Source organism: Urocitellus parryii, chromosome 5 (genome assembly GCF_045843805.1).
Source record: "Urocitellus parryii isolate mUroPar1 chromosome 5, mUroPar1.hap1, whole genome shotgun sequence".
Taxonomy (NCBI): Eukaryota; Metazoa; Chordata; class Mammalia; order Rodentia; family Sciuridae; genus Urocitellus; species Urocitellus parryii.
This window is the reverse complement of record NC_135535.1, coordinates 127,214,312-127,286,400: the sequence shown is the minus strand read 5'-3', so window position 1 is coordinate 127,286,400 and position 72,089 is coordinate 127,214,312. Positions and strand designations below refer to the sequence as shown.

The 72,089-nt window shown below is 43.7% G+C and overlaps 1 protein-coding gene across 1 annotated transcript; it reads right to left on the bottom strand.

Annotated features, from left to right (window-relative positions):
- Positions 1–12,877: 12,877 nt before the first annotated feature.
- Positions 12,878–39,731, bottom strand: Tmem72 (transmembrane protein 72). Its single transcript, XM_026399519.2, has 5 exons — positions 39,662–39,731; positions 19,751–19,817; positions 16,290–16,361; positions 14,815–14,954; positions 12,878–13,356 (listed from the first exon to the last, which is right to left on the bottom strand). Exons 1-5 carry the CDS (start codon positions 39,729–39,731, stop codon positions 12,878–12,880), a joined length of 828 nt encoding a protein of 275 aa, XP_026255304.1.
- Positions 39,732–72,089: the final 32,358 nt, after the last annotated feature.

The window sequence follows — 72,089 nt, the reverse complement described above, 5'->3', positions numbered from 1 at the left end:
TCGGGTTAATATACAAGGAACACTGAACCCATAAAAAAGGCAGGTTGAAACTGATAATTTATTCCCCAAATGGACATAAATTTCAATGACTTTATGGTAAATAAATGCTTTCTCATTCAAGGCACATGCACACACACACACACACACAACACACACACACACACCCAACAATGTATTAGTTTTTCTTTATGGTTAATGCTTTGGAAAAGTTTTTGTGTTCCACTCTACAGAGCTAATTAGTGTTTGAGCACAGAGTTCCCTGGGCAGGGGGAAGTTTGCTTTAAAAGATGATATAGCCCCTCTATGTTATGAAATCTCATAAGTTATTATATTAAATGATACTGAGTTTCTAAGACATGATTAATTAAAAGCAGTATGGAACAAGATTATAATGTTAAAAAGAAAAGATGATATAGCCAAAAATTGCTGCTGATACTTCCTATGGGGAGAAATATTTGCTTGGTCCAAGCCCTTTCTCCACCTGGTCTCTGAGAAAAGGGTGTGACTATCTAAACTTCATGTACTCCAAAAACATGTGGGGACAAGGCTGGCTGCAGATCCATAGGCAGAGAGTGCCAATAGGCCGGTTTGTTAGTGACTCTAAAGCTCTTTTTATTCACTATCTCCCCCCATTTTTCTGATATTGGAAATAAAGAATTTTGAAGGGGCTGGGGATGTGGCTCAAGCGGTAGCGCGCTCGCCTAGCATGCGTGCGGCCCTGGTTCGATTCTCAGCACCACATACCAACAAAGATGTTGTGTCTGCCAAGAACTAAAAAATAAATATTAAAAATTCTCTCTCTCTCTCTCTCTCTCTCTCTCTCTCTCTCTCTCTCTCTCTCCTTAAAAAAAAAAAAAAAGAATTTTGAAGGCAGGGTGTGTAGGAGGGAACTATCCAACAGTACAAATTGGAAGGCTAGGGAGGGGACATCTCCCAACTTCCTTAGGCTTCCCTGCCTCCCCAAGACCTGCACCACCTCCCCATACTTCATCCATACTTCATTCCTCCTTCCACTTTGGACTGGGGCTCCTGGAAGTCACAGAAAATGTGTTGATGATGACTAACTGACACGGTAATGCCTTGAATTGATGACATCATAAAACTAAGATGAAAATAACGGGGCAATGCAAGATTCTGCAACAAAGTGCATTTGCAGTATAACAATAATTTTAGTAATATTAGAAAGTGACTCCATTTTGTTCAATATTTTCTTTCATTTAACAAATAGCAATTCTGTTTGTTGGACTCGGGGAGCTAGGCATGAGATGGTACAAAGGATGTACAGAGGGCAGTACTTCTGACTGGAGGATGTTTTCAGAAATAATGTCCTCCACAAAGGGCCTGGTGTTGCATGAAAGCCAGAATTCCTATGAATAGTGAGCTGCCAACAGGAGATGTAAGGTTGAGAACTAGGAAGCAATCAGAACCTTCCCTCAAGCCAGGATATGAAGCAGCCAAAGGAAGTGGAGACCCCCCAGACAGAAAAGAAAGGAAGCTTGAGAAAGCACAGAAAATTTGCACAGACAAGGGCTGTCTATCCAGTTCCGGGACTGTGTTTCAAAATAGATGGTCCTCAGGCAAGCAAGAGAATGGGTAGCTCCTGTGTCCTGGAGGAAAACAGTTCCCACCATCTCTTCTTCCAAGTATGCAGCTTTGAAGGAATGCAAAACATTCCCCAAGAGGGAGGAGACAAACTGGCCTACAGCCAGCCAGGCTTGACCTTTGAGCTCTGTGTTTGAAAGATGTTCCAGCTGCACCCCCAGCCTACTGTCAAAGCCACCTCTGTGTAGCCCCTGGAGGGTGGGGGCTGCTTATCCCCAAACTGACTTACCAGTCCTTATGGCTGTGAACTAAGGATCTATGTGTTCAAGAAAGCATAGCATTATATAATTGCTAAAATTTTGTCTCCTTTTGGGAATCATCTCTAGCTTTTCACCTCATTATTCCCTGAACAACACAAGAACTATTTGCATGGCACTTACATTGCATTCACTATTATAAGTAACTTAGAGGTGATTAAAGTATATGTGCACAGGTTATACCCAAATACAACACCACTTTATGTAAGCGACTTGAGCATCCTTAAGTTTTGGCATCCAAGAGATGAATTCCCCACAGACACTGAATAATGACTATATATATCCTATTGAGATCAAAAGATAAAGAAAGACAGAGAGACAGAGACAGAAAGAGATGGAGATTTTAAGAAATAATGGGTTCATGCAATTGTGGGATTGGCAAGTCTGAAATTTCTTGGGCAGGCCCCAGCAGGCTGGAGATTCAGATAAGAGTCAATGTTGCAATGAGTCTGAAATTTGCAGGTCAGCAAGAAAGCTGAAAACTCATGCAGGGTTTCTGTGTTTCAGTTGTGAAGTGAAACTGCTTTTTTATTTATTTTTTCCAGAAAGCTTCAGTATTCCTCTTAAGATTTTCAATGGATTGGATAAGGCCCACTGGCATTATGAAGGGTCATCTTCACTATTCAATATCTACTAATTTATGTGTTAATCTGGCTTAAAAAATACTTTCACAGCAGCATCTAAACTGGCGTTTGATCAACCAGCTGGACCCCATAGGGTAGCCATGTTGATATATAAAATTAGCCATCATGCCAGTTGCATGTCTCTGAGGGCACAGCCTCTGTGACAGGGTGTGGTCCAACTGCAGGGCATTCAAGGCTCTGCAGGATGGAACAGTACCTTTTCTCTGGAATTTCAAGCTTTGTTTTGTTTTTTGGTGTGTGTGTGGGGTGGGTACCCAGGATTGAACTCATGGGCACTTGACCATTAAGCCACTTTCCCGGCCCTCTCACTGAGTTGCTTAGTGCCTCGCTTTTTCTGAGGCTGGCTTTGAACTCGTGATCCTCCTGCCTTAGCCTCCCAAGCCGCTGGGATTACAGGTTTGCGCCAGGTGTGTGCTACCATACCCGGCAGATTTCATGTTTTAATGTACCTATGTAACCTGTGGCAATATTTGAGGAATATATTTCTTCCTCCTGGCCTAATAAGTCTACATTAGGTGTTGGCAAACATTTCTGTTAAGGGCCGGATGTAACCATATTCATATTCAAAGGTTATACCATCTATCCTGAAAATACTCAAGAAAAAGCAGCTGTGGACAATATGTAAATGAGTGAGTGTGGCTATGTCCCAATAAAACTTTTTTTTTTCCTTTTTACAAAAATAAGCAGAAGGCCTGATTTGGTCTGCAGGTAACAGAAGAGTCTGGGGTGATATCAGATCTTTTCTCCCTATCAAACCTGCTGAAAGGGATGAATAAGCTAAAATAGGGTTTGGATGATTTCAGCTGTGAGAAATTAAAGATCCCCAATAAAGAGGACTTTATTATCTCACCTTTAAAAAAAATAAATGGATAGTCCCAAGGTTGGTTCTTTCAGTGTCTCAAAGTCATCTTTAAAGACCCAAGTGCTAGAGCAAAATAAGGTGGAGGGTGGAAGGAAGGGATTGGGTATCATAAAGATAGAGGGAAGGTCAGTGGAGTAGAAGAAGATTGAGGGGGAGGGAGGAGAAACAGGAAAGGGGAAGAATGATTTTGACAAAACTACACTACGTGCATGTATAAATATACCACAGTAAATTCTACCTTTATGTGGAGCTATTAAGCACCAATTAAAAATCAATCAATCAATAAATAAATGAGTGGAAGGTAGGTTAGGAGAGTAGAGGAAGGGGACTGGGGGAGGGAAGAGGAGAGAGAAAGGGAGGGAACTAGGGACTGAATTCCATGCACATATGATTGTGTCAAAAAGTTGCCCAATGATTATGTACAACTATTATTCACTAATAAAAGAAAAGAATTTAAAAAGATCCAAGTTATTTCCATTTTTGCTCTCTGCCATCTTCAGTAGACTCGTTTTAGTTCCCCAAGGTATTTGCAAATGGTTCCAGAGGGGAGTACTGAAACAAGGGTTCTGTTAATGCCAAGGAACCTTTCCTAGAAGTTTCCTATTGCTCCCATTGATCAGATCAGGGTACGGAAGCCCTGCTGTGGATGGACCCACTGTGACTGGCTGGGCAAAGCACACTGCTGGCCAAGGTATATAAGCCATCAAAACCCAGGCTTTACCTGCAAGGAAAGAATCAGTGGTGTCCTTGGGCAGAAGCTCCTTAATCCCTACTCTAACTCTTCAAAGTACCAGGGAATAAGGTGGATCCATTCCAGGAGGCAAAGTCATTGCTGGGACTCATCATGTGATGAGTAGGTAGAGTCTAAGGAGAGAAGGGAACATCTTGAAGAGAGAGAAGAACAAGAGAACAATTATACTCTATAGAACATCATGCATGAGGAGCAAGGCTCTGCGGTGATTAGGAAAGACCCAGCCAGAGACACAGTGGGCCACTCAAGCTGGAGAAATAGGAACTGAAAATACACATGAAGAAATGAAGAATGACTTCTAAAGTTTTAGGCAAGAAAGGCCCCCACCAGGCTGCTGGGAATTGGTGAAATTATCCAGCGAGCTCTGGGGTCAGTGACAAGGAGCTTCGGGAGCTTGTATGTGACTATTCTCTCTCTCTCTGACCATCTTCTCTAGAATTCCCAGGCATTGGAGGGCAGCAAGCCCTGGGCCCCTGGATGGAAGCTTCCAGAACTGTGAGACAAAAAAATGTTGCTTAAGTTGCTTAGTGTTTGTTACAGCAGCAAGAACTATGATATGATCTTAGGTCAAAACTACACTCATTTAAAAAGGAGGGGAGGGAGTCCCTGAGGAAGGGGTCAAGATCATTGGGCAGGTAAGACCCACTGGCCAGCATTGGTGTTTGATCTCCTAATGGTATTAAGAGCCTCTGCTCTGGAGGATACAGTGAACACAGGCTCTACCATTTTTAACTTGCGTAGGTTAGTGTGTAAGTTACGAGATTCTCCATACTGTGCTTTTCCATCCACTGTTTCGATCCCATTTGCAGTGTCCCAGGCTGTGAGGATTGGAGGAGACAGAACACGGAAAACCTTGAACACACTCAGGTCTGTCAGTCATTCCCGTCATTGTTGTTTGCCCTGCGTTCTTTCTACTGCACAAAAACCTTCTTTGTTTTGGATGGAAAGACTATCTGTCCTATTCAGACTCTGACGAACTTGGTCATGCTTCTTTTGTCTCAGGATACATAATGATGTGACTGGTAAAAATCCTGGTTTTGAAGCTCGATTCAACTACTTTCCTAGATTTCCTTCTGCCTGAATGAATTTCTCATGGCACACTGCCAGTGTATTGCCATGCTATGTCCTCCTCACGTCAGTCCCACTTACTTATGCTCCATTCACGGGACCAGACAGGGTGGTGGACTCACCCCTTCAGACCCAGAAGCTGGCATGCTGTCTGGCCCACACAGTAGGTGCTTGATAAACATTTGCTGAATTAAACTGACTTGTCCTTAGCAACATATTTTCTAAGTTTATATTTACTGGTTTAAAAGAACGGAACATGTGCCATTCTGGAAAGAGGAACCAAGACCTGGGCCTGAAAATATTCACCCAGTTTCCTGGAAACTAAGATGATAGTGGGCTGGGGGCACCCTCACCCCATGGGCCATATGCAGACTCAGAGAGAAGCAGTTATTTAGGGACAAATGGGTCATTAAAGGCAGGGCCTGTTCACTTCACTTGTTATCTGCTCTTTAACTCACAGTATACCCACGGGGTGGTAGACATTCCCTTGGGCTTTTGTACCCACCCCAGATTATTCTGGGTTCTGAGACTTCCATTTACCTAGGTTGCTGACCTGAGTGATTATTCAAATTTAATTTAAAAAATTTAAAAATCAATTGAATCTTAATTTGATTAAAATTTAAATCTAATTTAATTAAAAAATTTGCACAGTATATTGCTATACTCATGCTGAATTTTCCTTGGTCTTATTCTACAGCCTGGAGAAATGTCCATGAATGTGCACAGCTGGATATCTCTGAGTCTCAGAGCTGGCTGGACCTTTAGAAATGCCTCATCCCTCAAGTTACATATGAGCCCATTGACCCAAATCACAGTAAGCCACATAGGAACACACCCTCGGCTGCCCTTCTACCTTCTAGTTTGATGTTTCTCTCTCTTTCTCCCTTGTCATGACATGAAACTCAGGGTACAACATCCCAAAACTCTGCTTCTCAAAAATCCCTTGTCTCTCTTGTACAAAGGTCATGGGTTAGTTCTTCCTTCTTCTCTGGAAAATAACCATCCACTTTTGGTCAGCCAGGAATGTCCCAAGGGAGAGTCCCATTCCAGCCAACAGGGACAGTCCCTTTTCAACTCCCTAGAATATTCTCCTTTTCCTTCCCTCTCCGTGTGGTCAGACAGCTGACCAGTCACCAGAAGGCCAGCAGCTGAGCCCAGGGCTTGGAGAGGCAGGTGACAGCTGAATAACTGGCCAGTTTGCAGAGAAATCTTAAAATTGCTGTGCCTACAGGGAATGGGCCAGAGATTTTTCCATTTGGATATACACTGACTTTGAAAAGTCAGTGAGGAAGGGGATGGGTCAGATTAGTTTCTCAAACTGACAAGACACTGGAAAAGTGCTAGCTATGGGCTGAGCTGAAAACAGGAGCTGGGACTTACAGCCTGCAGAGAGAGCTGCATGCCAGCAGAGCTGACCAGGGAGGGAGCAAATGACCTCAGAGCAGCTGTAGGCTCTCATGTCCCATGAAAAGGGCATTCAAGGGCAGAAGGACCCTGTGAGAACAAACTTATAGCATTAAAATCAATCCTCAGCTAATCTCAGATAGAGGTACTCTTATTCCCTCATTATAATGGGAGAAAGGAGGCTTAGAGAAGTTCAATAAGCTCCAGCCCCACAGTCTGTGAAGAACAGGCACAGGGCTCAAGCTTAGGGCCTATGGTATGCACTGGATGGTCAAAATTCTCATAAGTACCCTCCATTTTTTTCATGATCTTCATAAAACAAACAAATAAACAAAATTTTAAAAATTAGGAGCGACACTTCTTGACCCAGAGTAGCTCAGAGGACACTCTTCTCGGAAAAAACAAAAATTAACTGGAGCAAATTATACATAATAGCTCCTTTAATTATCTGGAAATTGTCCTAACAGCACACAGCAAATAGAGAAACACTCATTCATGAAAATCTACTAAATATCTATAGGAACAGTGAGGAAGGGGCTATGGCATGCTCCTCTCAATTCCACCTTATGGAAACTCTATGTGTCCAAAACACAGGGGCTTCCTCTCCCTCACTTCTAAATCTAGGGTGTGATCTCATTTTGGGAGGAGCAAGATGCTCTGTTCCTCATACCCTTTGACCCTGTGTTGCAGAAGTTCTATTCCAGTCAGGGATATCAAAATGGCTGACTCCCTTCTCCTACCAAGCTCCCACTCATACACAGTGTGCTTTACTCCAGGCTTAGCAGGCTGAAAACATGGTCGCCTTGATTTCCCAGCCCCAACTCACTCCTAGTACAGAGGTTCCACTCTGGGAAGGATGCACTAAGAATACCAGGGGCTACTCCTTCCTGGACCTACTTGTAGAGCAAAGGTGTCCCTCCAGGGAAGCAGGCAGCTGTCCCTACCCCCAGCTCCTGTGCAGCTGCAGAAGTTTTGCTCAGGGAGAAAGAAGACAGTAAGAATTAAGAGCTTGGAGCTCTGTCTGAGAGGAATGACTGTTTACAACAGCATGTGGAGAATTCCATTATCATGGAGTTCTTAAAGTCAATGAAGATCTTGCCAGGCGCAGTAGCACACGCCTGTAATCCCAGTGGCTCAGGAGGCTGAGACAAAAGGATCATGAGTTCAAAGCCAGCCTTGGCAAAGAGCAAGGCGCTAAGCAACTCAGTGAAACCTCCAAATACAAAAAATAGGGCTGGGGATGTGGCTTGGTAGTCAAGTGACCCTGAGTTAAATCCCCGGTAACCGCCCCCCCCCCCCGCCACCCCCCCCCAAAAAAAAAGACAATGGAATTCTTGATGAAAAACAATTAAAAGGGTGTTTGTAAGTCATGGTTCTGGTAGCAGTAAGCAAAAGAACAGGAGAGTCATATGTTTAATAGGGAAATGGAAAAGAGACAGCCAAGAAGAGCCCTTTGGGAATCAGTCAACTCCAGGGGTTTGGAAGGCTCTATGCAAGTGCTAGGCTGGATGTATTCTGGGGCAATCAGATCAGCCTGTGGGGGCAGATGTGAAAACATTCCCCATCTGCACGTGGATCCGTCAACAAAGAGTAGATGGCTTATAGGCATAAGGGATTTAAGTACATCCTTTAACTAAATATTGGGCCAGGTGAAAGTCCTGAAAATAAAATCACTCTGGCAAACAGTTTATATGTTCAAGAATGATTCTTCTCCAGAGTATCATAAAAAAGGATGTCATACCTTCTTGTCCCTGGTTAACTGTAGAGAAAGTGTAAACTCCTTGATATGTGATAGAAGACTGCAAGTTCCCCTCCTCTCCCTGCCTTACAGATTGCAATGGTGAAGTGTAAGAATCTAATTGGTCCAGAGAGATAAATGGCTTATGAAGACTCAAGGAAAACTGTTATGGTTTAGCTATGAGGCACTGCTGCCAAGCTCATGTGTCAGACAATGCAAGAAAGTTTAGGGGTGAAATGATAGAGTTATGGGTTTTACACTTATCAGTGCATTAATCCCCTGATAAGGATTAACTGGGTGGTGACTGTAGGCAAGTTTGATGTGGCTAGAGGAGGTGGGTCCTGGGGATGTGCCCTTGGGATTTATATTTTGTCAGTAGTGAGGGGAGCTCCCCCTGCCTTGCTTCTTGTTGGCTATGTCCTGGACCACTTTTCCTCCAGCATACTCTTCTGCCACCACATTCTGCCTCATTTGGGCCCCAAACAATGGAGTTGGCTATCTATGGCGTGAGACCTCTGAAACATGAGCCCCCAAATAAACTTTTTCTCCTCTAATTGTTCTTGCCAGGTCTTTTGGTTGCAGTGATGAAAAAGATGACTAAAACAGAAACTAAGAGGTGACTAAAAGATTAAAAGCAAGAAAAAAATCTGACTTATCTGACTTCACAGAATTAGTGCAGCCATGTCAGTGAACAAACACATGCATGTACAAATAACAAGAAACCAGGCGGAGAAGAAGGGAGAGCCAGTATCCAAGTTTGCCTTAGATATCAGCCAAAATGTCCAGTTGTTAACACAAATTTTTGAGACATACAAAGAAACAGGAAAGTGGGTTACATTGGGGGAAAAAAATCAGACAAGAGACACAGCTTTTGAGGTGACCTAGATGTAGGACAGTAGCTGACAGAGACTTCAAAGCAATCCTCAGTATGTTCAAAGAACTAAAAGAAACCATGTCTAAAGGATTAAAGGAAAGTACGATGAAGTATCATTAAACAGAAAATATCAGTAAAATGATAGAAGCTGTCAAAAAAAAGAGAAAATATTACATGGTGTTTTATAATTTCATTTATATGAAATGACTAGAGTAGGCAAATTTAAAAAGGCAAAAAGTAGATGAGTGGTTTCCTAGAACAGGGGACGGGAAATGGGGACTGGGTTGGGGACCTTCAAGTGTGATGAAAATGTGAATATAGATTATGGAAATTGTGGTGAACTTAGATTACAAATATGTTAAAAACCACTTAAATGTCCACTTTTAATTGGTGAATTTTCTAGTATGTGAATTTTTGTCTCAATAAAGAGATTTAAGAAAACTCAAACCAACCCATAAACCAAAGAAATAAAAAAACAAAAACCAGGACACAAAAACCTTAGGGTTGATGGGAGAAAGGAAGGACACCATTGCACAGCTCCTCATGATTGTGGGTCCATGTAGCTCTTGGTCTCTGCTGGGGTTGGCAGTTATACCCTCCCCAAACTCAAGTCCTAAAATCTGAGGTTGAGGAAGAAATTCTTGGACCTGCCTTGGACCTGCCTTGGACCTGCCCCAGGTGAAGTTGGGGTGGTGATTCCTCCATGTTTTCTCACTGTGATGCCCCAACAGCAATGAGAACAGGGGACCTTACCATGACTTGTGATTTGTAGCCTGAAAACACCTCTCCAGATCTCACTGAGCCATTGCCATTATTCACACTTAACTGAGGAACACTTCCCAAAGATGTTAAGGGTCTTGGCCTAGGGCAGTCAGCATGTTAGTGGAGGACTGAACAGTCCCCAGCCTAGTCCTCTTTCTAATTCCAATGGCTCTGTTCCACATGAACAAAGTGTCAGCTCTGGTTTCTTCCAAGAGAAGGAGGCAGGACACAATAGGTTCAGCCAACCTAGTCTGATTCTCAGTAGGGATGAGGCTCATCAGTACATCTGCTTTGTAGGGATACCAGGGGACACAGATAAAAGTGTAAGGTATCCCAGGCTGTTATGGACCTATGGTGTCCTCCCAAAGCTCATGTGTGAGACAGTGCAAGAAAGTTTAGAAGTGAAATGAGTGGGTTTAACCAATCAGGACATTAATCCACCTGACTGGATTAACCCAGGGGTAACTCTAGGCAGGTAGGGTATGGCTGAGGAGGTAGGTTACTGGAGCATGCCTTGGGAATATATATATTGTCCCTGGTGAGCAGAGCTCTCTCTGTTTTCTGGTGGCTATGTCTTGAGCTTCTTTCCTCCCGGACACTCTTCCTTACCTTAGACCCAGAGCAATCCAGTCCCATCGGTGGACCGAGACCTCTGAAAGTGTGAATTCCAAATAAACTTTTCCTTCTCTAAAATCATTCTCATCAGGTCTTTTGGTCATAGAAAAAGCTGACTAAAGCACAGGCTGAGGACCAAATGGAGACCTATGGTATTTATCTCTTTTAAGGAAGGTGTCACTTTCTTGCCCTGTCCACTGGAAGGGGTAAAGGTTCCAGTCTACCTAATGATCCATCATCTCACCCCAGCTTTATTTTTGGCAGTGGTCAGAGTGTTTTCAAGCTTTACTTTGCTATCTTAGCAAAGGTCATCACCACTCTCTAAGGCAGCACACACAGAAGACTCCCCTTTTAACTGATGACAGTCACCACAAAGCCCAGATGTTTCTAAATCACACGTACATCGTCACCTGGAACTCCTCGCCTCTAACACACAACCAACACAATGTGTTAGCGGTTGGGTTTATAGAGATATTTATTATATGGGTTCTGACAACTCACTTTTGGGTGTGCTTCTTGTGACCTGGTCATTCAGCTCTACTGGTTCAGACTCTGAGCATGGGGCTGCTCTGATGTGCAAGGCCTGACATGCCTAGGCTGTGGGGCATCTATGGTCATGGCATTCACATCACATCCACTGGACACAGGCAAGACCAACCACTGGCCCCTCCGCACTTAGGATCCTTCTGTGCAGAGAAGCCTACCCAGGACCCCATCCCACCAGGAATGGAACAAGATCCCCACCTATCTATACCCACATTCCCTGTCTGCTAGGAACAGTCGGATTCTGACTTCCCTTCTCAGGGCAACTAAGGAAACTGCTCAAATGCTCCCACCATCAAGGCTTATGGGAATGTGTTTGTTAGCCATTTGCCATTCAACTTGAGAAAAAAAACTATTGCATGACTGCACAAAGAGCTCTGCTTATTTGGAATACCTATTTCATTAAATACCAGACAGATGCCAGCTTCTGGTTGGCCCTTATCTCCACACAATAACTTGTAGGGGCTGTTGAAAATGGTACAACAACAAACAAGCATGTGATCAAAGACTTGCTCTTAAGGAGTGCTAGTGCCAACCCTCTCACATGGACTGGGAAACCACAGGACTCTTCTTTATCAGATTGCTGATATATCGGTATTGTCTATGAGGCATAACACATCTGCTCTTCCCAGAAACACTCTCAAGGATCAAAGGAACCTTATTTAGAAATAAAAACTATATTGCAAATCCTTTTACCAAAAAATGTGTGATTCAAATATATTTATTCATTGTGGGTTAACTGTTACCTCCATATCCCTTTGGCAGGGAACTTGTCTCCTAGATGATTATCTTCCAATTGATCCTTCCCTTGCCTCCCTCTCTCCCATTTTGAAGAAACATGTATTTATCATGCATTCCACCAGCAGGTGGCTAAGTATGGCAGAGCCAGTTCTCTGTGCCATGTGACTCTCCAGGGCACTGTCTCTGGGATCCTGGGGTACAGCAAGCACTGCGTACTGGGTCTGGCAGTCACTGGTGAATGTTGTCATAGTTTGCATCATCTACTTGGAATCTTGGAAGAATCCCATGGTGGGGATTCAGGGAGCCCTCAGCAATGCTTCTGGAATGAGTGTTGCTTTCCCAGCAGTGAGCACAGAGTGGCATTGTTTCCCTGAGCGGCTCTGCAACTTCTGATGCTTGGCCCCAGCCCCAGAGCATGGTTGGAATGTGGCTTACTGCCCAGCTGCTCTCACCCTGAGGATTTGCAACCTTTAGTCCCTACCCTGAACAGTCTTGGAAAGGGCTCACCATTAACACCTGTCTTTGAGATGCTCAACTTGCCACTGCATCCCTGAACCTTCAGAGATGGGATGTTCACATCAGAGATGAAATGTTCCATAGGTCCCTTGATCAATAATGGACTCCATGTCAGGGGCAAGAAAAGCCCTGCAGTTTTGGGCCAAGGCAGACATCCTCTGTCCCTTTGGTTCTGAAGCAGTGGTACCTATGGCCTTATGTAGAGTCAAAATGATGGTTGCTTTGGGCAAAGCACAAGGATTTCTGCACCACGACCAGGAAGAGGGACCCCAAACTGGTTCTAAATGGCATGAGCCTCATTTGTATCTTCCTGGAGGTTTCTATGGGACTTCTGGATGTCGCACCACCTGATGGTCCCAGAGACCCAAGTCGTTTTGGGGATATCTGATTACCCCTGGAGGAGCTGACCTACAAAGACCCCGAGTTCCCTGGAGAGTCTAGAGGTATGACGAAGCTCCAGGGCAGGGTCATCAGTCTATGCAGACACCTCACTGAGCTGCTCAGAACAGGTCGGTTGCCATGAGTGAAGACAGAAGGAGGGGGGCTTGGGGGACAGGGATGATGGGGGTTGTGTCAGAGGTGGTCTCCTCTGGCTCACTGTCCTCATCATCTGCACCTTCAGAAAGCGAGGGGATGATTCTGACCACATTGTCCTCAAAGTGCACCTGCTTCTTCTTGGTCAGGGAGTCAGCTGACTCCAGAGGCAACTCCATAAGGGTGTCTGGGGGCTGCAGGGCACTGGGTTTCTTGGTCCCCTTCAGGATACTCTTCATGTGGATGAAGAGGGATCCAGGCCTCTCCTTGAGGGCCCCATGGAAGGTATAAGTCTGCTCAGTGTCCCCGGAGCCAGTGGTGCTCACAGCACTGCCAGAGGGGTCTGTGTACTGTTCTGGGGAGGCCAGAACCTCCGGGGAAGCTTTGGTCTTCTTCCGCTTGCTCAGTAGAAAGTAGGCCAGGCCAGTGATGATAAGCATGGAGCCTGGAAGAGATCTGGGAGGTCAGAATGATGGATGTGTCATGGAGGTAAAAAAGGCCGTTCAAGCCCATCCTTCTGCAGGGCCACGTGGCATAGTACTATGCAGACATACTCAGTTCCACCATGGTTCCAGCAACCATACCTCTACATCAGACTCAGGGGTCAGGCCTGACCCCAGCCAAAGGTTATGAGTAGGACAGTGCCATACGTGGGTTTCCTGTTAATCAGGAAACTAGGTCCCCATTTGGACACAAAGGAAGGGCTTCATTAGGCTCTTGAGGACCCATCCCTGATCTCAGTGCCTAGGATTGCTCCTTGTGGACAGTTGGCTCAGCTGCTGCCTGCCTGGCCTCCCACTACCACTCTCAGCTTCCCTCTAAGGATGGCTTATGGGTGCTAGACATACAACGCCTCTGATGGGCTTGGACTCTCTTTTGTATACTGGGCCTCCAACTTCTGAATCGGGCTTCCTAATGTTCCCAGATCTCCCTTCACATCAGCTTCCCTAACCCTCACCCAGTAAACTCAGAGTAAAGTTCAAATCTACTTGGGTGGGGACAGCCTCATGTTCATCTCCTTTGTGGCCACAGAGGACAATGGGCTTCTTGAACCCAGGCAACGGGCTTTTTGGACCCAGGCTGAGATGATGCTCTGCTCTAGGTTTCCTGCCAAGAGTCCAGTCCTGTCCAGAAGGTGGGGAATGGGAGAGAGGTGACTATTAATGCCTGCTGGAGCCACAGCTCCTGCATGCTTCATTCTCCAAGAAGTAGGGGATTGGGCTTGGTCTGGCCTTGCCAGAGGTGGATCCTTCTCCAGAATTCTGGAAAGACTGTGGCACATACACCAAAGACATGGCACGGAGAACGAGGGGCTCTTCTCTTCAACTTTGTTTTCCTGGAGGGTCTGCTTCCTAGTATTTCAGGGGGGCTCTTATCAGGGGCATAGTGTTTAGAGATAAGAAGGAGGGAAGAGGAGGATCCTAGCAGAGAAGGTCATGGACAGAAGTGAAGAGGTGATAGAACTGAGATCTGGATTCTGCAGTCAAAAATTGCTGCCCAGCAGGCTGCAGTGGAAAAGTAGGAGAACGGCTAAAAAGTCCTTTTGGGGTCCCATCCTAGGGAGCCCTCCAAACCAGCCTGAGGAATTTAGACCTGAATGGTAAGGCACTGGGGAGATTTGGAAGGGTCAGAACTGATCATTTTATGTTCTTGGAAAGGTTAAACCACATATAGTCAATATGAGGAAAGGCCAGGTTCCCTTGATGATATCACCTCTGTCTGGATGGCTGTGTAGGACGTTGCTGCCCTTTGATCAACCTGGATTATACCCAGCAGCTGCTTGCCCTAGGGCAGAGAGGCCGGTGGGGCCAGTGTGGGCTCTGAGAGGGTGACTCAGCACCCACTTCCTAGAGCCCACCTGGAGCAGGGGCTGCAAACCTCCTCTACCTTCTGGTGCTCCTACCTGGGATGGTTACGTGCCAGACAAGGACAGGGTGAAGAAAGCAGGCCACAGAGAGCAGCATATAGGCCAGGAATTTCTGGAAGCATCCCAGCCAGTGGGTCTTCTCTCTTGCTCTGTGGGCCAGGGACCCTGGCTGGCACCTGGAGAAAGGAGATCAGGGTTAGCATGAAGCACCCAGGAAGAACTCGTGCTAGGAGGCCATTGGAGGCTGATGTTGGGCCTGCCATGGGCCTGATCTCTGCAGTGGCCCCCGGCTGAACACCCTTTGGGTTTGGAATCATGAAAGTTCCAGGGGTCCTCACTGTGGGTTCCACAGTTGAGGGGCTCATTTGAGATCCTTCATCCAGAAGGCCTATAGTTTGTCTAAAATTGTTCAGCCTTGCCTTTCTGGCCCAGGGGGAAGAAAGGTTAATGGAGGTTCAGGACCCACTGGAAAGTCTGCAGTGCAGCAGAAAATGCATGGAGCAGAGGAGATATTTGCTAGGATCATGGTGCACAGCAGGCACTGCACAAAAGGCCTGGCAACATGGATGAGCAGGCTGGAATCTAGCTGAACTCTACTCACCTAGGCACATAATAAAATCAGTCTTGAAAGGTGTTTTTCCTAACCAACATGTGGAAATTAGACACCACCGTGGCAGAGGCCTGATGCTGAGCAGTCTTAGCTAGTGTGGTTCATTAGTGCCCCCTTGTGGTCACAGTGCATGCATGTGGCCTGGGAAATCCCAAGATTAAAATGCTCCATATCCAAGGTTCTTTCTGCTTCTGTCCACAGCTCCCATGAAGTTTCAAGGAATACTTGGCAGTGGAATTCAGGATTAAGGTGGACGGCTACTTTCTTAGGCTTGGAGAACCTGGAAGAAAGCCAGTGACCTTGCAAGGTGCTGGGGCAGCTGGATTTGAAGTGTGACTCTCACTGAACACCTGGGAACCAGATCCTCTAAGGTGTTAGAGCTGTGGTTCAGGACTCCAGGCCAAGGCCACACAGATAACAGCTGCACATACTGAGCAGCAGTTGTAAAGCAGGGGGGCCTCTATGGCCAGAGGTTCATGACCCCTGACTTGTCCCTGGGTACTGCCAGGAGGCACAGCTAGCAGCCAGTTCCCACACCCAGCCCTGCTCACTGCAAACTGATCCTTCCTGGGGTTCTTACCCTCTGGTGAATGATTTAGGTACCAGAGTCCAGCAATAAACTGTTCCTTGGGGAAAATAAAGCTGATTTCTAGGGGGAATCTTAGTGTTGGGGGGGGGGCTCTGAATGGATCAATCGCTGGGTTCTCTTGGCTGGTATCAAGGCCAAAGAAGGTGACTGAGTCCCCTGACCTGAGCCCATTTCCAGGTCAGGGCTTGCTGCTCTGAAAGGGGCAACCATTATGGTGGCTTGAGGACATCCCCCAGCTATGGCCCCAGGAGTGGAGGCATCTGGGATTAGGGATCATGGGTATTTGAAGGGCCACTTCTGGAGGCTACTTACTTGAAACAGATGGCCAGCAGTTGAGCCACAAAGTAGGCCCCTTCACACACGGAGACAGCAGCTCCTATAAACCTATGGGTGGAGACAGGTGAGGGAGGCCAGCACCTCTGATCCTCCCTGGAATTTCCTGAGGCTGTCTGTTCACAGTATCGTCACATCCCCCGCGTCTCCAGCAACAGACTGACCAGGATATTTTGACCTAGTGTCATCATCCAGGCAACATCCTTCAGGTGCTCTCTCAACGCCAGGACCTGTGCCGGAGAGGGTGGGGCTGGGGTGCAGAGATGGATAAGGAGGAAGCCATGGCCAACAGGTGAGATGGCCTGCACCCTGGTACCTTGAGTACACACTGGCAGGGGCATCCTTCTACCTGCCAGTCACCAGAACGGATACCCATTGCCTGGTTGGACTCATGGCCAGAGTCTCTTTTTTATCTTTCTTTTCCCATCTTTCAGTCACCAGGATCAGTTCAGTATGTTCCTTAAATACCTTTAGAATTGCTCCATTCTCTCTGAATTCACCACCGTCTCATTCAAACTCCAGAGCATATGTGTATGAGAAGGTCCAAGCTCTGCTCTCCAGCCTTCCTGACTCCCTGGACCATCTCCTGTTCCTCCATTGTCACCACCAGGATATCCAGGACTCCTTCTGCTACTCAAATCTGCTTATATTTTTTTTCTGCTCCAGAATGCTCATGCTCTAGGGGCCCACCAATCAGAACCTCCTGGGGCCTCTGTAAAATCATAGATTCCTAGCCCCCTACCACTTTGTGTATCTTTATTCCCCTATTACACAGGAAGCTGTTAGAGCCCTTTACATAAGTTGTTCATTCTTGTAAGGCCTCCCCTTTCCCTCTCTTTTCTGTCTGGTGACCAATTTCTTCTCCATGTTGTCATATATGACCAGAGCCACCAGTCTATGAACAACTAAAGGGAGTTCCTAATTCCTTTGTACAGCCTGGGGCTCACCCTGGGCAGGATTGATTTGTAAGTGTTTTATTAATGGGCACTGGAGTAATGAATGAGTGAAGGTAGATGCTGTGATACAGGAGAAGGCAGCTCAGGGCCAAGATCTCCTTAGGGCCATGGATGTTGCCCTTCTAACTGATCAGCTATATGACCATAGGTAAGAGGCTTGACTTAAAAACTGTTGATTGCCTCAACAATCAAATTGTTACAAGAATGATTTTTCCCTCTCTGTAACTATTTAGTACTGAATATCTACTTTCTCCTATTGCCTTTATGTCTCTCCATATCTGCCTAATTCTTACCTTTTAGTTTAAAAATAATAACAACATTTATATAGTGATTGCTATGTGCTAAACACAATTCTAAAAGTTTTACAAACACCAACTTGTTTGGTCCTTGCAACACTTTTATGATCAGCCCTATAATCACTCTCATTTTGCAGATGAGGAAAGTAATGCACAAAAAAGATGAAGCTCCTTGCCTATGGTCACACAGCTGATCAGTAGCAGAGGTAAGATACGAATCCAGCACTCAGACTCCAGAGCCTGTATGTCCAAGAAGCCCTCCTAGTTCAGGCACTTTGCATAACCATCAACAGTGCCTTTTTCTACATACTGGGACAGGCAGGGAAAAGGAGACAGGTAGCATAAAGTGACTCTTTTGGAATTTCTATCTGATACTAGTGAGTGGGAGAGAGGGACTGGATGGACAGGCAGTGAGTGCTGACCTACAGGGTTTAGAAGGCAGAACATGGCTAGAGAACACAAAGTAGCTTAAGGTGAGGAATAGGGAGAATTTGAGGCTGGACTGAACTGATGAGAGACCAGATGGGCATAGGGTTCCCTCAAGGAAGGGGCAGGGCAGTCAATGAGAGGCAAGGTACAGGGAAAAAGGCAGTCTACATTATGTGCCAAGGAAATGACTGGCAAGTTAGGCAGCCTTTGAAGAAGAGGAAGGCCCAGCCCCGCTTCTGGGTCCCACAGAGACAGTGCAGAAGCTGGGAACAGTGAGTTGTGGAGCTATCCAGAGAAAGAAAAGTCACTTCCAGCCAATGGTGGTCTTAGGCTTGGGGCAATGTGCCCAGGGCAGATTGCTAGGAAGGAATGAGCTTAGCGAATGCCAAAATGGGTGGATGGTATTTGGGCACTCAATTAGATGAGCAACAGTGTGGAGGCCAGGCCATGAAGGGGAGTTTGAGAAAGAGCCAGAAGTCCCTGTGGTGGCTGATGAGAAATAAGGTGGAGGTAGAAGATGGCCTAGGATGTGAATTAGAGCAGTTTTGGCAGGAACTGTTGGGGTCATCAGATGTCAGTGTGGAGATGAAGTCAGAGGGTGAACTGTAGCTGGGAGGGTGGACGTGACTCACCAAGGACATCAGAGAGCCTACCTGGAGGTGGGTGGGTGTGTGTGTGAAGGGCTGAGGACACAGGACAGCCTCCTGGGTAAAATGCAAGTGCAGAGGTAAAGGGGAGGAATGGAGGACACAGTCTGAGACTGAGGCAGCCTGGCTAGCCCTTCCTCATTGTTTCTCAGCTCAGTGGCCCCTTTAGCACCTGGGGGACTGGAAGATGCAGGCTTTTTCTACTGCTAGAAGGAAACTGCTCATAGACCCTCAGGATGGGATTATAGGGTCTTTGGATCAGAGTCTGCATGTACCCATGACTTTTGTCACCCCCCCCCCCGGCACCTTTGCACAATCTCCTTCCCACCCCCAGGGGATTGGCAGACGTAGCTGGTGATGAAGAAAGGACATTATCTGGGGAACTAAGGAGCCCTGGGTCCAAATCTGGGCCTTGCTGCTCAGGAGCTTGGTGATGTAGACTGACTGCTTATTCCTCCTGAATTTTCTTATCTGTACAATTAGGCCAGTATGCACTTCTACAGTGCCATTAGAGCTAAATGACATAATTTAGACACTTAACTATGCTTGGCATGTAGGAGAACTCAAATATATATTTCCTTGACCTGATTCCCTTCTTCCTAAATAAGAGCACATTAATGTTTGCTGAATAAAGAAATAATTTAAGGGACACATGGATGAATGGGTTTGGGGAGGAAAGGTGGATGAGTGAATAAATGAATAGATGGGTGGATGGGTGGGTGGGTGGATGTGTGTGTGGGTAAACAGGTGAGTGGATGGGGGGATAGGTGTATGGGTGAGTGATGGGTGTGTTAGTGGGTGAGTGAATGGGTAGATGAATATATGGATGGGTAGGTAGATGCATGCATGGGTAAGGAGGTAGATGCATAAGGTGGGTGGGAAGGTGGGTGTGTGAGTGGGTAGGTATATGAATGGGTATATGAAAGAATGATTGATGTATGGGATGGTCTTTCCAAACCAGGAGCTTTCCTTGAAGTACCATCAGCTCTTTCCACCTTTGGGATATGGTGGAATTAGCATAGGAAAGGGGATTGCTTTGGGTTGGATTGAAGAGAAATTAATGAGCTAGGGCATAACATGCTGGCAAGGAGGGCACATATACACATACTCACAGCAGATAGAAAGCCAGGCTTTTGTACTGGCCCTGGAACAAGGTCTCGGTGCCCACGCCGATCAGCACTAAGGGAGCAAGAAGAGAGGGGAGAGTATGCCTGAGTTCTCCACACCACAGCATTGTCCTACTGAGGGTCCCTTGGATTTGGAGTGAGGGCCCCTTTCGGAGGCTGAGGGTAGTTTCTTCTGCACATGAGAACTGGTGGCTGTGGCTGGAAAGTAGGTGAGAGTAGAACACCACCCGGATTGGTCTCTGGGGACCTCAAGCAGAGCCCAGAGGTCATCTCATTGAGCCTCCCCAGAACACAGATGCTGCCCATGTTGGTCATAGAGCTTCCACTTATAGTGCCCCCAGAGACTAACTGGCCATCAGCCTGTCTGACCCAAAGCTATCCTCCTCCACATGTTGTGGTGTCAGGGACCCTCACAGGCCAATGCGTGTTCTGTGTCTGGCTTCAGTGCTTGTCCATGTGTTCCCTCCCCACCTAGGTCTCCCGCCTGGATCACTGTGCTGGCTGCTTGCATGGCCTCCTTCTCACTTGGTGATCTGGCAGCTGCATCTCACCCTCTTGGCTCATTGCTTTGGACCCAATGCTATCTACCCCCTGGCTTTTACTCTGATAGGAGACGTTGCTCACTCTGTGATTTCTTCCTGTCTCTTCTTGGCAGTTGCTATTTGTGCTTGACCACCTGACCTTCCACTCCTCCAGGGTGGATTTGGTCTTAGGCTTTTCAGACTGGCTGGCTCAGGGTCCTCTTCTCCCAAGGATTCTCTTGCCTTCAAGTCTCCCTCAACCAGCACCACTCTGGCCCTGTCCAGTCACTGATGGAACCACCCATGGACCATCAGCCCACTTCTGAGATCTATTTCTGTCCCTGTTTATACTGTCCTGAATTATATTCCAAGGCACTTTGCATTTCTCTCCCTGGATATGGATGACATCCACTGTGGGGTGCAGCTTCAGAGAGTAGGAGAGGAAGGACAGGGCTGCAGTACTTGGCTGCTCTGTGGCCTTTGTCCCTGAGGCTTGTACCCTGCTCCCCCAGGTCCTGGTATATTCTTTCTTCCCTGCAGAAACAGCTATGTGAGCCTCCTTCTTGGTTTCCCCAGCTGATGCAGGCCCATTTTCTCCTGCTGAGATGCTGCCTCCTGTAAAGCTGAGAGGAGCCCCTGGCTGAAACCACCAGCATCCCAACACCTCACTTCTGGGGGGGATTGTCAGGCAGAAGGGGACCGAGTTCTTCAATCTTGGAAGGGGAGGGGAGGTGGTCATATTTTCTGAAGGATGGATGGAGAGTTCCCAGGTGCCTCTGTGAAGCAGGCACAGGGCGGTGGCAAACACTGATGTCATGCTGGCTGGCACCAGGTGAGGCAGGTGTGAGGCTGCTGAGCTGCATCCCCCACATGGTGGCAACCTAATCGAAGAGCACTTCAGAGCTTGCACAGATGGTCATACACATCCCAGCTCCTCTTAGAGGAGTCCTGTAGCACGTGGCATCATATTCTTCTCATTTTACAGGGGAGGAAAGTGAGGTCTCATTAGTTTACTCAAGGACACACACTGGAAAGAAACTACCCGCCATACCCTAGTCTTCTGGCTTCAGGTGGTGGGCAGTTTCCTGGTGTCCACTCTTTACCAGTATGTGTGAATGAATTTGCATATATGAGTGTGTAAATGTGTGTGTAAGAATGTGTACATGTGCACTTCTCAGGCAGGCAGAGTCTCCTTTCACATAGGAGGTCTTGGCAGATCTACATGGACATTTGAATGTTCACGTGTGTTTGTACATGTATGTGAGACTGCGTAAGAATAACTATATACAATCCTGTGTGCATGCGTGTTGTGCAGGCAAATGGCCATTTATTTCATTTTTACTATGTATCCTGTCCTTTTCTCCATACTTCGCATTTATTAACTATTTAATCATTGCAGCAGTCCTATGTGAAAACACTATTGTTATTCCCATTTTACGGGAGAGGAAACTTGAGGCACAGAGTATACGCAAAACCAACTATGGATACTCAGGTCAGATTCTGTTTCAATTTCACACTTGTCAGTTAACACCTTAGTTGCTCAGTCTCTCTGAACCTCAGTTATCCCATCATACCTCCTGCACATATGGCTGTGAAAGAGCTAATTGATGCCAAATGTGTCACAGGAGCTTAAAGAAACTATTTGCTAATTTTTGGTACGAAGAACCAGCCCTGTACAGAAAGAGGGTCTTCCCACCGTGGGCTGGAGGAAGGGTCCTTCCATGCAGGGTTGATGTTATGGTTGGGCACTTCTCAGGCAGGCAGTCTCCTTTCACATGGGAGGTCTTGGCAGATATACATGGGCTTATGGCAGATGACCAGCAGATGGCAGAAAAGTGTCTCCAAATTTCAGCCCCTTCTGATTTGTACCTGTTTGGCATGTGGAGAGCAATTTTGATGTCTTTTGTTTTGTCCCCTTGAGACTAAAACAGAGTCAACAGAGAAGCATTGAGGGAACACCGTAGAGTCAGTGCTGGTTTGAATCAACAACAACAGCAAATTAAAATAACAGCAACAGAGAAAGGAGAGCTAGGCTGGAATCCCTGTTCTGTGAGTTATTACCTGGGTAATATTTGCAAATACATAATCCAACCAGGTTGGGATTTCTTATCTTTGGAATAGGCAGAATAATTTATACCTTAAAGAGTTATTCCTCAAATTGGAGAAAATAACAAGTCTGAAACATAGCTTTGTGCCTAATGTGAAGGGCAAATGCACAGGAGCACTTTTCTCCCCTTGATTTGGGCCTTGGCATCTTCTCCAGCCTCTGGCTGGCCCATTTGTTACCCGGAGAAGAGGGGTCTCTCTCCAAAAATCTCTCTACCAACCATGGTTGTGCCAGTTCTGCATGCTCCAGGACAGAGGGTGCCCTTTGGTTGCAGCAGGAAGAGAAGAGTACAGGGAAGCCAGGAGTCTGGTTATTGCTCATGGGATGCTCATGGGAGGCTTTAAGACTATTTGACACCCAGGCAGCCAGAAAGTATCTGGATTTGAAAATTCCCTGGCTATCTCTAGCTGCCTCCCAACAAGGTAAAACCATGGACCACAAACTAAAGTAGGCCCTCTATATGCATCTTGTTTAAATCTGCACATTCCAGGGAATGGGAAACCCTGTTATTTATGGAAAAATCCAAGCAAGTCTCCTGTTGTAAAGCACCTTGACTGAGGCTCACAGATGAAGATTGATGGGACCAAGAGGGATGCTCATGGGAGGCTTTAAGACTATTTGACACCCAGGAAAAGGGATTGTCCATTTTCTGCAGATATTTAACTGTTCTGGGGTTTATGTTCTTGGAGGAAGGCCATACCAGGTTGAGACAATATTAACCAACACAAAGTCCTTCCGTCTGTCCCCTGCACTATCTATGTGTGGCCCTGATCCTCAGATTGCTAATGCCCATGCTCTTTGGAGTCCCCCTGGCACCTCTTCTAGTCAGTGCTACCATCTGACTTTCTGTGGCTTCTTGTGGGGGTGATTTGGGGTCAGGACAGATAGTAAGTTTCAGACAGGCTTCAGGCTCAATCCTGGAGTGGGCTCAGTCCAGTGGGAGGGATGTGATGTGGGTGGAGAGATCTAGGTGCAGAGAGGAGAGCAACCCAGGCTGTAAGAGGGCCTCACCTGATGCTGTAGGGTCAGATGAGAGAGGGGCCATTCTTGTGGACTATCAGGAAAGATATTATAAAAAATATTAAGCCAGAGTGGACTAGGAAGGTAGGCAGGAAGTGGACAAGTACAAATGGAAGGGTCAGGCATTCTTGGAAGGGACCCCCATAAAAACAAGTTTTTTCCATTTGGAGCAGGGGCACAGAAAGGCACAGAAGGGATACAGTGGTGAGTGTATGTGAATGGAGGCAATCTGTGGGGTCCTTAAATACCAGACTAGTCAAGGTGGACCTAGAGGGACCCTTGGGTGTGTTGGAGCAGCAGAGGGACCTATTCAGACTAATATTTCAGGAGGCTCCCTGACCTGAGGCAGATGAGGTAAGAGACTTTGGTGATATATGGAAGTGGCTGAGAAACACAGCCCAGTTCTGGATGTTCCTGGGTTTTCTCTTTCCCAGCATACTAGTATCCATTAGCTCCTTTTTGGCCTTGGTGTGAAGAAAGTTCTAGTTGTGGTTCCTGATGGTGTGGCCTGAGTAGCCCTGTTCTTCTGTCTGCAGAGCACAGTGCTTGACACAGGGACCTGGCAGAGGGGAGGGTTTTTTCCATCTGGGACTCACACAAGGAATCATTCTAGGCATAAAGGAGCAGGCATGGCCTGTCATTGCATTTTTGCTTTTCTGGCTTTTTCTGGGCAGTGGAAAGCAGAGGTATGGGATGGTCACAGGCAGCCAGAAAGTATCTGGATTTGAAAATTCCCTGGCTATCTCTAGCTGCCTCCCAACAAGGTAAAACCATGGACCACAAACTAAAGTAGGCCCTCTATATGCATCTTGTTTAAATCTGCACATTCCAGGGAATGGGAAACCCTGTTATTTATGGAAAAATCCAAGCAAGTCTCCTGTTGTAAAGCACCTTGACTGAGGCTCACAAGTAGTAAAGGATAGAGAAAAGCCATAATCTGGGAGCAATTTCTACTGGTACCAAGGCCCCCAGCACGGGCCAGGGAAGGACAGGGATGAGAACAAGCAGTTGGCAAAGGAGCTTTCTTGTGGGGCTCTATGAGCACAGAAGGGGGCATGTGGAAAGAGGAGATCCACGTTATTATTGGTGGACTACTGCAGTCCTGCCAAGCCCAGCTGTGAATGGTCATTGTAATGTCTGGATTAGCACAAGGCAGGCGACTATCCCTTTAAAGCTTCCATATCCCACCAGGTGACTAAACTGTGGGTCAATGGGGAGACTGACCACCCATCCTCACCCCAGGCACCCAGCAAGCACTCAATCACAGGCAGAGCTCTCCTGAGTGTCAGAGCTGCAGACTGAATCTCCCCTGTTAGGGTGGACCACCCCTGTAACCAGGAGTTGTGTGGTCAGAATCTAAAGGGGCTGCATTCACAGCATCTCCTCTGTCCTAGGGATGGGGAAGCATGGGGTACACACAGTAGTGCCCATTGGAGCCTGGACAAAGTCAGGGACCCACAAATAAAGAGATATTAAGAAACAGGCCACAGTGCTATGGGGATAAGATGAGGGTGGACTCTCTTTTGCCAAGAACCCAGGAAGGCTCTGAGCAGGAGGAAGGCAAGGTGACATTGAGAGAATGGAGAAGCATGGGCACACGTCTGAAATCACTGTTCTGTGCACTGTAAGAGCTAATGCCTGGTTTCTGGATGCTTATTGGAGAAGTTCTCAGGGGTGGGCAAGGTCCTGGGAGACACAATGAGCAGAGGCATTGTGGCTTTCTGGGACCACACCCTCAAGTTCTCTTTCACCTTGAACCTTCCTGTCATCACCTTTACCCAAGAGAGAACCAAGACACTGAGAAAACTGTGCCTTGTGGTTGGTCCTGGGGCAATGCTCCCCTTACCCCCACCCAGCCCAGGTGCAACCAAGTGCCCTAGGAACTAGGCCTGCTTCTGCAAAACTCTATTCTAGTCTTTAACAATTAGTATTCCCCAAAGACTCCTAGTTTCTGCTATGATGTTCTGTTTTCCATTTCTGAGGAAAGTAAGCCAGGAATTGGTCTAATTGTAAAGAAGATATTCCTGCTTATTCTTAGGGAGCAGCACTCCCAGATTCTGCAAGATGATTGTTGGGCTCTAATGCAGAAAATGGGAATTGACCTCACTGCCTTGCAGAGAGTTAAGTAAGAGAAACATCCCTAATCATTGCCATAAAATTTGATGCAGCAAATATAAAGTTGGTCACAAATCCTTTGCAACTCTTCCCAGGGGGAGGTAGTATCTAACTGTTCTCCCCTTGAATATAGGCTGGTTTTAGTGACTTGCATATGAGGTAGAATAATACAGAAGTAAACTGTAAGGACTCTCATGGCTAATTCATAAATGTCTTCTACCCAGGCCTCTTAAAATACTTGTTCTGGGGGAAGCCACTTAGCATGGAAGTAATCTGATTTTCCTGAGACCACCATATTATGAGGAACCCAAGCCAGCCATATGGAGAAATGGTTACAGAAAGTGAGAAAGAGATGAGATGCACAATCAGTCCAAGCTGACTCAATGTTCCCAACCCACACAGACAAATGAATGAAGGACTCATCCTGGACCTCCAGCTCCAGCAGATGTGATGTGGATGAGAAGTAATGAACACCGTCAACTGTCAGACCTAAAGCCTTTACAGATTTTCCCAGGAGGGGGTAGAATGTAACTCTTCTACCCTTCAACTAGCTAGCCTGGCTTTAGTGACTTGCTTGTCAGGTAAAATGATACAGAAGTAAACTTCAGTGACTCCCCAGTGAGCCTCAGATGAGCCACTTCCACCATGCCAGCTGTGCCAGGCACCCACTTTTGACCCTTGACACCATGGAAAGAGATGGCTCTTTTCACTGTGGTTTGTCCCAATTCCAGAGGCACAACATTTTGAACATAATGCAAGGGTTATAGTCTTACTCCACTAAGTTTTGGAGTGCTTTGTTATGCAGCCACAGGTAACTGTGGCTCATCCTATTGTCAAATTACCTGAGATTTATGACATGAAAGTCCTTTTATCTGGTCTGGTCTAGATTTTGATTCTTTTAGGAATAAACATTTGTCAGGGATTCCTGAGCCTCTGAACTTCCACACAGGATCTTGAGCTTGATTGTCAGGAAGCCAAGGCTCCTAGGTCTTGCAGCCCTTACCTCCCTCCAATATCTGCACACCTTGGAGATGCAAGATGCATGGTCATAAGAGTTGGGGTGGGGGGTCTGAGGATTTCCTTTAGGCCATGGAATCTCATTGGTGGCTTTATGTCTTAGGAATTCATGGAGAATCCATAGGATCTGGACTCATCCATAGTAGATTCCTTCCACGGTTTCAGATTGCATGTATAGGAGGATTTTACAAACCACATCCAACCCTTACCCCAGACAACCACATTGGGTCTGGCTGCAGAAGCCCATCCCACTGAGCTCACTAGATTTTGGGAGCACAAGCATCTTAGTTCCAAATGACAGAGATACAGGACCCAGAATATATTGACTGAGGGCCTAGGGTTTGCTAAATATTTTTTTTTTCAGGAAGCTATTGTCTAAAATCAACATTTTGGAATCCCAGAAGTGAATATGAATTGTGGCATCAAATTGAAGAAAAGGGTTAAGAATGGGATCAACACGTAAGAAGGATTGGGGCCTTCCTGTCTCCCGAGTGTCAGTTCCCCAAGACTGCATAGGTGGACTCCTGCTCTCTCAAAGACCTCACACATGCATGAGGACAGCTCAGTCCTTGCTTATATGTACTTGGATTTCAGGTCTGTGCCAGTTTTCCAAATATGCCATAAACCACAGAGAAGTTACTGCATCTGAAGGACCAGGACCAGGGTGAGTCATCCTAAAATTCAGGAGGTGCTAAACCTAAAATTAAGGGGGTATCATTTTGGGTTAAGTATCACTCATTGTATAAATAAATGGCATTGATTCTGTAAGAAAGTGCTCACTGTAAACTTATGCAGATGCTCACTCTATTTGAAAGGAGGTATTCACTTCCATGGCTGTGCAGCAGCAGTACAGCCTTTTCATGTCCCGAGAGTGGGTCCAACTGGCCCTGGCAACTAGGGATGTAAATGTCCCAGAATTTGAGGGCTTTTATCTATTGATGGAATTTGGAGTGTTCTCCATCCACCTCCCTGTGGGGCAGCCTGGCTGGTTCCTCTGGCCCTTTGCCTTCACAGGCCTCTAGTCCAATCTGCATCAATAACTCACTGGAGTGAATGATCCTGGGGTGTTGCCCTGAGCTGGGTCCTGAACAAAGGAGCTCACCTTTTGATAATGAAGACAAACATTAGGACAAATGTCACACCATCCTCGGAAACAAAGACTCTTTATAATAAATGATCTAGGAGGAAGAATTTTCCCCAAGAACTACCTTATCCAGGCTGCACCCTCTTTCTCACCGAGTGGAGCTGCATTGGAGTACTTTACAGTGGCTGTTAGACTCCTTTCAACCCTCCTGTTATCCCTGCCTCAGAATCCCCAGTAACCTTGGCTCAGTCAAACAGAAGCACCTCACTCTCCCCTGCTCAGTGTACCCCACTCCTCTGCCCACTCCTGGCACAATCCCAGGGAGGCATCTTGCATCACACCTGGACAGAGCCATTCATGGCCAAGCCTGGCCTTAATGCTGTAGTCCCCTTCCCTCCAGATTCCGTGCCTCTCATCTGGTCTAGTCCAGCCTCTCACTATGTGAGTGAACAAAAACTATAAGGAGGCTGTGCTGGGGCAAAAATAACAGAAAATCGGAGTCCTGGACCCTCCGGTAAATCTTAGCACTGTTGTCTGCTTCCTGTTCTAGAAAATGAAGACAATGAAAACACTGTGGCCACCAAGCATTCAGTTTTAGTGACGCATGGAGTGAGTGTGGTCTCAATTTAGACAATGGCAATAGAACCATGATAAAAGCCAGGCTGTTCCTGTCAGGCCTCTCAAGGGAGAGGGGAGGTTTATTTTCATCCTTTCATCCATTAACACATTTTCACTGCTGCTAAAGAGCTCTTCCGGAGACAATGACATTGCTCATTGATGTTCTTGTCTCAGGGTTGTTTTCAAGACCTGCTTGGAGTAAAAGTGGCTCAAAGTCCCATCCATCTCAACATCTCTCATGTAACACCCTCTGTCTCCCTGCTGGGGACTCAGAGGTGCTCACGCCAGGGAGGGGGCCTGTCTGAGGTGCTGTCTGTAAGGGGCATTGCCCTTGGCTGGTGCTGCTGTTGCCTGACCTCACGATTGACTTTGCTTGTCTGTTCTGACGGCATCACTGGGTTGAGTTCTGACAAGTCTTTCATTTGGTGTGCTGCCCTGGGTGGCAATGTGAGATGCTTCCCAAGCTAACCAGAGGCTATACTATATTTGAGTTGTCATGCCAAGCTGTGACTATGGCCTTGATGTCCTAGGAGTCAAGGAGAAGTTCATACTACTTCTGAGGGCAGCTTCCTAACTCAACAAGAATATTTATGGTTTCTCCTTATCCTTAGGTATTGCCTGCCTTCCTACTGGTTTCAGAATTTCCAAGGGCATCTCAGGTAAGGATCCATCATGGCCTGATGGCAATGGCTGGGGATGATTCAGGAGAGGGGCCACAGATGATTTGGGAAGTGAAATGATAGATTTGCATCATTTCTAAGGAGATGTGGAGACATTGAAACCAGTTGCTATGAATTCACTGAGATAATAAGGTAGGTTTCTTAACTCAGAATAAGTTGTGTCAGATTCTAAGCATGGAAAGGAGGGTAACCTGTATGTTGAGATCAGTTCAGCTGACACAGATGAGTCAGGGTTTAGCGATAGTAAAGGCCCAGATTTTATGGTAGAAGTTTCTGGACATTCAGTTGGAAAAAATGTTATAGTATAATATATATAATATATATTGTCTAATTCTCTTACAAGTCTGTTCTGGGAGAATGTCCTAAAGATAATAGAACTCACCTAGTTCATATTTTGCTAGATTATTTTTAGAATGTTTATTTTTAATTTTTGCAGTACAGGGGATCAAGCCCAGGACCTTTTACTTGATAGACTGCTTTACCACAGGGTTATAGCTCTCTACTAGATTCTGTAAACATGAGCTATAAACTAAACAAGAGCAGCCAAGAGGTTTGTTTTTTTTTTTCCCCTTCTCATGCTCCTGTGGTAAACTGCAATGGTGCCCTCAATTTTTATCCCTCTCAATATCCACATACTTTGCCATGTGATTTTTCCCAGCCCTTACCTTAGGGCAAAGTTTCTAATTTCTGGAATCTGAACTCATCAATCTTATTTGCTTTGGGCAATGGGATGTTAAACAAGCACAGACATACCATGGTTTTGAGAACCAGGTCTGCTGTTTTGTGCCTCTGCCACTACTATGAACACATGCTATATATATAAACATGAACAAGCTAATCTGCTGAAATGTGAAAGGCACATAGAGCAGAGTTACCCTTATCATCCCTGCCAAGTTCAGTCTAGACAAGCCTTACAGCTACCTGACCTCCAGATAGGGAAGTATACTCAGTCAACATTAACAGAGTTTCCTAGCCTACTCATCCAAATATGCACTTATTATTTATTCTTATTGCTGTATGCCACTGAGGTTTTCAAATTGTTACACAGCATCATTTTGGCACAGATAACATCTACATTTAAAAACAGCTTTATTAGCTTCTTCACAGCAAAGGAAATAAGCAAGAATATGAAGAGAAAGCCTACAGAATGGGAAAAAAATCTTTGCCACCTGCATCTCAGATACAGCATTTATTTCCAGAATATATAAAGAACTCAAAAAACTTAAAATATATATAAAAAACAAATAAACCAATCAATAAGTGGGCAAAGAAACTGAAGAGACACTTCACAGAAGAAATAGAGCCAACAAATATATGAAAAATTGTTCAACATCACTAGCAATTACAGAAAAGCAAATTAAAACTACATTGAGATTTCATCTAACTCCAGTCAGAATGGCAATTATCAAGAATAAATGAATAAAGTAACAATAAATATTGACAAGAATGTGGAGGAAAAGGTAAGTCCTATAAGTCCTATATTGCCGGTGGGATTGCAAATTGGTGCAACCACTCTGGAAATCAGTATGGATACTCCTCAAAAAACTAGGAATGGAACTGCCATTTGACTCAGCTATCCCACTCCTTGTTATACATCCAAAGAATGTAAAACCATCATACTACATTGGTACAGCCACATCAATGTTTATAGCAGCACAATTCCTAATAGCTAAGCTATGGTGCCAACCTAGATACCCTTTGAAAGATGAATGAATAAAGAAAATGTGTGCATACCCACACATGCACATGCACACACACATACACACAATGGGGTATTACTCAGCCATTAAGAAGAGTGACTGATATTTGCCAGTAAATGGAGGGACCTAGAGACTATCACACTAATCTGAAAAAAAAAAAAAGGCTGAATGTTTTTGCTGATATTTGGAACCTAACCCAAAATAAATAGGGAGAGGGAAGAATAGATATTCAGTAGATTGGACAAAGAGGAATAAGGGAAGGGAGGAGGCATAGAAAAAGGAAAGATAGTGGAATGAATCAGAAATAATTTTCCTATGTACATATATGAATACACAATAATGAATCCCATCATCCTGTATATCCAAGAATGGGTACTAGTTAGAATTAGATATATTCCATTCTTGTATAATTATATCAAAATAAATTCTAATATGTAAATCTAAGAAGAACCACTAAAAAAATAAAATTAAAAGTACTGAAAACTGAGTTACACACACACACTCCAAAAACAACAACAAAAAAGCTTTACTGAGGTATACTTGACCTACAACAAACTGTACATAATGTACAATTTGATAAGCATTGAAAAATGTCTACAACTAATGACACCATCACTACAACTGAGCATCTCCATTTCCCCAAGAGTTTCTTGTTTATCATTGTAATCCTACTCTCACATCCTTCTGCCCATCCCTAAACAACTACTTATCTGCTGTTACTAGAGCTTAGTTTGCATTTTTCAGAAATTTTTATAAATGGAATCAAACAGCATAGACTTTTTTCCCCTTGCAGTCTACCTGTCTACCCCCATTCAGTACAATGAATTCCAGATTGGTCCATGCTGTAGCATGTTATCAACAGTTCATGCCTTTTCTATATTGAGGAATATTCCATTGTATGGATCTACCCCAGTTTGTTTATAACTCACCTACTGATGGGCACTTACGATGTTTTTAGTTGTTGACTATTATAAATAGAACTGCTATGAATATTCATTTGCAAACTTTGTAGGAACATGTTCTTCTGGACAAATGCTTAAGAGTAGAATGAATAGATTAAATGGCACTTTTTTAAAAAGTGTTAATCCGTTTTCAAAATGATTGCATCATTTTGCATCACCACTAGAGTGAAAGTTTTCTTTCCTTGCCAATGCTTCAACACTTGGTATGGCCAGTATTTTTAAGTCTAGTCATTCTGATGGGTATGCAATAGCATCTAATTGTGGCCTTGATTTGCATTTCCCTAATGACTAATGATGTAGTACATCTTTTTAAGTGCTCATTTGACATTATATCTCTTCTTTGTAGCCTTGCCTCTCCTGTATATTTTGAAAAGAAAAATGTTAAATTTTGATGGCATACAATTACTGGTTCTTTTAGAATTTTATGTAAGAAATCTCTACCTATCCCCATTCCTGAGGTTTTATCCTATTGTCTGGTAGTTTTATATTTTACATTTAGGTCTATGATTTATTTTAAGCTGTTTTTTTATATGGGTCAAAATATAGATAGAAGTTCATCAATAAATGAATATTTCATCATTCCAGTGTCATTTTTGAAAAAGTGAACTTTTAATACTAAATATCCTTTGTGCTTTTGTCAAAACCCAGTTGTTTCTACATGTCTAGGTCTATTTCTGGGCTCTGTTCTGTTCCATTGATCTATTTGTCTTTCTTTTGCTTTAGCATGGTCTTGATTTCTGTATCTTTATATAAGACTTAAAATCAGGTGTTGTTAGTCCCCTAATTGTTCTTTGTTTACAAAGTTGTCTTGGTGTTATATGAGAATTTTTTCATTTCCACATGAATTTTAGAAAGAGACATCAATTTTCTCAATCTTAAACCTCTTGAGATTTTTCCTGGGATTGCAGTGAAACTGAAGAGTAATTTTTTGGGAAAACTGACATTATTATTTAGGTCTTCTTTACTATTTCTCCGAAATGCTTTAATCTACAGTGTATAGGGTTTTGAAAGAAATACCTTTTATCAGATTTATCTCTAATAAATTGCATTGTTGCTAATATGTGGAAATATAACTGATTGTTATAAATTGATCTTGTTTCCTGTAATCTTGCCGAACACTTTATTAGTTATAATAATTTTTTAGTGGGTTCCATCAGATTTTCAACAGATGATCCTATAATCTGTGAATAAAGAGAATTTTTTTTTTCTTGTCAAGCTGTATGCCTTTTGTTTCTTTTTGTTGCATTATTATCTTGGCTGAAAGATCCACTGTGATGCTGACTACAGTGGTGAGAGTGGATATCCTTGTCTTGTTCCAATTTTTAGGAGAAAAGCATTCGATCTTTTAAGTAGTTGTATTCTTTTCGTAGACACCATTCTTTGCTACTAGATTTTAGATTTTATCATGAAAAAAACTTTGGATCTTTTCAAAAGCTTTCTCTATGTTCATTTAGATGATAATACAGCTTTTCTTTTTTAATTTGTTAATATGGTGTCTTAATCTATTTGGTCTACTATAACAAAATACCACAGACTAAATGGCTTATAAAAATAGATATTTATTTCTCATAATTTTGGAAGCTAAAATTAGGTGCTGGCAGATTCATTGTTTGGGGGTCCTCCTTTTCTTGTACAGTTCTCTCACTGTAACCTCACATGGCAGATAGCCTAGGGAACTCTCTTAGGCCTCTTATAATGGTACTAATCTCTCTCATAAGGTTTTGCCTCATGATCTAGTTACCCCCAAAGCCTCACCTTTGAATACCATCATATTGGGTGTTAGGATTTCAACATATGAATTTGAGATCCATATAAAAATTTGATATCTATAGCCTGTGATCAGTTACATAAATTGAGTTGTCAAATATTAAATCACCCTTTCATTTCTGTGATAAACTCCACTGGGTTAGAATATATGATCCTTTTTATGTTTTTTAATTTTGTTTGTTATTAGTATTTAGAATATATGCATCTATGTTGATGAAGGATATTAATCTAATTTATAGTTTTCTTATAACATCTTTGTCTAGATTTATTATCTATGTAAATGCTGATTTCATAAAACAAGTTGAGAAGTACCACCTCCGTTTCAAATTTCTGGAGGAGTTTGTATAGAATAGGTCTTATTTCTTTAAGAATGGTAGAATTCTTATGTGAGGCCAGCTGGGCCGATCCATCAGTTTTGGCATTCTTTGCATGAAGGGAATCCATAGATTTCCTTGGTATTGTTAAGGATATTGTCTCCCATTAAAAAAGTATCCTCCTTGGAAGGACCCACAGGAGAAATTTCTTTAGGGTTGGTATCAGGGATACCTAAGATATTTGTTACTTATTCTTTCTCGGTATTCAGAGAAAATGTGTCTGCTTATTCTTCCACGGCAGCTTTCCTGGTGCCAGAAACAATGACTATCTATCCGGAGCACAAATGCCGTGCTTCTTCATCTGGCCTTTTCCTGACCTATGGCAGGCTTCCTGAGCAATCTCTCCCCAGCACTAGGCTCTGGTGTCTAATTTTTTTAATGTCTTTTTATGCAAGGCTCTCTTTAGAAAGATGAACAGAACTAAGCACAGTCTTGAAAAAAAAAAAACTGTTTTCTTATAACATCTTTGTCTAGATTTATTATCTAAATAATAAATAGAAAAATTGAACAGAGCTACCCTTTGCTTTTAGGTTTGTTCACTCCAGGAATAACCAAGTTCCTATGGGTAGATCTTAGCAACCCAAGCTCAAGATGTGATGGAAAATGTCACTGGAAGGTCAGGCCTTTCACAGTTTAGCCCCTTCCTCTCTTTCTAGCCGCTTGGGTCATGTGCTGCTTTGTTCTTTCCTCTGATCCTCTTTTCTCCATTCTGCAAGAGTTGCTGATCACTCATGCTCTGCAGGCCTTATCTCTTGCACACTCCTCTGAAATTAACCTGCCCTGAGTGGGAATCTATGTGCCAGGCACATAGAAGGAATCTAAGAAGTCACAGGCACAAAGAAGTAAAGGAAAAAATACTCAAACCAAGTGCTATTGCCTTTCAGAAATTCAGTGATGGTGGTGGTGTTGGGGATTCTGTTTATTTACCAAGACTATCAGAACAGGAAAGAAAAACAGCATTCACTTGGAAGATCTGGAAACACAAAGTGGTCCAGCTGGGGTCATAAATGCCCTGCAGACACATTGGAGTGCGTGACTTTCTAAAATGGCAGGAAAGTGGTCATGGGGCTCTGCATTTAAAAGGGGTGGAAATTAGCATGCAGGGCTTTAGAAGGTTGCTTCCAAAGTATTTGTTTTCCTGTGGGCTTTGAACAGGGCTAAGGTCAAACTATGCATTTGCTGCACCCTTGAAGAAATGAGAACACCTGGGTTTTAAATGCTTCTGTTGTCTTAATCTATATCAATAAGTCATTTGTGCATTCAAACAGCATGTGACAAGCAACAGGGCTGTGGAGGATGTGGCTGCATCTATTATAAAGAGAAACAGGTTAATAGGTCAAAAACTTGGAACAAAACAAAACTCTTAAGTGATCCCAGGTTGATCCCAGGCACTTGATTTGTGAGAAAGAGCATGTTTGCATGACAAGTAGGGCTTCCATCCCACTTCATTTCCTCCTTGGTTCTTTCTTGTTCTACCCGTAGGAGCTGTTGTGCGACAGGACAAATTGGAGTTCCATACCTGACCTCAGTTCACTGGTCAAGGACCTCTGCCAAATCACCCAAACATTCAGAACCTCAGTTTCCCCATTTGAAAAATAAGATTAAGCTCAGCACTGAAGGCATTTATGGGGCCATTATTATTTAAGATGAAGTCTCTAAACCATGTGGTCACTCATGTACCTCTAGACCCATAAATGGAAGGTTCTACTGGAATGGTTCCTTCTGGAAATATGTACAGATCTGTCCCCAGAAGTGGTCAAGGAGTGGACTTGGCTGAAGATGCCCATGGGAGGTATCAGTTAAATCATGCATGGTAATTATTCTGAGATGGAAAATGAGCAGCCAGATCCAATATCAGGATGTTTAGGTTTGGAAGTGTTTGGTGATCCTTCAATGTAGTCATGCCTACCCTCACTTCAACCCCACCCATCTAAGCCTGCACCTGGTCAGGACTGAGTGGGGCTGGGGGCATGAGATACACTATGGGTTAGCCCTAAATAGGCCTCTCTGTTACCCTTTGTGTATTTGCATCTTGTATCTCAGAGTCATCAAAATATGGAGAGATATGCCCTTGAATCCCAGTTTAGGTAAAGGACACAGTAATTAAAAGCAGGGTCTCAGGAGCAGACTCTCATCAGTTACATTCTTGCTTCTCTATTTCTTGGTCATGAAACTTTGGCAAAGTGCTCCACCTCACCAAGCCTTAGTTTCTCTCTCTGTACAATGGTTGTGAGGATGAGCTTGATGATGCTTTAATGGCCAGTGAGAGGATAAAATGAAATACTACGTTAAAAACCCGTAGCAGAGACTTGGCTTGCTGCAAAGACTCAGATAATAATGCTAATTATCAACTACCACAATCCAAGAGAAGAGGCTGGAAGAATGAAATAAAGCCCCCAAGATGGGTAGGTAGAAGCCTCTAGCTTAAGCTCCTTGGCTCTGAAGAAAGTTGAGATTTCCCTTCCAGTAACCCAAGATATTTTCAAGTCAGACCTCTTTTGGGGATGCTCTTGCCTATCTGTGTACAAGGACACAGCTAGGAGGAGAGGGTCTACCCTCCAGGGTGAGGGTCCAGGGCTATGAGTAACTTCCTTTCCTCCATTCCAGGCCTGGAATTTGTTGACCTGGGAACTCCTCTCATTATTTTCTGGCTAGTGGGGCAGGGCTGAGGTGTGGTGAGGGAGTCATTGGTGATATTCCTGAGGATAAGGTTGATAGAAGTCCAAAGGGAAGACAAACCTGGATTCCTAGTCAGTGCTGAGACCAATCCTGGAAAATAGGCTCTTTCTCATCTGATAAAGGAGGAGTGTCCTGGACCATCATGCCTCTTCCAAGTAAAACCCATTTTCTAGGTCTCTTTTCCTTATACTTAGTCTCTAGTAAGAGCCAACTCACAGGGCAGAGCCTCTGCTGGGGCCCAGATTGCTCACCCAGGATGTCCTTGCCCTTGAATACAGTGAAAGAACACTTTAAGGGACGGACAGGTGTTCCTGCATCCACGTGGGGAGTATGGAGTACTCGTGGTTTATGTGCAATTTCTCAGTATGTCTGTTTTGTGGGAAGCACCTGGTGCCACATCTTAGCCACAGAGGCCTTCGAGGTCATGCATGTGTACGTGCACATGGGCAGGCACACACCCAATGTCTTCCCAGGCCAGGGATGCAATGTAAGTGAGTCTCCTGTAAGACAATAGCAGGGGGTGGGTCTCTTGGAAACATGACTGTTCTATGAGACAAAGTTTTCTTATTTTTTAAAAAAACCTCAGCTAAGTGCAGTTTACTGGCCTGTTTACCCGGCTTTGGCAATGGCAATCCTCCATCTTCATGTAACCACTCATGCTATGGGGCTGGACCTCAGGGTAGGGCAACATTAAACCCTAGGGCTACTGGACAGCTTAGCAAGACTTCATCCAAAGGAGTTGAGTGAAGAGGAGACAGCACAGTGAGCAGTGCCCTTGCAGGGATTGCTGCAGCCACAGACACAGGGGCATGTCACATGAGGGCCTGGTTCCCTCAGCAACTCTGACAGCCCTGGATCCTGTCTGTAGGGTTCTAGGGAGTCAGCTGCTGACTAGAGGCAGCAGCCTCCCAGGAGCTTCCTGGCAGCCCTTGATCACATGATTTTCCAGCTTCTGGAGAAGGCACACTCTCTGCGTGCCGTGGGGCAGGGGCCACCTTAGGTATCCCCACACCTCTGGTTCTGCAAAGTGCCGGCCTTTGCTTTAAGTCTCATTTCCTCCTTCGCTGCAGTGCCCCTGTAATGAGGCCTGGGCTTTTCAACAGAGGATTTCAACAACAACAGAAAAAGAGGCTTAAGGGAATAAGGAATTTGCAAATCTTATACACTGGAAACAGGCCAGGAGTTCAGTGATGCTGGAAGAAACCCGAGACTTTCCCAAGAGCACCAAACACCCTCTCTAGCTTCCACTCTCTCCCAGCACTCTAGAAAGCCCAAGCAAGATTATTTGAAAGCCTGGCCATTAGAAGGCAACTCATGGCCTATTTTTAGCCTGGATCTTGTATCAAAACCAAGTGGAAGGCTCATCTTCAACATTAACAGCAGCCCTGTGAGCAGAGATAAAGGTTGCGGTTAAGAAAAAGCCATGTGTGCTGTGGGTGCACACATGTATGGGGGCTGCAAAGCCTTCCCTTGACAGAGATAAATCAGCTGGCCTTTTAAACTGTCTTTAGCTAATCCATTAGAAGCTTAGATGCATGCATCTTAAAACAGCTTCCCGGTAGGTTTTGGGTAGAGTGTGGTTGGGGTATCAGTTACTGGGATTCCTGGTATCCCAAGCAGATATGATTTACATATTTGGAACCAAAACCTAGAGAGAACAGAGTGGACTCAAATCAATAGCAATCTCTCAGAACTCTAACCCAAGTCATGGAGATTTGTGTAGGGTTATCTTCCTCTCCCCAGGATGGGCTCTTGGGGAACTTGGCTCTCATTTCTTAGGTGAAGGTGACATGGTGGTTCGGAAGGAAGCTGGAGTTGATTCTTCCTTCAACTTTATCTACATGGAGAATTAGCAGATTAATTCTCTTGCCTTGGGATGCAGGGAGGGCTTTGGCCAGAGTCCTTACCTCTGTGAAAGTCTAGGGGTCAGAACTCCAGGCTGGCTATCCCTCTGACCTGTGGTGTGACCTTGAGCAAGGTCATGGCTCCTATCTGAACTCAGCTTCTCCATGGTGTAAGAGGAGGGGTGGAGTCAGACCTCTACTGACCTTCTTGCTCTAACTCACAGAAGAGCCCATTGGCCAGAGCCCTGGGAATGAACCAGATCCCCACTGACTCTGGAGTGTCACAGGGTCTTCTGCCGGGATGTTTCATCCTCAGCTCCATTTGGCTATGCTCAGTTCCTGCTTCCTTCATCTGCCAAAACATCTGGCCAAGCAGGTACATCCTACAGGTCAAAAAGTACCATCCCAGGGGACCAGGTGTTTCCTCCAAGGTCACATGTTGAGCATTTGGCTGGACTAGGGCTTGGATAAGCACTTCTTGAGTCCAAGCTTTGAGCTGGGGGGGGGGAGGCTTCCTGTTTGGCAGTACCCCAGAGTAAGTTTTTTTTCCAGAGGCAGGGAAAGACTTTGATGGGTGGTGTATATCTCCCTTCATTCTCAAGGGACATGGGGCCCAGAGCTAAGGGCTCAGAACACTGCCTACTCACTTTTCCAACATGGATCCTTTTCCAGAGGAGTCAAGGGGCTAGGATTAGGGTCTACTTTGGGGAAGTCAGTTCATATACTAAACACCTGTCCTCCTAGCCAGCTGAACAGTCCTGTGATCCAGTGAGGTGAAGGAAAAAGGACCAGCTTAGGTGAACTTCTCGTCCCTAAATGGTGTGCTCCTGCATTCAGCTCACAGCTAGTGGGCCTGGGTTTCTAAAGGGTATTTATTCTCTTAGTGGGTGCTGGGGTGGATCGGAGGAAGCTGGCTATCTCTATGCCTAACCTGTCCCAGGGCAGAGCTGCTCTCTTTCTGGAAATTCTCTCTCCCCAAGACAGGACTGTAGTGAAGCAAGACAAGTTGAGTTCAGTGGACCATTTTCATAACTACACAATAAGGTATTGACTCACGTTTGCTCAGCCCTTTGCACTTTCACCTTCAGGCTCCACCTCTGCCCACAGCCCTTGGAGAAAGTAGGGCAAACCCCTTCACTCATTGCAGTATGTGGATGAGAACGCTGAGGGTCCTTAAGGTTACACACAGAGTGTGGGTTGCCGACCTGAGATTCAGCACCAGGTCCAAGGCTCTATTCCACTTCTACTATTCTGTAGACACTTCTCTACAGAGCAGTATCTCTGGGGGTATCAGAAAAGATACTGAAGGACAGAGGTGGTTGCCATCACCTTGCTGGTTCCTATTCCTCCGGTGGCCCTGTCGACTATGCCCTGAGTAGGAGATGGCAGCCAGGAGGTGGGATCTTACCTGCAGCAGTGGTGATGCCCAGGAGCCGACAGGTATATTCCAGCCCAGTCCAGAACACCTGGAGCTTCATGGTGCTGAGGACTGGGGCAAGGTTCCAGTGGGGCAGGCAGCAGAGGCTCCGGCCCTAAGATGCTCCAGAAAGCCTGTGACCAGGCAGGAGGCTGCGGCTGCTGACTGGGGCCCCCTGAGCCCTAGAGCCCTGCCTTTGTAAACCAGTCCTGGCCACCTTGGCCTGGCCAAGGTGTGAATAGGGCTCACCTTCCCAGCCCAGTAGCCAGTGCTCTTGACAGGAGCTCGGCTTAATCATTACCTTGAAAGAATGCTCCTGCTGCTCTGCATAGCCCCAGCCTGGCCTGAAGTCTTCAGCCACAGAACAGCGCAGCCGCCTGAGATCAGGCCGATTAGGGCAGGGCTGGAGGCAGCCTGGAGCTGGCAATTAACTGTTTCTGGCTGGGAGGAGGGAGCTGAGGAGTGAGGAGCCCAGGTCCTTCCTTACCAGGCCCAGTGGAGGAAGTCACACCTAGACCTCACACCTGCTGGGGGCCTGGAGAGTACCATGCACATGCAGATCCTTGTTGTGTGGTGAGTATGTGGGAGAGAGAGATGTGTCTTTAAATCAGCAAGTCGAAACAACTTTTGAAATGAGTTCCAAGCTTCTTTCTTCTATGCATTGGTGGATTAGAAAGCTTTTCTAGTCTGGTGGATTTTGACTCTGTCCAGTCCTGCTGAGCTCAGGAGAGTGCCACCTAGGGACCCCTCCTTTATCCCTGACATACATCCTCAACATGGGATGTGGGAAATCACCGTGATTCTGAGAGGAGTTCTCCATCAATAATTAACCAGGTGACCTTGGGGAAACCTGAAGGTATTTGTGAGCCTGAGTAAGTTTGGCAGAACGTAAATGAAAGGTGCTGCTGGATTGGTGGTTCTCAGAGGTGAGTGTCCCTAGAGCTGTGTGGAGGAGCCTGCCTCTACAATTGGACCATGTGGGCTTTCACTGATTCTTAATTTACTAATTAATATAATGATTGAATGATACCAAATTTTAGTTTTCTTGCTACAAGTTTTTATTTTTATTTTTTTAAAATCTATTCTCCCTTTGCTCATGTGGAATAAATAACAAAACAAACAAGGAAAAAACAAACCACTCCTCCAACCAGGTGCAGTCTGGTTTCTTCTTTTATTGAGGATGATACACTCTCATGTAGACATTTTTAACTATTCAAAGGGCCTGGGATGCAGTTTTGTGGTAGAAAGCTTGCTTGAAAGTGTAGAATCCTGGGTTCAATCCCTAGTACTAATTTTTTTTTGCTTATTAATTTGACATTCCATAATGATCACCTTTATTATATTTATTTATTGGTTTACTTTGTATTTCTCTCCTTGAATGACTTTAAGAAACTGTGCTCAAGTGATCTAATGCCTAGCATATGTGAGGTCCCAGGGTCGATGCTAGCACTATGCCCCTGCCCCCCCAGTATGATTTGATTTACTTTTTGGATTATCGGACTGTGTTTATTAGCAGACTGATTGTCCATTAGCAGACTATCAATTCCAACCTACCAAGCAGTGACATATCTTGACACTATGCATTCCTCCCCCCAAATGCAGGTTTTGGGATCTCTGTGGTACACACTGCATTGAACAGAAGGAAACTAGAGACTGGCATCAGCAGCTCCATGGCTCCATACCCTGATTTAGGATCCTTTTTCTCTGGGAGGATGGGAGGCTCTGACCTCCCCATAGCAGTCACTTGATTCTTACTGGCCAGCAGTTGATTTTGCTTTGTAATAGACACCTGCTTTAGAAAACATGGGATTTCCTACTGTCCTTAGTCCACTGGTCATTGCCATGGCCTACCCTACCCAGCCTCTGCTTTAGGAATGAACATTTGACCTAATTCTGGTCAAATAACCCAGAGGGGCTGGTGCTAATGAGCTTACAGAGAGTGTCCTTCACTTCTAACAAGGGGCTCAAGGATAGGCTGCACTCCCTCCCTTGGAATTTTCCTGGTCAGTATGGACAGCTATCAGTGATGAGGAGGATCCAGGCAAAGGGTATAACTAGCTCACTGGATCTGGCCTGTGAGAAGACAGAAAATGCCATGCTGATATTGGAAACTGTGAAACTCACCTGTTCCTTATTGTCAAGCAGTTGATGTAGGTTTCTGATTATGGCAGAAAGCATTTTTGCCTGACAGAGTGGGTGGTGTGTGAATAGATCTCTCTCCACAGCTTTATCCTAAGGGTACTTTTCTCTGCACTGAGCTCCCAACAGGTGAGATAAAGAACTAATGAGCCTGGAGGTCAGGGGCATCTTCAAGCCCTGAGGGTTCCCTGCTTCTCTGGGGTCAATGTTTAAGAGTCCTGGAAGATGGGACTGTTGGGCTGATGGTTAAAAGAGAGCAGAGCCCATTGCAGAAGTTGAATGTGGAGGAGCCCCAGAGCAAGCCCCTTTTGGAAAAACCACAAAGTCTACTCTGCAGAGCTTATGCCTCCCATATGATGAACCATTAAGCCTATTTGTGGAGTCCCACTGGGGAGGGAAAAGCCAGCGCAGACAAGTTCTTCAGACCTCTCAGTTCAAAGATTGCCAGGAACCAGGGGCCAGATACTAAAATAGATGAGAAGGCAGTGAAGCCCCAGACATCTCAGCCTGACCCTACAGTCACTAATGCACTGGGGGTGGAAGGGAAGGGTGTATTGGATAAATCTGGCAACCCAGGGAGCTTTGCTTTTTTAGCAAGCTTAGGAGAGGCAGAGGAGGGCAAAAAGCCTTGGAAGGTGGCAAGGGAGGCAGAAATCTGCCAAGGGCAAAGGTAAAGTACTCTGAGTGACAGAAAAACAGTTTCAAATTACAGCAGTAAATGAAGTAGGGTGTGCCAGAACTCAGGAAGGCCAACAGTGTTGATGTGGACCTTACACAAGGAAAGCACAATTCATCCTTCAGAATCCAATGGATAGATATTATGGGGAAAGGCTTGGAGCTCAAAGCAGGGGAATGCGTTCTAGTAGTCTGTCACCCAGGGATAGGATGGGCCTGGAAGGGAGGTACTGATCTTGAATCCCATGTGAATGCCAGGAGAGGCATCCTGTGGAGACCGTTTTCAAGCATTGAACAGACCCAGGAGTCTGCGATTCCAGAGTTTAAAAATTCCTGGAAGAATCCAGATGAATGCTGCAAGAAATACGTCTGAAGACACCCTTTCAGGCTCCTGGAATGCCAAGGAGAGACAGATGCCTCATCTGGATTCTCTGTCTACCTGCCCATGGTTCCTTCATGCCTCACCAGAGAGAGCAGCAGTGTAGGAAAGGTGGGTGGCAGGGACGGGCACAAAGACCAGCTCTGCATTCGGCAGTGGTGTGGCTTGGGACATTCCTTACCCTCTGTGTCTTAATTTCCTTATCTGTAAAATATGTCTGAAAGGTGCCCTTGCTGGGTCAGAAGAACAATGTCCAAAGCACATTTCTAGAGAAGATGGCAAGAAATGGGAGCTGATATTATTAGGAAACAAAACAACAACCAATAAAACACCTGTCCACCCTACAGAAATTACTTAGGTTTTAGGAACTAAAAACTCTAATCAGGGGCACTATCAGGCCCCTGACTTCATGGAGAACCAGGTTAAAGTATAGTTTTTTGGGTTAATGGAGTCATCCAGAGATTTATTGAGCATATTGTTTTATTTCATTATACACCAAACAGCATTGTGTTTGAGCAATAGGAAGAAGGGTTGACTCTGTAGATCCAACCCACTTGGCAATAAACTATCCTGTCCCTTGGACTTGGGGAAATTAGCAATGATGTTTATTATAATTGGTGTTTACTCAACATGACTGTATTTCTGATACAAAATGTTGTTACATGCACATGCAACCCTATTCTTATTACTACTCTAATTTTACAGATGAGAGAGCAGAGTCACATGTACTAGGAATACTCGCTCAACACCACACAGAAAAGAAATGAGGAAACACTGAGTCTAGCTAAGCCTCTGGTGGGGCCCCCTTGATGCTCACTTGGGTTTATAGGTACTTCAGCCTAAAGCTGCTGAGGGGACAATTCAGGATCATTGCATGTGAAACTGGAATCAATATCCTCGCTTCTCCTAGATTTGAGGAGGTGGAGGTGGATTTGATGAGGGCTCCCATCATCTCCAGAGGTGGTCCATGGGAACAAATGCCCCCGATTGTCAGGCTGCAGTTCCCCCAGACTTGCCTAAAGCTTCTGTTTGTTACTATAAATGGATGCTTTGCAGACATCCCAGACATATAGGTAGACATAAATTGTGCACCAATGATAGCAGCCCCAAAATTCCAGATGCCTGGGATGGCTCTGGGGAGCTTGAGAAGTCAAGAAAAGATGAAATGTGGGTATGTGCTAATCTTTGGTCATTGTGTGTAAGGAAGCTTCCATAAAATAGTAGGAAGGTCATGGGCATAACTCAAAGCAAGTGCCTGTCCCTGGAGACATTCCAGAGCTGATTTAGATGACCTTTTGACCTCTTCAGACCTTTCCCCCACCCCCTGCCACCTCACCCCTTGTCTCAGGGATAGAATAAAATGGAGATCCTCAGACTTGCCTCCTAACCTCTCATGCCCTACCTCACTACACCTGCCTCCCACCTGTCTTTGCCTTTTGCTGGAAGAAGAGGGATTAATGCTCTCATCTGTGTTTTCCATCACCATCTTCAGATGTCCTCTGGGACCTTTGGGTCATCAATTACAGTCTCTGTGTCCAGTCTTCAGACTGTTCCCTCCACCTTTTCCCTGTGGTCTTCTACAGCCAAGATCAAAGCAAATTACAGTGCACAGCACCACCTTCCCCTGCAAACCACACTTGGCCTCTGCTTTCTTCACCATCAAGGCTTTTGGAAGTGGCCTTCATTTTTCATTCACTTCTCCAACTGCTGTGATGTAGCTTCCACTTGATTCTACGTCCCTGCGCCTGACCATGGAGGCCTGGCAGCTCATCACCAGGTCCAGCAGCAGCCTAATTGATGTGCTCATTCAGCTCCATCCCTGGGAATTGTGGGCACCTAAACCACCCCTTCCTACTAAAAAATCCCCCGCATGACATGATTCTTTAGTAACCAGCCTACGTGTGTTAGAGGCTGTGGTGTTCCTTCTTTGGGTGCGTTACTTATGGAGTCCTCTTTCTTGACCGTTTCCCAGGTGGTGATCTGTGGTTGGCATCCTCCTAATGATCCCCACTCCCTGACACCTCCTTTGTGTGCTCACTCAGATCACACCATACAGGGATGCTCTGTGTGAAGAGCACAGCAGAAGTGGCAGCATGTCAATCCTGATATTTGGTTATAAAACATACAACTTTTGTCACTCTCACGGCTCATTCTCTCAGGCGGTAGCCAGTTGTTATGTCATGGGGCCCTCTAGGAAGAGGCCCACACCATGAAGAATTGGGGCCTCCTGCCCACAGCAGCCAAGTGAGTGAGCTTCATGTCAGGTCCCCCAGCCCCTGTGGAGCCTTCAGATGAATGCAGCCTCTGCTGGCAGGTTGGCTGCAACCTCCTAAGAGAGACCCTGAGCCTGGACTACCCAGCTCAGCGGCTCCTTCCAAACTCCTGACCATCACACTGTGAGGCAGTAAATGTTTGTTGTTTCAAGTTGCTAGGTTTTAGGGTAATCTGTTACTCAGCAACAGTTAACTAATACATCATTTGTAATCCTCTTTTCTCTACTCTCCACTCTCTTTCCATGGCTTGGGCATTACAAAAATGAAGATAATTCTCATTCCAGGTCTCAAGCCCCAGTCCCTTTCCTTCACACCAGAACTAAATTTATGCCTGTCTATTGGTCACCTCTATATCAAAGCCAGTGAATCCCAAAGCCAACATAGCCTCCCTGTTTAAATTCTTTTCCAGTTTCTGAACTTTTGCATCTTGGTGCCTAGCCTTGTTATAATCCTAGCCACTGAAGCCAGAAACATCAAAATCAGTTTTTTCAACTCCCTGTTCTCTTTCCTCAGTTCTGCCAATTCTACATATAATTTTGTCTCCATCGCCTTCTCCTGGCTGCAGCTTCCTCCATTATATTTCTCAGGTGGATCGCTGCCCCCGTCTCTTGGTGCATCTTTAGCCTCTAGTGTCACCCCTTTCCACTCCACCCTCCATCCTGCAGCCTTGGCTGGTGGGGAATGGCAGATCTTCACAAGTGATGTCCCTCCTTAGTACTCCCACAGATCTCCACTACCTAAAGTTGTAGTTCCTTGGTCCAGAGTCTCAGCCTTTCGTAAGCTGCACAGGTCACCTTTTAATTCTCTGCCCACTCCCATCCCTTCCAGACTGTCAGGGCTCCCAGCCTCCCCAGACACCTGCTGTATCCTGCTTTTGCTCTTATTTTCTGTTATATCTTATTCCTTCTTCCTTTTCTCACTGCCATTATACTCATTATTCAAAGTCCAAGTCTATTTTAGTCAGCTTTTTCCCTCCTGTGACTAAAAGACCTGGCAAGAACAATTTTGGTGGAGGAAAAGTTTATTTTGGGGTTCACAGTCCATAAACAGCTGCTTGCATTCCTCGGGGCTCAAGCTAAGACAGAACATCATGGCAGAGGGTGTGGCAAAGGGAAATGGTTCACATCATGGTCAGAAAGCAGAGAGAGAGAGAGAGATTCCATTGCCAGATATAAAATATATACCCCAAAGGCACGCCCCCTTACCCATCTCCTGTAGCCACACTCTACTCGCCTTTAGTCACCACCCAGTTAATCCCATCAGGGGATCAATTAACTGATTGGGCTAAGGCTTTCATAATCCAATCATTTCTCCTCTGAAACTTTTTGCATTGTCTCAGACATGGGCTTTTGGGGGGATACCTCACATTCAAACCATAGCAAAGTTATTATCACCTCCCTGATGAGTTCTTTGAACCCCCCCCCCCTTTTTTTTTTCCTTTTTTTGGTACCAGTGACTGAATCCAGGGGCACTTAACCACTGAGCTACATCGCCAGCCTTTTTTTTTTTTTTTGAGATAGTGTCTCACTAAGTTGCATAGGGTCCTACTAAGTTGCTGAGGCTGGCTTTTAATCACTATTCTCCTGCGTCAGCCTCCCAACCCACTGTTCTTTGCTTCACAAATACCTCTCCTCCAGTCCTCAGTTCCTAGCCTGTTTGTTGTATTTGAATTCCCTAAATTAGTGTTGGCATCTCCCTTAAACTGGCAGGATTGTTAGACTCAGGGATAGCAGAAGCTTGAATGAATAAAGACTTGTTGGGGGGGTGTCTTTATTTATATTTTAGTTCTTTAGGATTAATCAAGTTAACATACAGGAAGTAGCCAAAGCCACATTCCCACTAGTTAACTGGTGTAGCTGGTACATTCTCAGCTAACTCTAACTTTCACCTCTTCTTCTTTCTCTGAATTAAGTGCTTCCCATATTTCCTCCCATAGCAAGAGCAGTATGCACAGCAGTATGCAAGACTTGTGTTCCTAGAAAAAGAAGAAAGGCCATGTTATTGTAAAAGATCATCCTGACAATTGTACTATGATTTATTCTTTGGCTCATAGGACATTATAACTGCCTGGTGTCCACTGGGTGTCGGTCTATTCATAGTGGGATGGGAGGAGATGCCTATTTCAAGGTGTGTCTGGGAAGAGTTACCATCAGCCTGGGTCTGCTCCCCAGCAACTTAAATGAGGGATTTCCTTGCAATCATTTCCTACCTTGGTTTCAGCAGAGGGGATGGTGCAATTATTTTCCAGCTATCTTATTTGGAGGTGAATTCTAACTGTTAATAAAAGTCAGGGTGATTAGGACAGCCATATACCCTTTAGGCATTGGATTGTCTCTGTTTACAAAGAGGCAAATGGAGCCCTTTAGGTCCTTGTGAATCACAGAAGTTGGGGTCTTTGTCACCATGAACTCCATTTCAATTAAGCCACCTTGAAAGAGAAGACTGACAGGGTAAAGGATTATCAGGCCAGGTGGGGGGTGGTCAGCAGGGTACAATCTCCTCACCAGACATCAATCAGACACCCCTGCCTGGTGCAGCTCAGTCTCCTGAGATGAGCTGTCGGGATGCAGATTTATCCCATGTAGCCACAGGAGATTTTAAATATTCCCTGGGCTTGACTCTGTGAGGAAAGGCAAATGTCTGGAAATTGTGACCTCAGTCATCCCTGGGGATGGAATGGGACTAAATACCTGCCCAGGTTTGTAGCATTTAAGAGGTTAAGTCCCCAGGGCTCCAGGAGTGGATTCCAATATGTAGAGGAAGCAATATTTTAGTGAAAGGCAACAACACACAATGGATGGGATCCCCTCTGTAGCTGTGAGGAAGGGGTTCCTTATTAACCAAATCCTCTAGAGGGGTCAGGGTCTGATCAGGATAAAGAAATCAGGGTCCTCCATGAGGGTCCTGTCTGGGTTCTCCTAGGAAGGCACATCATCCTGGAATGTAAAGCTGGTGTCAAAGTGGGAAGGGAAAGCTACCATTTCCTATTTGGTATCAGTGTTTTTAATGATAATGCCTCTGGACCATCTTGATTTTTTTTATTTAAATTTGTTCTCAAAAGATATATAAGTTTCTATCAGGAAAAAAAAAAAAAAGAATCCTACTAAGAAGTCAGCCAAAGTCATTTGTAACTTCCTAAAGTGTTAAAATCATATTTTATTCATTTGGTTCTGTTCCAAATTGCTCCATCTTGCCCAATTGTTAATTCATATAGAAAATATATATTTCTGACATAACTGAAAAAAGCAAAACACAGGGACTCTTAGATAAATGTGTCTACTTAGTGATAAGCATTTGACTCCTCCTCACCAAAATGGAATTCGAGAATTTAAAAGGCATTCATTCTGAGGAAACAGATAAGAGCAGACAGGGGAATTCTGGTGGGGTAGAGTGGAAGAATGGCAATCGATTGTGCTAAACATGGGTAAATTCCACCAACATGACTGTGTGGATTATTCATCTGAAATGTGAGGACTTCATTCATCCTGAGCTCACCCCTAAGGGGCCCCACCAATGCAGGACACACAGGATAATGTTTATGCCTTTAAAACAACACATGTAACACCCAGCTTAGCAGCATGCTATGTTGCTAAGTTGTGACATTCTGCAGGTGGGTGTAATAAATGCATTTTCCAGCTAAACTTGCAATGGGTTTATCACAAAGTAACCTCTCAGTACCCAGAGAAATAAGAACCAAGGGGCAGAGATCAAGAATGGGGCTTAAAGTGAGGGATAGTTGAAAGTCTGTACAGATGGCTCCTATCCAAGATAGTTCAGAATAATCATAATTTAGAAAGATGGGAGATAGGGCATTGTTGGCAAAGTCAAAAGTTAATGCCTACAGTTGCTTCAAAAATTGCAACAAGGGTGTATCACCAAAAAATATGAGAAAGAATGTCAGGAGAATTTTCTATAAGAATTGATGTTTGTCTTTGGGGAGTAGAATGAATAAAACAGGACTATTATTTCTTATTTTTTTTGTTGCTTTAAGATTTTTGTTGTTTCTTGATTTTTAAAAACTTATACCTAAAGGACTTAAAATGAGCATATTACAGTGATGCAGCCACATCATATTTATAGCAGCTCAACTCACAACAACTAAACTATGGAACCAACTGGTGCCCTTAAACAGATGAATGGATAAAGAAGTTGTGAGATATATATGTATATATGGCTGAATCATTTTTTAACCTCAATATATATATATATATATATATATATATATATATATATATATATCTCACACAGTGGAATATTAGCCTTAAAAAGAATGAAATTATGGCATTTGCTAGTAAATGGATGGAGCTGGAGAATAACATAATAAGCCAAATAAGCCAATCCCAAAAAAACAAAGGCCAAATGTTTTCTCTGATATATGGTTGCTAACTCACAATAAGGGAGCCTAGTGAAGAATAGAGTTACTTTAGGTAGAGGAAGGGGAAGGAGTATGGGGTAGGGAGAATGGTAGAATGAAACAGACATTCTTACTATATATAATAACATAATCAGTGGGATTCTACATCATGTACTACCAGAAAAATGAGAAACTATACTTCATTTATGTATGATGTATTATAGTACATTCTACAGTATATAGAGTCATGTATAACCAGTTAAAACTAATTTTAAAAAGCCTCAGTGCATATATTACTTGGAGAAAAATAACAATGTATTTTGAAAACTGAAACATTAAGAAAATATCACTCTAACCAGCCAGGCGCAGTGGCGCATGCTGTGGCTTGGGAGGCTGAGACAGGAGGATCCTGAGTTCAAAGCCGGCCTTAGCAAAAGTGAGGGACTTAAGCAACTCAGTGAGACCCTGTCTCTAAATAAAATACAAGACAGGACTAGGGATGTGGCTCAGTAGCTGAGCGCCTCTGAGTTCAAGCCCCAGTAAACCCCCCAAAACCACCCCAGAAAAACAAAAATAGAAGAGAAAATATCATCTTATCCAAATGTTTATATATTAGAATATAACTTTTAAAGAATGTTTTTAAGAATTGTTATGGTTTGGATGTGAGGAGTCCCCCAAAAGCTTACATGTGAAACAGTGCAAGAAGGTTCAGAGGAGAGATGATTGGGTTGTAAGAGTCTTAACCTCATCAGTGATTCAATGCCCTGATAGGGATTAACTGAGTGGTAGGGTGTGGCTGGAAGAGGTGGGAATTGGGGCATGATTTTGGGTGTATATTAGTATCTGGCCATTGGAGATCTCCCTCTCTCTGCTTCCTGATCTGCATGTGAGCTGCTTCCCTGTGCCACACTCTTCCACACTTATGTTTTGCTTCACCTCAAGCTCTGAGGATTGGAGCCCAACTTTTTTGAACTAAGACCTCTGAAACAGTGAGCCCTCAAATAAACGTTTCCTCCTCTACAATTGTTCTGGTTGAGTCCTTTAGTCACAGTAGCAAAAAAGCTGACTAAAACAAGAATACACAGAAAAAGTTTTATTTCCATGACCTGCATCTGGCTGAATCATTTTTTAACCTCAAAATACTAGAATTATCCATTTACTAACAAAAGTATATAGAGTGTTTATCTACAGACAGCTGGTTGCTAGATACTGTTCAAGGATATAATGCTGTTTATAGGTAACAATGATAAAAGCTGCATGAATCAAAGGCCATGGGAGAGAAACCGGGGGCTGAGCTGATCCAGGAGGCTTGTCAGAAGTTTTTCCTGGAAGCACTGCAGCTCACAAATGCGAGGCCTCAGCAATGGAGAAGACAAAGTGATCCAGGACTTTGTCAGCCTAATGCCATCCATAGGCAGTGAAGCGCGTGCCTGGATCTTGCTGGAAGAGTAATGATGTGCCTTTACACAAGACCCAAAGCTACCTTTCCCTGTTGGGAAGCTTCCAACAATTTCAATATTGTGTGAATGTAACACTATGTAAGGCTGGAACTGAACTGTCTTGGCATAGTGAGATCTCCATCACTGGAGGTTTTACAAAAGAAGCTAGGGGTGCCTCTCAAAAGAGGGCTTTTGGAGTCAGGGTGGTATTTGTCTGCAAAGTCTTCCACTTGGGCTGACATTACTCCCCCTGATCCCTGTGTCAGCTCCCTGCCTGTATTTTTCTCAACTGTAAGAGACAGTTTTTTTTTTTTTTTGCTTTCCCTTTGTTTTCTTTTCCTGTGAAACCTTCACTCCTCTGGTTCTTCTATCCACAGTTTCTGCCTGTAGAAATCCCACCTGTTTTACCTGGTCCAAAAGAGTCACTGGAGAAGGGTCCTAGAAGCCTCAGTACTGTGTACAAACACAGAACCAGGGCCAGGGGCAGCACTCAGAAAAAGAGTCCTGGGATGCAATTGGAACAGGATTAGTGTGTCCCAGTGGAGGGACCAAGGTGCATGGTTCTCCATATAAGAGGAAGCCACTGTGAAGACTAAATCACACACAGTGATCGCTGCTGAAACAATGATTCAATCTTAAGTCTTAAAATGGCACCCACTTGTTAGTTCATGGCCCTGGAAGTCAGAAGTTCTGCACAGGTGTCACCAGGGCTGGGTTCCTTTCTGGAGGTGCTTGCTAGAGAGAACCCATTTCCTTGGTCATTCAGATTGCTTCTAGAAATCAAATCCTGTGGCTGTGAGACAAAGGTCCCTGTTTCATCACTGGCGCTGTCAGCCAAGGGTTGCTTCCAGCTCCTGGCAGCACACAAATTCCTTCCCTGATGGCTTTTTTTTTTTTTTTTTTTAATCTACCTTCCTTCGAGGCAGCAAATATGGGCAGGTGCCCTTCACTTTCAAGTCTTTCCTCTTTCTTCTTTTTCTTCCACTCAAGGAAGAAGCTTCACCCTGATGATATGGGCTCACTTGGTTAACCCAGCCTCATCTGCTAAGCTCAAGGTCAGCTGATGAGCTGATGAGTTTTCTATTTGAAAACTGTAATTCCCTTTTTCATGTAACCCAACATTCACAGGTTCCAGGGATTAGAAACAGATAGAATTCTGTTTCTTCTACCCTCTGTCCTTCTTTCCACTCTGCTTCCAAGGCATAAGAATCAGGGTAATTTTTTACACTTGCAGAGAATACTCAAATCAGAGAAAAAGTTATAATATTGGAAAAGATGGAAAGCAGCAATTTGTGGACCAGGGTTTCTCAAAGGATGCTTGATGGATCAGCAGCAGCAGCTTGTTATACATGCAAGTCCTGGTGCCCACACAGACCCATGGAATCAGAAGTTCTGAGGGTGGGCCCTGTGGCCTGCTCTGTGGGCATGACAAGTCTTCCAGGTGACTCTATGAGACTGCTGTTCTAGACAGTCATCCCTTCCTGTTCTTCTTAGAGAGCCTGTGTCTCCATCAAGTCTGTGGCATCTCTGGGGACTGAGAACTCTATTTCCTCACAAGTCAGGCCACTAATGCCCTGCAAAGGTAACATGACCCAGAAAATCGACCAGTGAGAACTGAAAAGTATTTGATGGGGTCCCTTGAGAAGCTGGTTGGGCCCCAGGCTCAGATAGGGCTGAGGAAAAGCAGGAGTACAGGGGAAGAGCTTTGAGACAACTGCAGCACTGGACACAAGCAGCTGAATCCTGCAGGGCCAGCTATAGAGGTTCTCTCTGTTTGGGGTCCATCGTTCAGGGCCAGAGAGCTTGACTCTGGAAAATGATCTGGGTGTTTTAGCAGACAGCCAGTTGATGGGGGTCTTTTGACCTTTGTCACACTCATTCTTTTCCTAAATGTCACCTAAAACTTTGGGTCTTATGTTTGCCCAAGAATCACCTGGGGATCTTTTAAAATTCTTGATGCCCAGGATTTGAGATCAATTCAATCATAATGTCTGTGGGTGGGACTGGGTTTAGTACCTCTTTTGAGCTTCCCCAACTGGTTCAATGTGCATACAATGTACACTTCAGGCAATGTCGAGAACCACAGGTTCTTAATCCCAACTGCACATTAAAATCAGTTGGGAAGCATTTTTAAAAAGTGAAATGGAACTAGTGGTCCCATGTCATGAACCAGAGTCCCTGGAGAGGCAGACTTAGGAGTTGCAATTTTTAAAACCACCCAGGTGTTTCTAATAAGACCAAACATGTATTGAAGCCCCACCTGCAGGTTAAGGGGTGAGGTGCTATCTCTGGCTGCTGTGTGAGTTCCTTGGGGCTCAGCCCCACCATCTGTACAGTGGGGTAGTCTTTTTTTAATTCAAAGGCATGGCGGGGCTCCCTGAATGTTCCTTTGCTTCATTTGTCCTCTGTTACTTGGTTTTTCTTTGTGTCCAGCAGGGAATCCTGAAACAGAAGGAAGTCTCATGTCCTTACCTATGAGATACTAGAGCCATCCTGCAGGTGACCTGTGTAGTTTGAGGGTGGCTCTAGAGACATTTTTAAAAATGAAAATCTAGTACTCATATCTTAACAGATTGCAAAATGAGTGTCCCAGTTAGTGGTATGCCTCCAGTGACCAAAGGGCCTTCCATAAAGCCCCCTGTTCCTGAACATCCACAGCACCTCCCAATACATGCCACTCCGAGGACCATACATTTAATACGTGGGCCTTTGTTGACCCAAAGCAGTTGAGTTTTAGTTGACTTTTGTAGGAACCCAGGGTGCTGGAGCAACTTCAGCCTGATGGCTTCCCCATATTATTTATTTATTTATTTTTAACACAAGTATTTCAACATAGCAGCCACCTGTGACTTCTAGGTCTTTGGCTAGAGAATCAGTACTCTCTAGTGCAGTGGTTGAAAGCCCAGCTTCTGGTCTTTGCTCTTCCCTGATGGCCAGCCAGGGCATCTCACAAACTACCCTCTTAGCAGTTATCAGCACTAAGGCTCATTTTATGGTTGACAAAACCAGTGGACCATTCTCCTTTAGTGATAGGCAACTGTGGTATCATATATTAATAGATTGCAAAATGAGTTTCCTACTTTCTCATTCTGCTCTTGCATTTCTGTATGACTCAGAAAAATCAGATAAATCAAAAAGTTGACTGATCACTCTGCAGACAGGTGTTACAAGATAAACTGTGATTGATAAAAGCAGACTTGGTGGACTGTCCAGGTTTAGCTATTTACTAGCTGCGTGTGCATAGGCAAGCTACTTTGCCTCTTGGAGCCTAGGTCACTTCAACTGTTTTTAGTGAGTATGGATTTTAGTCCATAACACTCAAAAATAAAAATGATCAAATTTCTCCATGTGACCGAGGTAATCCATGTGAGCTTCTGACCACTAAGCTGGTGGAAGAAGACACATTCTGTCACATTGAACAAGAGTCTTAGGAGTTTTGAATAGTCCATATTTTCAGAAGATTCCCTCTGGTATTCATTCCACAACAGTCACAGATTTTTTTAAAATTCAAATCCAAAGCTTTCTTGAAAGCTGGTATATTACTTGTGTCACTTCATGAGGGTGATGGCAGAGTACAAGAATGGCCACAATTCTCCTCTCCTGTTTGTGTCCATCCACCTTCTTTACAATGTGGCTTTGCAACAGCTTCCCCTGACTCTGGGCTGGGCTGGGCTGGGCTGGTGCATTGCTCTGGCTAACAGTGTGTGGGGCATCTCTTGGTCTGGTCTCAAGTTATTTCATGCTTCTCAGTTGTCTCTTTCCCTGAACTCCAGTTTCTGTTGGAGTAAATCTGAGTTAATCAGCTGGGAAAAATATGTTATTTGAACACAAACACTGAAATCATGTGACAGTTGATCTGATAACCAAGACAGCTATTAAGTGACAACCAGGGAATTGGTATATACAGCATGAATACTCTAGACAAGGCATGATTCCTGTCCTAGAAGGACTAAGCAAGATCACTCAAGATTTGCTCATACTACTCAGAATAGTATAGAATTCGCAATTTACAAGTTGTTCATTTCTGGAATTTTTCATTTAGCATTTTTAGACTGTGATAATCACAATTAACTAAAACCATGGAAAATGAAGACAGCCATAGTGGAGGTTATTATATCTACAATTCATGCTATCAAAGGGAATCAAAGCAGGTTGGACTTGCTTCATCCTAGCCCTCATGCTACCTGAGCCCATGGAACTCAGCATCAGTCTTTCCAGGGCTTCTCTTGGTCTTGTTGCCCTGGGAATTGAGAAGGACTTGGAGTGACAGGTACACAGTAGTCTCATGGAGTACAGATGGGGCTGCCCCTCAGAATGGCTGTGGGTCCTTCCTAGAGGACCATCCCACCTCTTATATGCTATAAGCTTGGAGTGCCCATGTGCATGAATGAGTAGGACGTGTGTGTTCAGGCCACAGGGCCTTCTTCCAAGGAATTTTCTCAAGACTTGCAGGGAGAAGTTCAGTTACTAGTTCTGCCTGACCTTCATTTCTGATAGGCATATTTGATTTCCCCCCACTGAAACCTTGGAACCCTACAATATATTTCATACTGCTGAAGTGGTTTCATGTCAGAGCTCATATATTGGTAATCAGTATTTTGCTTTTGCAGAGTAAATCCATTTCTTTGAATAGGCTTGTCAATGATGATCTCAAAATAAAGCCATCTGTTTAAGAAGAAGCAGATATACCTTAATGTGTACCTCATTGGCCAGGAATGACAGGCTTGGGGCTGTGCACCTCTAAGCAGACTCCTGGGCCTCAGTGACCTCATGTACTTAATGAGAATCACAAGCATTCTTCCTGCTCTGACACCATGAGATTACAAAATCAAGGTGGGTATTTACTGAGTAGGGGAAAACTACTGTTAGCAAGGATGCAACCACCTCCCTTTCCCGTTCCCATAACCTTTGTGCATTGCTCGTAGAAATGGAAAATGGTGTAACTACTATGGAAAACAGTATGGTGTTTCCTCAAAAACTAAACATAAAATTACTATCTGGTCCATCAATTCTACTTCCAGGTAAATCTTAGTGAAGCTTCGCACTTGTTAAAGACCCTAAGAGATCTCCTTCATGAATTTTTGAGATATGATGGCATATAAGTCATTAGCCAGGAAAAACACCTTCTCATTCATTCTTTTCAAACTGTAGAATGTCAACATACATATATGAACTGGTATTTATATCCATAGTGTTGGGTGCTGTTTAGTGTTTGCTTGGGTTTGGAGTTGTAAATTACACTTGTGTGTCTTCCTCCAGGATGTGGGGTAATTCATTGTTTGAAGTTGATATGTGGAGAATCTGGTATGGGAGACCAGAGAAATCTGGACAGGGACAATTTACAGGGCCATGTATTATTTTCCTTTGTTATTTATCTATTCCCATTGGGCCCAATCCTTTTTGAATGTGAGCACCATTGATTATAAAGTCTGGGTGAGCTGCCCTTGCTTGCTGTCCTCCCCTGCACACTGGCTTGTGCCCCCTTTTCTGGGGTGCATAGGAGTCTCAGATTGGAAGTGACCCATGCATAGGATAGTGCTGAGGTCTGAGAGTGACACATTATTACGAAGCTTTTTAGACAGTCTGGCAGTCTCCTCTTACCTGACATCATGAAAGGTACAAATTTGTTGAAATTACCTTTGGTAATGTCTTACATTACCCCCAAAGTATAGATTACATCAGTTAGTGCACAGTATAGAAGTAATGAACAGCATAAAAATTGATACTATAAATGAACAATATAGAGAGTGCTGTGGTCTGGTTGTGGTTTGTCCCCCAGAGGTTCATGGGCTGAAAGCCTGGTCTCCAGTGTGGCAGTGTTGAGGTGGTGGAACCTCTACTCTTGGTAGAGAGTACTGGGAGGTACACAGGTCATGGGACACTACCCTCATGAATAGATTAATACAGTCTCAAGAGGGAAGGTTGTAATAAAGCAAGGCCACATTATGTCTTGTTCCTCCTGTATGTGTCCCTTTCCCTTTCTACTTCTCTGCCTTGCTGTAATACAGCCAGAGTCCCTTGCCAGGATGGTGGCACCATTCTGTTTAGACACTTTAGTCACCAGAATCATGAGCCAAATAAACCTCTTTACTTTAAAGTTACCACCCCTCAGGTGTTTTGTAACAGCAATATAAAACTGAATGAGACATAGAGGAAGTGTAGGCATGAAATGGACATATTTTCAGGAGATGATCTGACGATGTTACTGTAATTATAAAACAGAGAGCAAAAGGCCATTTAACATCCATTAGGATGGGTATTACTAGAAAAATTAGACAAAATCAGTGTGGGTGAGTATGGGGAGAATTAAGAAACTTTGTGCTTTGCTGGTTGGAATGGAAAATGGTGCAACTACTGTGGAAAACAGTAGGTGGTTCCTCAAAAACTAAACATAGAATTACTATGTGATCCATCAATGCTACTTCTAAGTAAAGTTAAATGAAATAAGTCATAAATAAAAGGACACAGCTATATGAATTAATTTTAATGAGAAATGTGGCAGAGTCAGACTCACAGAGACAGAGATTGGAATATAAGTTACCAGAGATTGACAAGGGGATCTAGTATTTAATGGGTATAAAGATTTGTTTTTGGAAGAATGTACTTGATGCCATAGAACAACACACTTTCAAATAGTTAAGATGGCAAATATTATGTTATGTAATTTTACTGCAATTTTAAAAAGGTGAGCAAAAGCATCTGTGGTTGGGTTCAGTTCATTACCCTCCCTTACAGTGAACTTCACCTGCACCTCCCTGTGGTCCTGTTGAGTGGGTATTACTGGTGCTATCATTGGGCCCATTTTATAGATGAGTGAATAAACGCCATGGAATCTGCCCTGCATGGTCATATGCAATCTCTCAGGGCAGGAACTTGGTGGGACATTCATCACAGTATTCTCAGGGCCTGGCACACAGGATATTTGTACTGAGTGAAAATCCAAATGACAGTCTTCTTTGAGGCTGGTCAAGGAGCAGACGTGGAGCAGTACCATGTCCACCTGGCTCTGGCTTTCTGAATTCCCCATTGTCTTAGGCCATCTGGAAGGGTGGATAGAGACCCCATAAATGTGAGTGACCTTCATGCTGCAGTCCAGGGCATATGACCTCTGAACAGCTTGTTTAGAGCAACATGGTCCCCCCCTTTGGGTCATCCCATGTTCTTGGCTGGATCTCTTTCCAGCCTCCTGTCCCACCCTACCTTGACCCTGCCCCAGGGATGGCAGGGGTATCCAAGCAGGTTTGTCTCCTCATATTTAGTTCCCTCTGCACCTTGCTGCATTCTGCTCCCCAGTCTTGGGCCAGTGTAAGAAGCTGGGCTTGTCTACCTCAGAGTGACTTAGAGCCATGGCCTGCAGGCACACATGGGATGAAGGAGGTGACACCTAACCCCAGGATCGCCCTGCCCCAATTTAGCAGCCTTCTCTTTCAACATACTTCTCTAAAAGGTGGTGTGCCCTGGGATTGCATTTACCTTCACCTCTCACTGGCTTCCCCAGCATGGTGTGCCTGTCTAGTCCATGTAAATGACAAATAAATTTGCCCCTTGATGAATGAGCAAGTGCTGCTCCTGTTTTCTGGGCATGTCAGGACCTCTGGGCAGGTCTGGAGGTGGCAGGCTTGAGGCTGTGTGTCTCCCTGATCAAATCCCTGGTCTTGGTGATCTCATCTGTACAATGAGGTGAGCAGATCTGAGGATCACAAATCCTTCCAACTCTGACACCCAGAGATTATTGTAAAATCCAGGTGAAAACTGCTGGGCAGGGGAATGATCTGCAAGCCAAGGATATGGATGTCTGTCTGTCTCTTCTTAGCCTGCACCTTGTATTCAATGTCATGCACACCATCAGTTTCTTGTGCTTTGAAGAAATCCAAAATGATTCAATTTAAAAAAATATTTATTTTTTAGGTGTAGTTGGACACAATACCTTTACTTTTTAAATTTATATTTATGTGGTGCCGAGGATCAAACCCAGACCCTCGCACATACTAGGTGAGTGCTCTACTGCTGAGCCACAACCCCAGCCCCAAAATGATTCATTTTTTTAAAATACTACTTTTTATTGAAAGTCTCCTTCTTGCAGCTCTTAACTCGACTGATGATATGAGCATTTGCCAAATCACTATGCTTAAAACCTCAGAGTCAATTTTTACTTTTAGTTTTCCTTCAACCCCTTTCAGTTCAGCATAAGCCCTGCTGTTTCCACACCCTAGCATTGCTGTCATCTACTTCTTGTCATTTCTATAGTGGCATTGGCCCTAGAACCTGCCTGTTTATCTTCTGATGTGGTGACATCAACAGCTAGCCGACCTCCAGCCTCCTGCATCTCCTCTCGCTATTCCAGAAGCCACACTATAGCCAGGGGGTCATTCCAAGACACAAGTAGAACCATGTCACTTCCCAGTGAAAGACTTCCTAATTTCTGTGCATTCTGCTCCACACTGTGGGACAAGAGTGTATTGGCTGAGAAAAATTTAACAACAGATATCCATTTTTTTTGTGTGTGTGTGTGACAAATACTCCCACTGTGACTGATTTCAGGCCACTAAAATAGTCAGCATGTCAGTAAATGACCACTCCCCCCCCTCAGCAACAGCATGTGCAGTTATCACAAAAGACAGCAACAACAACAACAACAACAACCCCAAACAAACAAAAACACCCTCTTATATAATGTCCCAGTGTTAGGTAGGAGTTCAGGGACACCAGGAACAGAGACAGGGAATAAGAAAGAAGCTGCTGGAGGACCAGACAAGGAAATGAGACAGGTCCCTGTTTACAATAAGTCCCATTACCATGGCAACTCCACCCTGAGGATTTAATCACCTTGATAACTTGTTGGGGATGCAAATCAAGTCAAGATGGCGCCTGGCAGTTTGCCAGGAGGAGTGGTCTGTGAAGCAACACCAGCGAGCCATTAAGATGGTGAGGATTCCTTATTGGCTGACTGCTGTATCTAGATGATGTTAATTGAGTCAAGCTGTGTGTAATCAGGTATATATACCTCTGCTGTCCTGCAGAGAGGCGGTTCCGCTACCATAGGAGCCGCTACTTTGAGTTCTCGCTCAGTTCCTGCTGAGTTCACTCGCAATAAAGCAGTTCCCGTTTCTACCTTCAAGTTGCTTGTCACCTCCCGGTTATTTGCCCAGCCGGACTGCGGCAATAACTCCCGACACAGGTTTGATATTTTAAAATGACTAGTGGGGGGTAAAATGGGCAGCATTCTAATTAGGTTTTCTAAAGTAATTAATGTGCATAGGCAGCCAGGGCCAGGTGACAAGTAAGGATGTCGGGTGCAGGGCCAGAGCAAAGGTGCATGGAGAAGGTCTTCTAATTAGGTCAGCTTCCTGGTTGGGCACTATCAGACAGAAACTTTCCTACTTGTGCCCCTAAGCAGGGGATCCAATAAATATCTAAAATGGACACATGGGACACCCATCAATAAAAGTGAGAAGAACATGGATAGGGAAGGACATAAGAAAGGAGAAAATTTCAGAGCTCAGAAAAAGAACAACCCCCAATTCCCCCACTGGACTCCTGCATCTGTGGCCCCTTCTCTTTAGAGAAGTCTGTTACTGTCACTTTTGCAATAAACCTGCTCCTTGCTTGCTATCTCTGCATACTGTTTTTCAATTCTTTACAGAGATAATGAACTCAGCACTCTAGACAGTAACAAAGTGGGGGAGAATTGGAAAATACTCTAAGGAGGTATCATAAGGTAACCAATCATGTCCTTATAGGCAAGAGAATGCCTCACACCTCAGCACATGAGACCCTAATTTTCTGACACTGGGGCCCTGGGCCTGCCTCTCTCTTTCTCTCTGTCTCTGTCTCTGTCTCTCTCTCAGCCCACTCTGCTCTATCTAATGGAGTGCTACCTTCACCTTCAATAAATCTTCACCTTCAATAATCTGTACTTTGCTTGTTACTTCTGTGTCTTGCACACCTCTTTGTTCGGGACCCTGAGGACCTGGACTTTAACTGAACATCCCAATGGTGACACCCTTACTATTGATCTTACATGTAGACATGCCTAAGCTGGTGTGTTCTTCTCCAAAGCCCACAATCTACCCTGTCTCTGAGTATACACTTCTTTCTCTCAGTAAATTCAGTGGGTGCCTCATTTTGACCTGTCCTCAAATTCCTTTTGAAGAGGAAAAAATGTTAACTTTATAGCTTTGTTCTCTGTAGGAGTGTTACTTAATTACTTGTCTCTGTGAGAGTTGTTTAAATATTCATTTAAATTGTAACATTTCTATGCTAGTTTTGAATGATAGCTGGTAAGCTTGTAGTTATCTTGAGAAACTGCTACCTGTGATAAAGGCTGATTGCTGATATCACTTGCAGATGTTCCCCGGCCTTTTTCTGCTTCATTAAACTGCTTATTCAAAGAATTCCCTCCACAAGCTTCCTGCCCTGTCCCAACTGCTGTTCCCACTTGAGCAACCCCCAATTTCAAACCCACTTATGAGAAACCAGTACCACCCTTGTAACCTGATCTCCTACACTGCCCTATAAAAACCCTGTAACCCTACTGCTCAGGAGCCAGAATTTTAGAGCAATAGCTCATCTGGGTCCCTTGGCATAATAAACCTGAGTTCCCCAACCCTCCAAGGGGTGCTTGGTCTTTTTCTGAAGGTGATTTACTGCAACACTTTTTTGCAATGATGTGAAGGACCCTCATGGCCTGAGTTGAGGTCCCCTTCCCTTTTGTGGGACCTTCTCAGGACCCCCATTCTGGTGACACTACCATGCACAGTCTTGTTCTTCAGCCTCTATAGGTTAGCTGTACCTATTCCAGATTTAATAGAGATGAACACAAAGGACAGGCCCTTTTGTGTTTGGCTCCTCTGTAGGCTAAGGTTCATCCAATTTGGTTTTTATAATAGTAGTTCATTTTTTAAAAAAATTATACCCCAATTATTTGCTTATCTATTTACTTGTAGTTTCCAGAGTTTTTGTTTGTTTGTTTTATTTCAAACTAATATGAAGAAAGCTGCTAAGAGCATTCGAGTACAATTCTATTTTGTAAACGTGAGTCTCTAGTTCTTTGAGGGGTAAATACCTACAAATAGAAATGCTGAATCACGGGATAGATGTGTGTTGATAGAAATGAACAAACAATGTTCTGAAGCAGTGCCATTTCAGAGCTGGGAGCTCCAGGTGGTTCCCGCTTCAGCCACACTCTGGGTGTGAAAGGCGACTGCCTCCTGAGAACAGTCTGTCCTAATGCCAGTTTTCATTCATCTTGTTTGACAACCCACAGCGTACAAGTGCCTTTCACACTTCCTCCCAGTGAGCTCAGCCTTCCCAGGTAGCTTTGAGATGTTTTTAGATATTCACTTTACAAATCAGAAACCTGATACTCATTGTACAGAATAGCCAGGTAATTTGCCACAGCACCACCTTTCTGAACCAGCTAAAAAAAAAAAACCCACATTTGACATTTGCCCTAGTTCCTAGTACAGAGCTCTTAAAACCCCTAGAATTTCCTAAGTGATTAGGTTTTTTTTTTTAATTCATAAGAAGTTTCTTTTGATCACAACTGAATTTATGTTAATGAGGTGATTCTTGGCAGGCCCCTAGGCACCTCTCCCCCATCCCCCCAGGAGAGATCACCAAAGGGATCAACCACAGATTAGAGGGTTAGAACTTTTAGCCCAATTCCCTGACCTTCAGGATAGAGAGAGGCTGGAGATGGAGTTTGGTTGTTACCTGGTGATATCATCCTCATTTCTTATCTTCTTGAAAGAAAGATTTTTAGTCAACAGACTGTTAGAAAAGCATGAATTGTTTATTTACTGAAGTGGAAGTATGCTCTAAGGACTGTCTTTAAGAGGGGAAACTGCTAAGGGGCTATCCACCACAGGTGGCAGGTTTTTACATTTGGTCTGGAAGCCTCCCTCTTCACATACCATGTATTTGGGGGTGGTTGCCATGGTTTCTGCCCATGGCTTAGTGCCTTGTTGCTCTGGACTTGCCCCAAAGCTGGAAAGTCCCTTAGGCTGGTTAGACCTATTTCTTTCTTAATTTTAACAAGGTAGTATCTGACCATGAAAAAGGCAGGTTAATGGCTGGGGTTTTGTCACCTGAGGTGGAATGTTCCTTAGTACCTCAAGATGGAGAAAACTCTATTTCCCTCTCCCCATACCTCTCTCTGCTCAAGTCTACGCTAATGAAATTACCAACAGCCAAGGATTAAATCAACCACACCTATGTAATGTGACTACTAGAAAAACTCTGAAACAAGGAACTAACAGAGCTTTGGGGTTTAGGGACACATCCTTGTGCTGGGAGGGTGGTGTGCCAGAAGGCATGGGAGATCCATGGAGTTGTTACTGAGTGGGTTAATACTGCCCTGGGAGAGGGAGGCTGGTCTACAATGCTCACTGCAGCAGAAATACTTGGAGTCAAATCGGAAGGAAAATAGTCTTCATTTCAAGCTAGTTATGAAGGAAGATGGAAGAAACTTCATTGTTTCAAAATAATTCACCTTTGAAAATTCTTGAAGTTCAGAAGAACTTTTGAAGGACAGGAGGCAAGGAAGGGAGATTGAAGGCAGATTTGGTTAGACTGTGTTAGACTGGCTTCCAGGTTCTTTGGCACCTGTCAGGGTGGAAGGCTAAAGCTCTTTTGTTTCCTTCTCTTAGTGACAGGAAGTTCTCTTAATTCTGCCCCCAAATTCAGTCTGTTTCACAACCACCTGCCCTTCAGACCCTCTGCATCCTGTACATCTTTTCCATTTGTCTGTTTACAATAAAATTATACTTAATTGTAATTGTAGCTGGGTTGAATTTTTTCAGAGGCAAGTCGTTCTAGCAAATTATCAAACTTGAGGGGGGAATCAGAGAAACCTCTAAATTTATAGTCAGGTGGGCAGACGTGCAGGCAGCCTGGAGACTCCACTTGTAGCTAGTATCTGAAGTGTGGGCCATTTTGCAGGACTGAGCCCTTATAGGATCTGTTCTGTCTCTGGGTTGTTAGTGTCAGAATGGACTTGAATTATTGGTGTCATAGAATCAGAGAATTAATGTTGGAGTGATAATTTGTGCTAGGAAAAAAATGCACACAGGCTGACTCTTAGCTACTCCTTCCCATTGCCCTCTGTTTTCTGTGGACCCATTAAACTGAGTTGCTCTTTAAATGATAGGACTTGTCAGCATTAGGACTGAAGAGGGATGAGAGAGACCTCCTTTGAGGCCATGTGAAATGTGCTGATGCTCATGTTAAAAAGCACTCTCAGGATGTGAGCCCATTGCCTCCACTCATTTGCCAGACACTATCAATCTTCTCAGGACAGACCCTTAGAAAGTCTGAATTCCAGAATATGTTACCGAGCCAAGGAGGTAGAGGCAGAAAACAAATTGCCAACTGTGAGGTGACATGGGAGAAGTCTTGAAAGAACACTTTAATGGACCTTAACATTGTATCATTACAACCTTAATATCATCAATGAGCAAGTTTTAATGGTAATGGAGTAATATTTGGAGATGCTTCATGCATTTTATGTTTTAAAAATACTCCTAAAAGGAATGGAGGGACACTATCACAAATTTTGTCTCATTATTATTTAGACATATTAAACATATCAATTATTGTTAGTTAGACTATTTGCTTATCTGAGTTTTTTTCCAGATACAGTGTTTTCCCTGAATATCTCAGATTCCCTCTCTCAGGCTGATTTCTGAGACCTGAGATCTGTTGCAGGGTGAAGTCTTTAGCTTACTTTATCAAGGAGAAGCCTAGGCCAGAATACCAAGCTGCGAAGGCAGCCATTCCTTATCTCCCTATGAAAGCAACTGGGAAAATTCCAAGTACATTGAGGCCATTGTTATGGTTCATATATGAGGTGTTTCCCAAAACCTCATGTGTGAAACAATGCAAGAACATTCAGAGATGAAATGATTGGGTTATAAGAGCCTTAACCCAATCAGTGAATTAATTCCCTGATACGGACTAACAAATCTCACATGTAGAAGGAAAAGAAAGGAAGAGAGCAATAATGTCAAAGAACAAGCAGGCATGTAAACCACAGGCTCTTCCTCTGGTTCAAATGTTCTGGCTTGTCCTCATTGTCCAAATGATGGCCTGATTTGGGATAATAATGAGACAAAATTTAATGATAGTGTCCCTTTCCTGGTCTCATTATTCCAAAGTTTTGGGCAGTTTTATTTATGTTAGTCTCTGATCACCTAAGAACCACTTTCAATTTTCCCTGAGGTCCTTGACATGGGGCGTTGTCAAGGACCTCATATGCCCTCAAAAGGCAAGCCACTTTGCCCTGAGGTCCTTGACATGGGGCGTTGTCAAGGACCTCAGGGCAAAGTGGCTTGCCTTTTGAGGGCATATGGGATGGAGAGTTGGATTTGGAGCTAGGTCTTCAGCTTTTAGAAAAGTAACAAGATGAAAGGTGTTAAGTTTCCAGGATGGCAAATACTGGGAAGGTCAGTATGTCAGATGGTAATAGAAGATGAGAACAAGTTTTATCAAGATTCATTAGTAGATTCCTCTGGTGCTATCTCTGGACTGAAAAGTCTAGAGTTGCCTCTGGTGTTGAACTTCTGTCCTTCCTGTTAGAGAGAGGAGGGGACACCTTGACAAATTTATGACCTGCTTTTAGGCAAAAAGGATCTGAATATAGAGTTCTTCTTGTATCTGTTTCTTTTCACTTGCCTTCAGATTAACATAATCCTATGCCAAAGTGGCAGACTTGGGGTGGCACCCTGCTGTTCTTTACAGCATGTCTTCTCAGTACTTACACTGCTTCTCTGAATCAATGGCTCAGCTGGGGAAGGTGGATTCAATCCCAGCTGGGGGCTTCTGGGCAAAGGAATGTGTTCACTGGCTAAGGAGCCAATGCATCCAGGGGACTTCCCATAAATCAGGGATCCTCCAACACCTCATCTCTGCCATGGGTGTGCAGTAGTGTGGGGAACTCCCTACCACCCCCCATGCTGGCCTCTCCTGTCTCCAGGCTCCTTCCTCCCAGGTTGCCATACTTTCCTAGCCATTGTTTGTTCCATGGCCTGTAGGAGCAAGCCCTGACTTGGCTTTTTTCTCAACACAGCATAGTCAGTCAGTCACACTGCTATTAACTCAAACCTAGCCATGGAGGTATCCAATTCTGGCTTTCTAATGCCCTTATTTTATCTCATTTCCAGGCCAGCCACAATTTCTCACCCCTTCTAATATGTCATCTGGAACTCCTTTATGCTTTCTGAAAGATAAGTTACCTGGAACAGGAATTTATGACTTGGAATTCTCCAGCTTGTCTTCTAATAAAGTGCCATCAAGGCAGTGGACTGAATATAAATGAGCCATTAGATCAACTGAAAATGCCAAGTTCAGATGAATCTGAGTTTCCATTTAGGTATTCTCTGTATCTTGGCCCAGCTCCACAAATAAGTATTGGAAAGCGTGTTGTTCAACTTTTCATTGCTGTGACCAAAATACATGACAAAAACAACTTAGAGGAAAGATTTATTTTGGCTTATGGTTTCACAAGATTCAGTTTATGGTTGGCTGGCTCCATTGCTCTGAACCTGAGATAAGGCAGAACATTATGGTGGAAGGGCACAGTGGAGGAAAGCGACCCAGCTCCTGGCAGCCAGGAAACAGAGGTAGAAGGATATATATGACATATGATATATATACATATATATATCATATATCATATATATATGATAGAAGAATATATATATATATATATATATATATATATATATATAATCAGAGGTGGAGAGATAGAGAGAGAGGGAGAGGTGTGAAAAGGCAGGAGAGGAGATAAACCTACCCAATGACCTTCTTTCTTCAAATAGGTCCCACCTCCCTGCAGTCCTCTCAGTTACTGATGTACTGATCCACTGACAAGGTTAGAGTCCTCATGATACAATCTTTACCTTAAAGTCCTACCTCTGTACACATGAACTTTGGCAGGACATTCCAGATCTAAACCATAACAGAACATTATTTAGTTACTTGTTTGATGTTGTCAGCTAAAATAATGTGATCTCTCACAAAAGATAACTCAGCTCTTAGTGTGGTTTTATTGAATTCTCTTCTTGGGTTAACAGGGTAATTTTTAGCTTTCCCTTTCTTTTGGTGGAATCTGAGAAATGCAAACTTCCCATGTGGAATGTAGAAACGAAACTGTACTTGGTGACACAGAGATGCTGATGACAGATAATTCTCCTGTCCACCTGAGAATGCAGTATCCCTTGGGACTGCAGGGAGTAGTGACCCTAACAGGGATGTACCCAGATGCTGGGGAGAAAATAAATTTTCACTGAATAGGTGACCCTCTGCTGCAATGAGCACAGCAGATAGACTACTGAGCTGTTGGACCTAACGCTCAAGACCTGAATCCCTTTTTATTCATATGGATATCAAATTGTCTTAGCACAGTTTGTGAACAGATTATCCTTCCCACATTGAATCACCTTTACACTTTTGTTAAATGTCAGCTGTTCCTATGTATGTGTTTTTTGTGTGCAACTATTTTTCCTTAGGTACAGCTGAGTTGTAGAATCAGCATACTAATTTCTGTAACTTTGCTCCCCTGCCCCAATTTTTGGGTTTATGCTGGGATAACAATGAGTCTATAGATAATTTCATGGGAGAATTGACATATTAGTGGTATTATATTTTTCTGATCCACGAATACAATCTATTGATCTATTTTTTGAGGTTTTTTTAAAATAATTTATGGGCAATGTTCTAAAATTTTTAGTATACAGTTTTTGAACACATTTGTTAGATTTATTCCTATTTTGTACTTCTGATGCTATTATAAATGGCATTGTTTTCAAATTTTCATTTCTGATTGTTCATGACTTGTGTAAAACACAATATTTTTTTTGTATATTGGTCCCTATCCTGTGTGGAGGGAACTTGGAGGGAAGTAGAAGAAAATTGCTGCCTCAGCAGGCATGGTAGAGCCCAGGGTCATGGGTGACCTGGCAGGTTGCTTGTTCCTCTGGTCCATATTGTAGCAGCAGGTCTGGATTTTTATACTCATTCACATTTTGTGTATGGTTCCAGCCAGTGTATAGAGAATGTTTTGCCCAGGTGATTCTCTTGCTCTTGTATTACAGACTTTTTCCTTTAAGGGGAACACAGTTGGCATCTTTCAGGAGCCATCCTGGCCTGAGAGGACAAATTTGCATTGGTGTGATTTTAGGTTCCATTGCTTTGGTCCACCATCCACACTTCCTTCCTCCTCACCATCTCCTCCTTCTGGCCCTTCTTGCTCTGCTTCTGTAGTATAACCATATTGCTTTTGCACACATAAACCCTGCTGTTGTGCTCCCTCACAACACTTTGAAAAACAGAAGGATGACTTGTAGACAGACAGGGCTCATGTAGATGGAGCCAGGCCCAGCTTGGAATGCAGACTGTCAGAAGTACAAGTGCATGGGAAGAAGAAAGAGACCTGTAGGTCAAGAGAGGAGCTCACTCTTTGTTTTTATTTTTCTTTTTAATTATTTCTTTTTGATTATAACTAACAATAGGATTCAGTTTTTTAAAATTAATTAATTAGTTCTAATTTGTTATACATGACAGCAGCAGGCATTCAGATTCATAGTACACAAATGGAGCACAATCTTTCGATTCTCTGGTTGTACACAAAGTAGAGTCACACCATTCGTGTCTTCGTACATGTACCTAGGGTAATGATGTCCATCTCATTCCACCATCATTCCTATCCCCATGCCCCTTCTAGGATTAATGTTGACAAAATTAAAAAAATGTGGACGATGATTTGCTCAAATTCAGTCCCCAGTATTTCCCCTTTTCCTCTCCCCTCCCTCTACTGATTCCCTTCCCTTTACTGAAGTTTCTGCTATTTACTTTTAGATTTTTTTCTTTTTGTTTAGTGACTTGTGCATATACATGATAGTGAGATTCACTGTGGTATATTCATAACTGTGGTACATAGAAAAGTTAGGTGGTTCATTCCTCTGTTCTTCCTTTATCCCATCTCTTCTCCTTCCCCTTTAGTCTCCTTCATCTAGACAACTGGTCTTCCTTATTTTTAGAGGAGTTCCCCCAATGTTCCTTTGTTTTTCTTCTATTTTTTTTTCTCCTTCTTTTGGACTGGATTCCACATACCAGAGAAAACATTTAGCCTTTGGCTTTCTGAGTCTGGCTTATTTCATTTAGGATGATGTTCTCCATTTCGATCCACTTATCAGCAAATGACATAATTTCATTCTTCATTTTGTGAATATCATTCACATTTTCTTTACCCATTCATCTGTTGAAAAGCAACCTCATTGGTTCTGTATCTTGGCTATTGTGAACAGTGCTGTTATAAACATTGATGTGTATGTGATGCTATATTTTGCCAATTTTAGATCTTTTGGGTATATATCAAGGAGTGGGATGACTGGGTCATATTGTGATTCTATTCCTATTTTTTTGAGAAATCTCCAGGCTGCTTTCCAGAGTGGTTGCATTAATTTGAAGTCCTACCCACATCCTCACCAACACTTATGATTATTTTATGATTATTTATGATTATGATAATTATCACTCTGGAGTGAGATGAAATCTCATTGTAGTAGTTTTGATTTGCATTTTCCTGATTGTTAGAGATGCTGAACATTTTTTTCATATATTTATTGGCCAATTGTATTTTTTCTTTTGAGAAGTGTCTGTTTAGTTCTTTTGCCCATTTATTATTTGGGTTATTTTTTTTTTGGTCAAGGTTTTTGAGCTTTTTACATATTCTGAATATTAATACCCAATCTGAGGAGCAGGTAGCAAAGACCTTTTCCATTCTGTAGCTTCTAACTTCATGTTCATGATTGTTTCCTTTGCTATGCAGAAGCTTTTGAACTTGATGCTATCCCACTTATTGATTTTTGGTTTTATTTCTTGCATTTTAGGAGTCTTATTAAGAAAGTCACTTCCTATTCCTATATGTTGGATTATTGAATCTACATTTTTTTTTAGCATTTGCAGTTTTTGATCTAGTTCCTAGGTCTTTGATCTACTTTGAATTTACTTTTGTACAGGGTGGGAGGTAGAGGTCAAATTTTGTTGTTCTATATATTTTTTTCCAGTTTTCCCAGCACCATTTGTTTATCTTTTCTCTAACAAATACTTTTGGCACCTTTGTCTAGTATCAATTGCATTTATGTGAGATTGTCTCTGCCAATTCTATTCTATTTCATTAATCTTCATATCTGTTTTGGTGCTAGTACCTTGCTGTTTTTGTAGTATATATATATTTTTGTTTGTTTGGTACCGGGAATTGAACTCAAGGGCACTCAACCACTGAGCCATATCCCCAGCCCTATTTTGTATTTTATGTACAGACAGAATCTCACTGAGTTGCTTAGCTCCTTGCCATTGCTGAAGCTGGCTTTGAACTTGTGATCCTCCTGTCTCAGCCTCCTAAGCTGCTGGGTTTATGCTACTGCTCCAGGCTTGTTTTTGTAATATATTTTGAGACCTGGTGTTGTGATGCTGCCAGCATCACTCTTTTTGCTCAGAATTGCTTTGGCTATTCTGGCCTCTTATTTTTCCAAATGAATTTTAAAATTGCTTTTCTGGTTCTGAGAAGGTCATTGGTAATTTGATGGGGCTTGTGTTGAATCCTTATAATGCTTTTTGTAATGTGGCCATTTTAACAGTGTTGATTCTGTCTAGAACATGGGAGGTCTTTTCTCATCTTCTAATTTCTTCTTCAATTTCTTTCTTCAGTGTTCTGTTGTTTATATTATAGAGATCCTTGACATATTTCATTAGATTAATTCCTAAGTATTTTATTTTATTAGGTTCTTGTGAATGAAATTATTTTCTTAATTTCTTTGTCAGCAGATTTGTTATTGAAGTATAGGAAAGCAATTGACTTATGTTAGTTGATGTTGTATCCTGATACTTTAATTGTATATCAGCTCTGGAAGTCTTTTGGTAGAGTTTTTTTGGGGGGTCTTCTAAGATGGGATCATGTTGTTTGCAAATGGAGATAATTTAAGCTCTTCTTTTCCTATTTGTGTCTCTTAATTTCCTTCTCTTGCTTGATTGCTCTGGCTAGACTTTTGAAGACAATGCTGAATAGAATTGGTGAAAGTGGGCATCCTTGTTTTGTTCTTGTTTTTAGAGGGAATACTTTCAGTTTTCCCCTATTCAGTAAGATGTTGGCTTTGAGTTTGTCATATATAGCATTTACCATGTTGAGATAAGTTCCTTCTATCCTTAGTTTCTTTAGTGTTTTAAAAATGAGTGGGTGTTGCACTATGACAGATGCTTTTTCTACATCTATTGAGATGATCATGTGACTTTTGTCTTGGAGTCTATTTATGTGGTGGGTTATATTTATTGATTTTCATATGTCGAACCAACCCTGCATCCCTGGATCAAAATCCACTTGATTGTGGTGCACTATCTTTTTAATGTGTTTTTGTAATCAGTTTGCCAAAATTTTATTAAAATTTTTTGCATTTATGTTCATTAAGGATATTGGCCTGAAGTTTTCTTTCTTTGATGTGTCTTTGTCTGGTTTTGGTATCAGGGTGATACTGGTTTCATAGAATGAGTTTGGCAGTGTTCCCTCCTTTTCTATTTTATGGTATAATTTGAGGAGGATTGATATTAGTTCTTCTTTAAAGGTCTGGTAGAACTCAACTGAGAATCTGCCCAGTCCTGGATTTTTCTTTCATAGAAGGCTTTTGATAGCTGCTTCAGTTTCATTACTTGATATTGATCTGTTTATGTTTTCTGTATCTTCATGGTTCAATTTAAGTAGATCATGTGCCTCTAACAACTGTCAATATTTTCAAGATTTTCTAGCTTGTTGGAGTATAAATCTTCAAAATAATTTTTAATGATCCTTTGAATTTCAGTGATGTCTGTGGTGGTGATATTTCCTTTTTCATCTCTAATTTTATATATCTGAATCTTCTGTCTCTTTCCTTAGGTTAATTTGGCTAGAGGATTATCGGTCTTGTTTATCCTTTCAATAAACCAACTCTTTGTTTTTTTTTTGATCCTTCGAATTTTTAAAAATTCTTAATTTCATCTCTTATTTTAATCATTTCCTATCTTTTATTGACGTTGGTGTTGGTTTGTTCTTATTGTTTTAGGGCCTTGAGGTGTAATGTTAGATTATTTATATGGTATCTTTTTGTTCTTTGGAATGTATGAACTCAGT

What these genes read in the sequence shown, in the direction of transcription:
- Tmem72 (XM_026399519.2), bottom strand. Translation starts at nt 39,731, where the DNA reads ATGAAGCTCCAGGTGTTCTGGACTGGGCTGGAATATACCTGTCGGCTC. An exon ending in GGGCATCACCACTGCTGCAG is followed by an intron (nt 19,818 to 39,661) that starts GTAAGATCCCAC and finishes TTGCTCCCTTAG; the next exon opens with TGCTGATCGGCGTGGGCACC. An exon ending in AGCCTGGCTTTCTATCTGCT is followed by an intron (nt 16,362 to 19,750) that starts GTGAGTATGTGT and finishes CTCCACCCATAG; the next exon opens with GTTTATAGGAGCTGCTGTCT.